The 53,298-nt window shown below is 40.1% G+C and overlaps 2 protein-coding genes and 2 long non-coding RNA genes across 9 annotated transcripts; all 4 read left to right on the top strand.

Annotated features, from left to right (window-relative positions):
• Nucleotides 1-738: 738 nt before the first annotated feature.
• LOC103720680 (probable prolyl 4-hydroxylase 6) lies at nucleotides 739-4,645 on the top strand. Of its 2 annotated transcripts, XM_039120080.1 has the most exons (7): nucleotides 739-874; nucleotides 983-1,040; nucleotides 1,153-1,257; nucleotides 3,484-3,541; nucleotides 3,618-3,793; nucleotides 3,869-3,929; nucleotides 4,243-4,645. In XM_039120080.1, exons 1-7 carry the CDS (start codon nucleotides 744-746, stop codon nucleotides 4,548-4,550), a joined length of 897 nt encoding a protein of 298 aa, XP_038976008.1. In that variant the 5' UTR covers nucleotides 739-743; the 3' UTR covers nucleotides 4,551-4,645. The 2 variants fall into 2 exon arrangements, with proteins under 2 accessions (XP_038976008.1, XP_038976007.1); XM_039120079.1 differs by having other exon boundaries at nucleotides 3,618-3,929.
• An 8,689-nt stretch (nucleotides 4,646-13,334) lies between these two features.
• LOC120106958 lies at nucleotides 13,335-24,403 on the top strand. Of its 5 annotated transcripts, none has more exons than XR_005508940.1 (4): nucleotides 17,338-18,004; nucleotides 22,540-22,905; nucleotides 23,394-24,114; nucleotides 24,214-24,403. It is a non-coding gene; the product is annotated as an uncharacterized LOC120106958 (long non-coding RNA). The 5 variants fall into 5 exon arrangements; XR_005508939.1 differs by having other exon boundaries at nucleotides 17,933-18,004; nucleotides 22,540-22,702; nucleotides 22,803-22,905; nucleotides 23,394-24,403; XR_005508937.1 differs by lacking the exon at nucleotides 17,338-18,004 and adding an exon at nucleotides 13,335-13,459 and having other exon boundaries at nucleotides 22,439-22,905; nucleotides 23,394-24,403.
• Nucleotides 24,404-32,355: 7,952 nt separating this feature from the next.
• On the top strand, nucleotides 32,356-33,492 carry LOC103720665. The gene is made up of 2 exons (XR_606212.3): nucleotides 32,356-32,998; nucleotides 33,088-33,492. It is a non-coding gene; the product is annotated as an uncharacterized LOC103720665 (long non-coding RNA).
• A 9,810-nt stretch (nucleotides 33,493-43,302) lies between these two features.
• On the top strand, nucleotides 43,303-44,130 carry LOC103720669 (glycine-rich protein 5-like). Its single transcript, XM_008810493.2, has one exon. The coding sequence runs from the start codon at nucleotides 43,343-43,345 to the stop codon at nucleotides 43,874-43,876; it is 534 nt and encodes a 177-aa protein (XP_008808715.2). The 5' UTR covers nucleotides 43,303-43,342; the 3' UTR covers nucleotides 43,877-44,130.
• Nucleotides 44,131-53,298: the final 9,168 nt, after the last annotated feature.

Below are 53,298 nucleotides of genomic sequence, written 5' to 3'. Positions count from 1 at the left end.
TAATTTATTAAATTATTATATTACATTTTAAGTAATATTAAAATAAAAAAAAAATGTATCTCATGTATCGCATGGAGTCAATATTATTGATACCGTTTTTAATGACCAAAGTTTCTGAATATAAATTCTTATTTAGAGTTTTTTATTTGCCATAATATTGACTCGATATTAATGATAAATTTTTGTTTGGCTATTATTAAATTTATTATTTAATATGTAACATAAATTTGCTATTGTAAACTTTCATTTATTGTAATTTGTTATATTATTACACTACATTTTAAAAACAACTAAAAAAATAGAAAAAATTCATATTTCATACATCATGCAAGACTGATATCCATGATGCTTGTATTAATGACAAAAATTTCTCTTTGGAGGTTTAGATCAAGGTCTCTACCTTTTATGTGGATATCAGTATTAATGATGGAAGATTTTAGTCGGGCATCGCTAAAACTAATCACTTGAGATGCAATGAACTTTTTACTATTTTATTTATTATAATTAATCATATTATAATCTTAAAATTTAAAAATAATTAAAAAATTGTACTTTGCTTACTGCAAAACTAATATTTTTAAAAACTCAAAATAAAATACAGAGAGAAAAAAAAGGAAATAAAAGCATGCGACAACCCATCCGATGGGCGCAACTCCCGCTCCATTCCCTCTATGAATCGAAAGAAGAGCCTGTACCACCAATACCTTATTTTCCTCCTCTTCGCGTTCCCCCCTGTCAACACGATGGGACTCCGCTTTCCGTTTCCCTTCTCCTTCCTCTTCTTCGCTTCCATCCCAATCCTCGTCCATGGCGAGATTCCCGAGCCCAGTTTATACGACCCCCAAAGGGTCACCCAACTCTCCTGGCGCCCCAGGTACCGGTATCTTCTTGCTGTTTCTTTGATTCTTTCTTCGAGAGAGAAATTTCCTTTCTTCTTGAAGGCAGAACACCTCTGAGCTCGTCGGAGTTGGTTTTGGTGCAGGGCCTTTTTGTATAGGGGTCTCCTCTCCGACGAGGAATGCGATCACCTCATCAAACTGGTGAGAGGAATTGGCCTCTCTTTTTTATTTCCCTGTTTTTGTTCGGCCGATGGCCAGAGAAAAGAAACAAAAAAGAGGGGTTTTTGAATGTCCGTGGGCTCTTTGAGCGCAGGCCGAGGGTCAGCTGGAGAAGTCGACGGTGGTGGACAACGAGTCGGGGCAGGGTACGATGAGCGACGGCCGCACGAGCTCCGGCACATTCCTCGATAAGCAACAGGTAACATGCTAGATTTTCTTGCCTAGATTCGTTGCTTGCAAGATTAGAATCTAAATTTTATCGCATGCTTTCATCTCCGAGCTGAATTGCAAAATTGTTTCTTTGTTTTCCTTTTCTCATGATCGGTGATGATCTCATACAGTACTGTTTGATGTCATAATAGTCCCTCCTTCTTGAATCTTTCTTGGTCTTTCTTAATGATACCTGCTCAAAAGATAAATTTTTTTTCTTGCATTTGCGATGCACTTAGTTTATTTTATTTTCCCCCAAAAATTGTTCAACATAGGTCACCAAGATTGAAATTCAATTAAGTCGTATCATGTTGCACTGGACATGAATTTTTATGGGAATTTACAATGGCTTTCTGGCTTTTTATTTAAGAACGTTTGAACTAGAATTTCGCCTTGTAAGGATTCTCCTGATCTTGGAGATAGTCTATGATGAGCACAAAGATTATTATGGCAAAACTGTATTCTAACAATAATTTTTGTATAATAAGATTTGTTGTTAGTGTAAAAAGGGAGGGAAATCTCTCCAAGAGAGCCACTAAGAAGAAAAAGAATAGAATAATTAGTAGGGAGGATTAAGAAGGGATTTGTAGAAAGTTCCATTCTAAAACTCTAAGCTATAAGCAAAACCGAGCTCATCAGATCTCCACCAAAGGTTCCATATAAGCTGTTAATAGGAAAAATGAGCAAAACTTTGGAGTGAGCCTAAGTATAATCATGGCTGTTGATATTAAGCCTTTAGGAAACTCTATATCTCAACCATTGACCTCAGACATTGTCCCCAACCTTTAGGAACCAATCCTTGCTTAAAAATACCAATACTGGAATGAAAAAATTGACTCAGGATGCAAGTTCTGCTTGAAATGGTAGCTAGTGCTACTAGAATAAAGTATAGGTAGTTGCTTTCTCCCCCAACAAATAATGTAATTGTCCTAGCAATTGAAGTAAAGAAGGAACCAAGACATAATCTCTAAAAAAAAAAGACTCTTGCTCAATATACAATTCAGCTGAAGGAAATTAAAAAAATAAAATAAAGCATGGAATATTTAAATGAATATTAACAAATAGTGGTAAAATAGGATATAGCAAAGGCTTTAAGACATTCTCCTGTTGAAAATGAAAGGGATTGTCATGAAAAAACATCACAAATAGTCTAGATGGTTCCAACCTCATGGTCAAATTGCAGAAAGGATAGTCAACATATATGCATCAATGGACTTGTTGGCCAAAGTTATATCGATGATCAAGGAAGGTAGTCACATAAACATATGCCTTCACAGATCTACAAATGTTTGAGATGGTTTCTTTTGAATTAGAATTTTTATTTAATTTTTCTTGAAAGAAAAGGGTGTGGATATGTGATTTATTAGGTAGTTAGAATGCAGTCGTTGAAAGTGTCTTGACATGTATCAGCTGTATCCTAGGTGCATCAGCATCCAATTCTTGTCAGATATCATCATGACTATTTTAGAGAAGTTTTCTTGCTTCATAAACACATGAGCACTAGAAACCAAAGATACAGCTAAGTAAAAAGAACATTGAAACTAGAGACCAACATACAACTCACACTTATTCACGTCTATTATACTTATCCAAAATAGAGTCTCGGCTTGTGCAGAGTTCTCCATTCACCGTATGGATGCTGGTTTTAATGATGCTGATATTGATATACTCGGCCATCGCTAGTGTTCATTACTTAATATACAACAGATATTATTGATATTGGTATTAATATGCTCGGCCATCACTAAAATTTATTGCTTAATGTGCAACAAAAATTTGGCTATTAAAACCTTCTACTTATTATAATTTGTTATGTTGCCGTACTACATTTCAAAAATAGTTAAGAAAAGCAGAAAAAATATACCCGCGCATCGCCCTGAGGGGAGGGGGTTTGAGGGGTGGTGATATTAATGGCGCTGGTATTAATGATGGAAGCTTTTGCATGGAGGCTCAGCTTGTGTAGAGTTCTTAGTTTACCATGTAGATGTTGGTATTAATATTTAATATGCAAAACAAATTATTAGCTATTGAAGCATTGTATTTATTATAATATGTTATATTACTATATTACATTTGAAAAATTGTTGAGAAAAAGAGAAAAAATCGTACCCGACATATTGTGTGCATATTTCTCTGGATCTCTAAAGATAACTGCAGTAAATGCAACTATAACTTGTGACTAAATGCAAAATTAATGAATTATTTTTGCTTCCAGGATGAAATTGTCGCGAGAATTGAACGCAGGCTTGCTGCTTGGACCTTCCTTCCAGAAGGTAAGATCATATTTCCTTTTTCAGTTAATTTAGTTATTCCGCTTTCTTTCTTCTAACAGACTTATTTCTTAATCAGAAAATGGGGAGCCTATGCAAATACTACGGTATGAGAAAGGTCAGAAGTATGAATCTCATTTTGACTTTTTTAATGACAAATTCAATATAGCACGTGGAGGTCATCGATTTGCTACGGTGATTATGTACTTGTCTAATGTAAATAAGGGTGGGGAAACCATCTTTCCATCTGCAGAGGTAAATAATTGGTATCTCTCTTTTTACCCAATCAAAATGTCTCTCCCTTATAACAGCAATGTGAATCAATTGCAGGGTGGAGTTTCTCAATACAAGGATGAAACCTGGTCTGACTGTGCAAGAACCGGTTATGCAGGTACCATGTGACTTCTATTCCTGAAAAACTTTACCTAAAACAACCTATTATCCGATTATATTTATTACGTAAAACAACCGGTTATGCAAGTTGGTGTAGCGTCAAATGTTATGTTTATAGTTAACGATGTCATCCAATTGCTCGTGCAAATTCTTTTCCAGTAAATGTCTTGAAGTTGTGGTTTCTAGTGAAAATCTGATGGCCATTCTTTTGTAAATTAAAAGCTGTTTTTGTTGTCCTGATGCATCTGACAAAAATATAAAAATCCCTGCCTTCTCCACTCACTGGTATATATATTTTTTTTTTCTTGCAGTAAAACCTAATAAGGGCGATGCTCTACTCTTCTTCAGCCTTCACATAGATGCAACAATAGATCCAAAAAGCCTGCATGGAAGCTGCCCGGTCATCGAAGGTGAAAAGTGGTCTGCAACAAAATGGATTCATGTGAGGAACTTTGACCATCCAATTAGACAAAGCTCACATGTAGGATGTTCAGATGAGGATGAGCACTGCCCAGAATGGGCAGCTGCAGGGGAGTGTGTGAAGAATTTTCTATTCATGGTAGGAACCGAAGACTTTGATGGATTTTGTCGGAAGAGTTGTAGGGTATGCAAGTCATAAGCTCTGGTTCATTCTATGGAGTCTGTTGCTCAATGTGTGTTAATTAATAATATTTAATCATAATGAAAGAAGGAGATCCATTCATAACTTAAAAAGCTTTTTAGCAAAGCTACAAACTGAATCTTACCCTCTTGAACAACAGCATGTCATATATTTTCTTGCACATCATCAAATATTTGTTATTTCCAAAAGGCACTAGTATCTCCATGAAAACTAAGAATTATTCAGTAGAGCCTGAAGGCTGAGCATCTACCGTTTATAAGATCCCAAGTTGTCTCACTTGTGAATCTCTGCTCTGCATTCTTTATACTGCTCTACTTAGTCCCCGTTTTCCCCTTCAGTGCAGTGCCTGTGGGGGACAAGGTTGATCATAGAATCAAGTACCTGAAGAGCAGAGTTCTGATTTTGGAAATCCTTCTAAGCCCACCCATGAGGATCCTTTGACCGAATTTAAGGGCATTCTTCAGGCCTTTTGTTTGGTCATGGTTTACACCTGTATGTGAATCCTAATTTATCATCGGATCTCAGATTTTGTTTCTGGGTTTTGATGTTTGACCTCCATGTGTATCCTCTCTTTTATTTTCTTTGGGTTTCCTGATCTTTTAGCCAACTCTATTACTGGTGCAGGCAGCCTGGTAGGGGCTTCTTCAATGTAGCTAGTTAGCCTTTCTTGCCGCCTCTGGGTCTCCTAGACATCCCAGTTTGTTTCCATTTCACTCACTTGTCGAAATGAAGCTGGATAGCTCTCTCCGCAGAGTGGGAAAAAGATTAGGAGAATCTTAATCTCAGAAACTAAGAACCCTTTTAGCCATAATCCTCATGGCAAATTCATAGCTAACTGACCAATCCTTAAGTAGTTTGTTAGGGAGTCCTCGGAAATGATGACAAAATGACTCTCACCAAGAACATCTGCTATCCTCTAGATTAGAAGCAATTTGTCGTCCAAGTTGTTGATTCATATGTAGAATTAAGCCGAGATCCAGAGCTACGGCTCATATTGAGATGAAGGTTACTCAAGTCAACATCAACACAATTCTGGAATATTTTAGGGCTCGTTTGGTTCGCAGGAAGCATTTAGAAAAAAATAAAAATATTTCGATTTCCGGCTCACGGAAAAGTAATTTTCTCATATTTCTCATGGAAAAGATTTTTTCATGAAACGTGGAAATCATATTCCCACGGAAATACAACTTTTTCGTATCTCTTTTGAAAACTCCAACCAAACAAGAGGCATTACTTTACTTTTTTCGTTGACCACACTTTTCCCCTTCTTTTTCCGCGAACCAAACGAGCTCTTAAGGATAAGTTTAATTAACTCACTCTCAAGTTCATACTATTTCTTGTTTTGGTAAGTCGGATATATCATACCGTTCTAGCATGAATATACCCAAGAAAGTTAGGAAAAAAAGATGACGAAAAGGGGCTGCAACAGTCTCGTAGCTCTCACAAATCTAGCCATCGGAGTGCTGTGCAATAAACAAGCCGACCCAATCAGTTGCATTGTTTGTCTTATGGTAAGTATGAGAAACTTGAAAGGCCACATAGTCCCTCAGGAGGTCTCTAATGTCCTGTAGCAGCAGGTGCTCTTCTCCGCTCTCACGTAGCCATAAATTCACCTGATCACAGTAGCCGAATCACCTTCCAAATAGATGCGCTCAACTCCCAACCTAACACATGCATAGGTGATTTCTTTCTAAGCAGCTCTAAGCTCGGTTCCTAAAACAGAACTATCATAGAGTTGACTCCTCCAACTGCGATCAGTCTAGAGTCAACGTTCCTGATCACAAAACCAGCATCTCCTCGACCCTCCTCCTCATACACACTTATGTCGAAGTTTAGTTCATACTATTTCTTTCAGATGTGGAGGCCCACGAAGCTCTCTGGTCCTTGGGCGAGGATAAGGCCTCGGGTCCGGATGGCTTTTCTTCTAGAGATATTGGCACATCATCAAACAAGAGGTAATGGCGGTTGTCCAGCAGTTCTTCTCGTCCATGATGATGCATGATGAATGGAAGCGGACCTTCATCACCCTTATTCCGAAGAAGCAGGATCCAGTGGAGCTGCGCCACTATCGGCCGATCAGTTTGTGTACCATCCTATACAAGGTTGTGGCAAAGATCCTGATCCAGAGAATGAGGAGCGTCCTGCCTAGACTCATCTGCCCGGAGCAGAAGCCCTTTGTTGGGGGGCGATCCATCTCTGACAACGTGCTCCTTGCCCATGAGTTCATGTCCGACCTCTAGAGGGAGTCAGGGTGCAGATGTTTGATGGGTGTCAAGCTCGATATGGAGAGGGCCTACAACAGAATGAGATGAAATTCCGTGACTCATTCCTTGTTGGGATTTGGTTTTCACCCACTTTGGATCAGCTGGATTCAGGGTTGCATTCTGACCCCGTCATTTGCCTTACTGGTGAATGGCTCCCCTTTGCAGTTCTTCGAGTCATCGGTAGGGCTAAGGCAGGGGTATTCTCTCAGCGATGCAGGACCAGTATCAGGGTCGGCTCAGATATCGCATCTACTATTTGTTGATGATTGTCTACTACTGGCCTGAGCTACGAGACAATCAGCTCAAGCTATCCAGAGGATTCTGGAGGGTTATTGTGCGGTGTCTGGACAACAGGTGAATTTGGTAAAGTTAATCATTTGCTTTAGTCCGAAGATAGGCCTAGGGGTGAAGGCCGCCATCAAGGGCATCATGGAGATTGGGGAGCAGGAGGGTACCTTGAGATACCTCGGGGTCCCGATCACAGGCTGATAGCTCTGCAGAAGGGAGTGCTCTTCCATGGAGCTAGACATTAGACGCAGACTGAAGGGTTGGCAGGCAGGCGCTCTGTATATGATGAGTAGATTTATTTTGGTACGGTCAGTTCTGAGCTCGATCTCTGTTTATCTGCTATCAAATACTCTGGTGCCCCTTGTAGTATTGCGTTGCTTGGAGCAACTGTTCAAAAGCTTTATTTGGGGATAGCGTGGAGACATCAGCAGCCTCACCTTTTAGCATGGGAGTCTATCTGTCAGTTGTCCAGTAGAGGAGGATTGGGTGACCAGGCTGGAGGGCGAAGTATGGGGACCTGGCAGATTCGACAGTCTTCCATACCGGTCGAGGATGCTCCTTTATTTGGAGGGAGATTTGTGTCAGCGCCCCAGTGCTGCTCCCGGCGATAAGATGGGAGGTCGAGGATGGGTGGGCTATCAACATGCTGGAGGATAGGTGGCTATCCAAGGTGCCTCTATAGGGTTGGCCCACTGACCGACCACGGCTGGCTGGAGAGCTGTAGAGTCTGTGACCTGTTTGTTTCGGGGGAGTAGGGGTGGGACGAGGACCTTGTCTGGTAGATATTTGGAGAGTAGGTTCTATCACTAGCGATTCCTATAGGGGAGGTAGTGGATAGGAGAGTCTTGAGCATAACTGGGAGGTTTATGGTGAGAGCTCAAGACCTATCTGGGGTGGTCGAGAAGTCGTCGGCTTTGTAGATTGAGGGGAGCTGGATTTGGAGGCTACACATTCATCCTCGTGTGGCCTTGTTTATATGGAAGGTGACATAGCGTTGTCTGCCTACCAGAGGTGTGCTGGCTCAGCAAGGAGTGAGGATCCCCTCGATCTATGCGGCTTGCCCGGAGGTGGAGGAGTCGATCTTCCATGTCCTCATTGAGTGTCTGCGGACTGATCAGATTTGGAGTTGCGCCTCGGCCTACCCCAATCTACGGCAGGGGTGGACATCGATTGAGAATTTTCTAGGCTTCCTAAAGGCTTCTTTGAGGAGGCTCGGCCTAGTGGAGAGGGAGACTTGTGCTACCTATCTGGCCTACCACTGCTGGCTAGATAGGAATGCCCGGGTCTTCGAGGATGGCAGCGCACATCTGAGGGTGGTGGTGGACAGAGCTCTACTACATGCGGTGGAGGTTCTCGACACTACTGCATCATCATCGGTTGGGATGTCTAGGAGAATCTGGGGCCCCTACTCTGCTCTAGTAGCATTCAGGATAATGCTTATTTCCCAGGAGCCCCCACCCCTGGCTTTCTCAAGATGAATTTTGACGGTAGTGTTGACGAGGGAGGGAGCAATGGAGGTGTGAAATTTGTCATCAGAGACCATGAGGTCAGACTAGTGGTGGCCGAGGGTCAGCGGATCTTCAACACGTCTGCCGTCAGCGCTGAACTTAGAGCCGCATGGGAGGGCATCACCTATGCGAGACGCGTACTGGGTGCTGATCGCATCTTCCTCGAAGGGGACTTAGCTACGGTGATTGAGTAGATTCGAGGTTGGGATTGCACTACTAGGGGAAAGCCACTGCTCCACGACATCCACAGACTACTGGAAGAGTGCGGCTCCTATCAGGCCACCTATATTTATAGGGAGCCAAACGATGCCGCGGACTGGGTTGCCTCCTTTGCGGCTCACTACTCATCTAATAATTGGCTTTGGAATATGTTCCATAATACAGCCCCTACACTAAGCTGTTAAGTGCACATTTGTGCACATTTTAGCACTCTTTTAACCTAATTTTCTAAAGTTCTCCTGCATATAACTCTTAAATAGATGTATTTCTTTATTTTGGTTTTCTTATTGTAATTGAAGGTCCTTCCGGGCTAAGCCTACCTAAAACCCAGGTCACTCCCTATCTTTCCACTGCATCATCACGATTCGTCCCTATTGTTATGGACAGAAGCTCATCTAACCTAATTACGATCAGGCATATTTCAGCTATGGATCCCTTCTCTTTGCACCACTCTCGCTTCATCACAAAAGAAAAGACCTTTTTAACCTCCAATCCCATAAATAATCGCTGAAATTACTATTCATTCCTAAAGTTACTATTCATTGCTGAAATCACGGTTCATATGAAAAGTGTTCCGTGAAGACACTGTTCATATGAACAGTATTACGTGAGGAAACTGTTCATATAAACAGTGTTACGATACAAAACTTGTTTTTTCACTATTTTTCTTATTCCTCCCGCGCTCCCAGAATTTTTCCAACGTCCCAGCCGTCTGCATCTCCTCCCTTTTCGAGTGGTCTCCGCATCCCTGGCCCCACGATGCACCCTAATCTCTTCCATGATCAACGTTCCCAGCGATCCCACAGTGCTCTTCAGCCTCCCGCGTCCATCCCGTGATGCATTTCAGCCTCTCAGCATCCTATGGCCCAAAGAAGGTAGTCCATGTCCTCCTCCCAGCTTCTTCCGCCCGTTACAGCCGCATCCAGCATCATGTGTGATCCCAACATGGCCCAAAGAAGGAAATCCAGAAGCACCATCTTCAGCTTCATCCCGTGCGACAACAGGGGAGAAGAAATGGTCCCACGATCAGCCGTGCCGTTCCGCGTCCAAGCTTCCTTCCCAAATCAGCATCGCATGATCCCAGCTTCATCCCGATTCGACACGCCTTCCTCCCAGCAACGATTTCGTGGCATCCTCTTCCGCGTGCGACCCGGACGATCGCCTCCTCCTAGCGATCCTGCAGCATCCCAGCTCTTCTGCACATCCCAGCGCATTCACAGCAGCAGATTAACGGCCTCTTCTTCCGTCCGCATTTACAACGCGTCAAAGCAGGCCCATTTCCTTCTGCGTTTCAGCATCCCAACCACCTTCTTCTTCGGCCCTCCCGCATCCGCACCGGATCTCTTCCGTGATCAACTCCTTTCCAGTGATCCCGCGGCCAGCTTTCGAAGCATTCGAAGCCATTGATCACGCATCCCGGCGACCCCTCCTCCTTCCCGAACGAGCGTCCGTTACCCCTCCATCAGGGGATCCATTGCCGGTTTTATCGAGGTCCTAATTGTACAGCTTTTGTATGATGTCCTTCCAACGTGGATTCACGTAGAACATCGCGCCACCATACGAACATGGTACCACTAGCTCTAAGGTTAAAGGATCAGAGAATATTCCTTTGGCATCACACGGACTTGGGTATAGAAGGGAGCTAACCTTTGCTCGTGTGTCCACAGGACTCTCTTCCAGAAGAGTTTTGAAGGAGATGCCGCAAGGTGGAAGGCTATTTGGCAGAAGGAGCGTCATCACAGGACAAACCGATCCTTTCGACAAATTATCTTCCTTGGCAAGTCGACCGGAGGGATTCATCCATTCATGCGATCGGTAATTATTTTGATGATGGGAGTGGGTCGGCCATGGAAAGCATTCTGGTTTCTTCTTCAGTGAGGCATTTTTTTTTTAGCTGCTATTCACTCTTTCCATGAGCCTCAGTCAACTAGGGAGGCTTAAGGCAGGGACCGGCACCTTACGCGGGTCGGTCAACCGTCACAGGGAATAAGGATAGAGAAGACTACGCAAGCAGAGGATCTATCTGAATGAAGAGATTCTTTCATTTTGGAAAGAAAAAGCCCCTCAAAATGTTGACTAAACTCCTTATTAGATTAGAAAGATAGAAAGAAATAAGGATGGGATAATAATATGAAAATTAATTAATAAGCTGCTTCACGCTCTTGCCTCGGTTGCGAATGGGGGGTTCTCGGCTGGTCCGGGGGGAAGGAGGAGGAGCTCTGTTCAAAAGAAAAAGAGAGGAGGAAGAGAACAGAGGAGGCTCTGTTCCGGAGAAAAGAAAAGAAAAGAAAAAAAGTTCTACTGTGGGAGAGAAAGGGAGAGAAACAATGCAATTTTTATTTTATTTTATTTTATTTGCAGAAGAGGAGAAGCATTAGGCTTCTAATCTCCATTTTTATTTTTGTAATCAATTTTCTTTTTATGAAATCTATCAATTTTCTTTCATGCAATCCGTGTTTTAGGTTTAGTTTAATTTCTGTTTTTTATGCAATCTATTAAATTTTCTTTTATGCAATCCATGTCTAAGTTTTAATTTAATATTCTGCAATTTATTTTATGCATTCTGGAATTCTTATTTTAATCGCAAAAACTCTCTTTCTTTTTTTTTTACTTTTTAGAAAAATAGCACTGCTTGGTTAGAGATTAATCGAATATTCTCAATGAATTGTTTATTTTTTTTTAAAAAATAAACCTTAATGGAGTTTTTATTCTCTATTTGTGTACTCCAATCGCCTCCCTGTGGATCGACCTCCTACAACCACTATTCATCAAATAGAGGATGGTAAGAGTAAAAAAAAAAAAATTTATTTGTTGGTTAAGATTTTGACAATGGCATCCTTTTTAAGTCATCCTCAGGTCTACCGAAAGAAAATCGACGAACACAAGCCAAACTAGATATCCTAAAATTAGAGGCATTTCTCAACTATAAAGAAGCTCTTCTGTGATAACTATGACAGAAATAACACAACGGTATAGAAAAAGGTACCCTGCTGCCTGCATCTTTTTTTTTTTCCTCCGAAATATGCGTAACCGAAAGAAGAGATAATGATAACATGGAACGTAAGTCTTTATTCCATGGTCCTTACTGCACCTTTCTGATCTTCCTAATCTACAAAACTTAGGACTTTACTGTAAACTGGCGTCAAGGAAACATGATTACAAGATCTTTGCCTTTTATGGATATCCCTAAGATAGGAACAACACAATTGAACTAGAACTATCCAGAAATTTAGCTTTATAATTCACATTGTACACTAAAATCACCGCAACACATCTCTGTCCAAAGCTCTTACAAGATCCCAGCAGCAGCCATGATGAGGAAATCAATCCAATTCCTCGAACAAGCGAAAGAAAACTTGGTTGTTGTAAAGGACCCGTGTCGGCATGTGTTTTATCTCACATCGGTTATTCGTAACGAAGATATTGGGTACTCATATGGAAGAAACCCAAAAAATATCTCCAGCTAGCCATTTTGGGTGAGTTCTAAGGCTATTACAAATGATATTAAAGTGGACCCAGCCCATAGCCTGTAGACTAGGGGCTTTGATTGTCAAAAAAAATATTTCCATATTATTTAGGAAAAGATGCAGGCAAAATTGAAAAAATGATTTGATATTCTGTTTCTTTCGGAACAATTATGAAGGTTAGTGTGGCATTTTTATTGTTTTGATCTATTTTTAAAATTTTTATTATTTTTTATTAAAATTATATTTATGTTTCATTATCATTGCATCATGGGGTGTTAATCCGATTGAGAAGGAAGAGAATTTTTTACGGCCCGCTTAACTTAAATCTCTTAAAAAAAATTTAGAAGAAGATGAAAGAATTGCAAAAGTAAAACTTAAGTCTTCTTATTGATTGATCTAAAATTAAGTACACTATCTCTATTAATAATAGTAAAGTTATTTCTTGTACAATTCAGATTGAATCCTTATCCCTGATTCTATAGAATACCACTACAAATAAGTTTGAAAAAAGCTAAAATTCTTCAAAAGCAGATTTGAATAATTTTAAATTAGGAGATATGCCCGATCAAAATTTTATCCAAATTTCTTTTTTTGGTTTGACTTGGTTATTTTAGGCTTTAATTGATCAAAACTGGGCTTGATTTATTAAAAAAAAAACACCTAACTTCTAAAGAGCGCGGCGCGGTTAATATGGGAAAGTTATCCGATTTTTTTAAAAAAAGTTTAAATTATGACTTTAAATATTTGGCTTGCAATTCAATTTTTCAATATAATGGACCTTATTTAATAGCTAAAGGTGTCCCTCGTCCCTCCCACGCTCTCCCTTCTCTCCCAATGAGCCATCGGGATCCAGCGAGCGGACCGCCCTGAGATGGAGAACCTGAGCTTTCTTTTGCGGGAGAGGCTTGAAGGAATGGCGAGCCGGGCGGTTACAAGCCTGGTGTCGGCGTTCTTCTTCGCGTCCCTATGGCAGTGATTGCGCTATCAACCTCCTCCACTGCCGGAAGAAGAGAACAACGACGGGGAGGCAAGTGATCCTCCCTATTTCGTATCTTTTGCCTTTCCTTTGCATTCTTGATGCGGTTCTTGATTACTTGTTTCTTTTTTTGTAGTTTGGTTTTGGTGCTTATTGGATTCCTGTGATGGTTCTCGGTTTCCAGGTCGGTTTTAGTTACTTCTTGATTTCTAGTCTGGTTTTAGGGTTATATGTTCTTGATTTCTAGTTTGGTCTCGGGTTCTTTAGATTCTATTGATGGCTCTGGGTTTCAAGTTCGGGGTTGGTTGGTTCTTGATTTCTAGTCTGGTTTTTTTGGTTGTGGGGTGATTTCCGTGTTATTTCGTGTCCTAGCTGTGATTTATCGGGTTCTAGTTTTGTGATGATCGGACTGATGAAATTAAGCTTTAATAAAATAGAATCATACCTCGACTCGTTAAATCCATCTTGAATCTTTGAGATGTGTGAAGCTTGATCCGCAACCACCATCAACAGCAAACAGTAATTGTTTCTGATTTAATCAGAGATGACCAGAATGGTCTTTCTGGAGAGAGAAGTCCTATATGTGTGTGTTTGGAGAAGGGGTCCCCACTGGCTATTTAAAGCCCTCTCCATAGACCAACTGCCATAGGTGGTTATACCCGTGAAGAGTCACCCCCCCCCCCCCTCCAAATCAAGATGACTTTTCACCACTGTGAAATTCCATTTATGCCTTCGTAAGTATCAGAATTTACGAAAATTCAAGAGACACTTGTCAATGAGGGCTTTAACTAAATTGGATCCAACATTTTCCTACTTGGACTATATGGACACCACTTGTCAATGTGGGTCACAACTTGACGGGATCCCTACATTCTCCCACTTTGACCATATTGACAAGTGAAATATTCTTAGCACTTGAATTTTATATTCTTTATACGCGTATTCTTTCTATTCTGATATCAATTTGGGCAAACTTTATGTTTGACTACTTTGAGAATAATAATACGAATCATGACGGAAATAGCACCCAGTTGATTGGCGTATAACCTTCTATGATCACTATATCACTAAACCCGCATAGCCAAACCCTTATGAATGAACTTTTTATGAAGTCTATTCTTTGGTCAACAATTCTGCTACTTTCCGGTCAGGTCGAGACACTGCTTCCGAATCCATTGATTCCCAATCCGTAGCTGCTGCATAGTATGCATACACCATATGAATTCATTAAAGCAGAAAATACAACAAATGTGATTTACAACCATCTAAAATGTGCACAATAGTACATCAATCAATTTATACAGAAAGGCCCATTTGACCGACATGCTCCTTATGCAATTCCGGGGCTATTGCTTTGGTCAAAGGATATGCTAATATAAGCATAGTATTGATGTATTAAACTGAAACTTTATGGTCATCACATTTTTCCTTTATAACAAGATATTTCACCCCCATGTGCTTATTTCTATTGGATATTTTGTTATTCTTTATTGAAAAAACTGCTGCTAAATTATCACAAAATAATTTTATGGACTTTGAAATAGTATCAATGACCTGTAGGCCCGTGATAAAGTTTCTCAGCCAAATAGCCTGTGTAACTGCATCATAGCATGCCAATAACTTAGCCTCCAGTTGAATCATCTGTTATCTTTTGCTTTGCACTCTTCCACGAAACTGCATCAATAACTAGTAGAAAGATATAACCTGATGTTGACTTTCTACTATTTGGACATCCTGCAAAGTCTGAGTCTTAGTATCCAACTATCTCCAAGAGATCATATTTGTTGTGTGTAAACATATGATCTTGGGTCCTCTGAAGGTATCTCAATACTTTCTTAGCAGCTCTCCAATGTTCTATACCTGGATTAGCTTGAAATCTTTTCAATAATCTCACAACATATGCTATATCAGGTCTGGTACAGACTTGAGTAAACATTAAAATCCCAAACAGTGAAACATATATAAATGCTTTCATATGCTCCCTTTCAATTTTATTTCTCGGAGATTTGTGATTTACTTAACCTTTCGCCTTTAGCAATAGACACTGGGATTGGTTTAAAATTTTTAATACCAAATCTCTCCAACATTTTCTTAATGTAGGCTTTTTGAGATAGACAAACATTTTTCTTAGATTTATCTCTACGAAACCTCATTGCCGATGACATATGAGGCTTCACCCATATCCTTCATATCAAAATTGCTGGAGAGAAATTGCTTAGTCTTCCTAAGCAATGCCAAATCACTCCTAGTAAGTAAAATATCATCTACATATAGGACTAGAAAAATAAATTGACTTTCACTGATCTTAAGATATATACATCTATCAACAACGTTTTCTACAAAGCCAAACGTGGAAATGACGTTATTAAACTTAAGATACCATTGTTGGGACGATTGTTTGAGTTCATATATAGACTTATTTAGCTTGCAAACCATATGACTCTATCCTTTTGAAACAAAATCTTCAGGTTGTTTCATGTAATCTTCTTCCTCTAAATCACCATTAAGAAAAGCAGTTTTCACATCCATTTGGTGCAGCTCTGAATCAAAATGAGCCACCAAGGCCATTATTATCCTTAAAGAGTCCTTTAAAACTGGAGAGAATGTCTCATGATAATCAATATCCTCTTTTTGAATAAATTCTTTGGCAACAAGTCTGGCCTTATGTCGCTCTACCTTGCCCTAGGAGTCTCTTTTAGTTTTAAAAACCCATTTGCAGGGTACTGCAGTAGCCCCAGGAGGTAGTTCAACTAGATTCTAAACATTACTTTTAGCCATAGATCTATCTCATTTTTCATAACGTTTAGTCATTTGGAGAAATTTACTGAATTTATGGCTTGTGAGAAATTTATTGGATCATCGACATTCCCGACGTCCTAATCGCATTCTTGAAGGTATACTATATAATTTGATGGAATTGGAGATCTTCTTATCCTTGATGACATTCTTAAAGTTGCTTCTTGATCCATTGGTTCTAAAGTTGGAGCAACATTCTCAATGATAACTGGCACAGATTCAAATGGAACATTAATATTAGACTCATCCTTCTCTAAATCATTATTCATGATAGGTGAAGGAATCATTGACTGCTCATTTGAATCTTGCACATCATACAGAGTTCACTCTTTGTCAAAATTAATTTCTTGAGGTTTTATACTCCCACTGATTTGGTCATATTTAAGGAATTTAGCATTCCTTGTCTCCACAATCCGCAAAGTATGATTAGGACAATAAAATATGTATCCCTTGGACTTTTTTGGATAACCAATAAAATAACTACTAATGGTTCTAAAGTCCAACTTTTTCTCTTGTGGGTTGTACACCCTAGCCTCAGCTTGACACCCCCAAATGTGGAGATGTCTTAAACTAGATTTCTTACCTATCCAAACTTCATAGGGTGTTTTTGGAACAGCTTTAGTAGGAACCCAGTTTAGAATATACACAACGGTTTTTAAGGCATCACCTCACGAAGAAATTAGGAGAGTTGAGTGACTAATCATACTTATTACCATCTCCATTAATGTTCGGTTTCTTCTTTCTGCAACTCCATTTTGATTAGGAGTACCAGGCATAGTGTATTGTGCAACTATACCTTGCTCTTGAAGAAATCGAGCAAATGGACATAAATGTTGTCCAGTTTTAGTATACCTACCATAGTATTCACCACCTCTATCTGATCTCATGACTTTAATCTTTTCACCATGTTGTAACTCTACTTCTGTTTTGAAAAGCTTAAAGGCATTTAATGCCTCGGCCTTATCATACAACAAGTAGAGATACCCATAGCGTAAGTAATCATCAATAAAGGTGATAAAATACTTATGAATGGTAAAACATGGGGTCAAAAAAGGCCCACATATATCTATATGTATAAGATCCAATAAACTTGTGCTTTTTATGACACCTTTTTTTAACTTGCTAGTCTGCTTTTTATTGATGCAGTCTAAACAAGTTTCAAAATCACCATAGTCAAAAGTTGGTAAAATTCCATTATTTACTAATCTCTTGATTTTTTTTTATTGAGATATGCCCTAATCTTCGGTATTATAACATAGAGGAATTTTCATTTACCATGCTACGCTTTAATCCACAATGTTTTTTATTTTGCAGGGATAAAAGGGATAATTCAAAAGATATATCAAGGTCTAATTTAAATAAACCATCCTCTAATAAGCAATTATTAACAACAATATTATTGAAACAAAGGTTTACAAAGGATGGTCCAAATGAAACAGTGTACCTAAAAGAAACAAGTTTGAAAATAGATATTAGGTTTCTAGAAAATCCAGGTACATAAAAGGTAGTTTCTAGGTATAAACTGTAGCCAGTCTTTTAAGATCAATTTGAACGTTACAACAGTTTCCACATGTGAACGCATCTTGTTTTCTATAATGATGCTTTGTTTACTTTCTGTTGGAATTCTTTTGTTCAACAATCCCTTCAAAGTTTTACATATATGGATAGTAGCACCAAAGTCAATCCACCATGTGTTTTGAGGTATATCAACAAAATTTGATTCATAACATACTAAGAAAAGAAAGTATATTTCTTTTCGAGCCATTTCTTGTACTTGGTGCAGTCCTTTTTCAAATGTCCCTGTCTCCTACAGAAGAAGCACTTTATTTGCCTTTTGTCAGTCACTTTGGTTGACACTTTTATTTTTTTCTTCTTAATAGGAATATGATGACTGGAACCACCAACCTCCTTATGTCCTTTTTCCTTATGAGAGGTGAGATAAACACTTTCTTGCCTCTCTTGCTTTATTCTCTGCTCCTCATCAACACACATGGTTAGAAGTTGATTCATAGTCTATTTTTCTGTATGTGTGTTGTATGAGATCTTAAATGGTGCATATTCCATAGGCAGAGAATTAAGAACAAAGTGTACAAGAAAAGTCTTTGATATATCTACTTTCAATGATTTTAATTGGGCAGCGATATCATGCAATTCCATAATATGCTCGCGTATACTACCATTATCATTATACTTTAAGAAAGCAAACCTTGAAATTAGAATGCTGGCAAGGGCTTTCTTGTGAACTCACAAATTGCTCCTCCACTGTTGTTAAGAATTCTTTTGCAGTTTTACAATCAGGAATTGAGCCACTCATTTTTCTGGAGATATGATTTTGTATGAGCCAAAGACTTAAGCGGTTTGACCGCTCCCACCTCTCATACAACTTTTTCTCCTCTGGCATAACTTCTTCCGTGGGGACAGGTGGCATATCCTCACGAAGTGCTAGATCAATGTCCATGCACCCTAAAATAAATGTCAGCCTTTCTTTCCATTCTGAAAAATTTGAACCATTAAGTATTGGGATGCATGATGTGGATTGAGAGAAAACTGTCGGAAATAAAGCTGTAAAATTTATGCTTACCATAAATATGCATGCTACAATCACACCAAAACGTTATCTAAATTACTAACCCATATTAGCAATTTAGTGAGCAAATCAAAAATTAACTTTACATAATTTACCCCTTTATGATAAAACTAATGCATTAAGTATGATAATTAATGAAGAATTGAAGACCTTTGAGCAACAAGATTTCAACTTAAATATCATACTAATAACATTATCTCATCCCATCATTAATCTTCTATAATGACTTTCCTTTGGGGCTGGGTCATTATGTATGATAGTGTTCAATTTCATGAGATGGTGATAAAATGATAAAAGCCTTTTTATTGATTAAATTAAAGCATTCAAAAATTTATGGGATGCTTTGCCTCGTCACCACAAATATGCAAAAAATTTAATCATTTTTATATCTTTTCCTACATAAGATGCTTTGGCTTGTCTTATGCATGTATCACCCCTTTATCATGAAAAAATGAACAATTTAAATAATTATGATCCATCATAAAAATGGCCTCTAAATGGATCATTTATGCAATAAAATTCATTACAGGGAGCAATACATAATTATCAGAGTACTATTCTGTAATGAAACTCTAGTAAAGGAATAAAATAAATATATATTTGGACCTTTATACAATAAAACTTTCTCATAGGGATCACAAATAATTTATGGAAGACCCTTCCGTGAAATAACATACTTTCGGGGGCTTAACTATAAAACCCATATATTTGGCCAACCACATGCGGGTTTCGGGTTTCGACCCAAAACCCGAAGCCTGTTAATGCTTTTTTCTTCCTCCACGATGGAAAGGAGGAGAAGGGGCCAAACCGGTGACCCCTCTTGCCTAAACGGCGGCGGCGGCCGCCTCCTCCCATGACTTCGACAGCCCAAACCACGCTGGCGGGCGCTCGCCGGTGGCCTCTCCGGCCACATGGGAGGATGAGGGGAAACAACGGCGTGAAGACCCGTCCCTCCCCTTCTCCTTAAAATCCCACGGGAAGAAGACCCCTCCCCCTTCTCTTTGCATGGTGGCACGGCCATTGTTATCGCCAATTCCTTCCGAACGGACCAAGCAACGGCAAAACCCATGAACCCATGAATATTTTCTTCCTGAAGATGACGTTCATGGGTTTCATTTCGTAAAGAAAATATGCCCAAGGAGAACAGGGCTCTGGTGTGACCAACGGCTATCCCCACTCCTTTCCTCTATTCTCAAACTCCTATTAATAAAACTACTCTAACTCGTACGCCGATCCCGTCTTGTTTCCTAGGCACCCAACTCTAACAAAAGGAGTGCTTGCCTTGTAACCAGAGCGTATGCATATATGAAATGTGGGGCCCGACTCATGGTGAGTGGACGCTCCTCTGCAAGGCGCCAGTACTGGTTTTTTAATTCTTTGGTGGGAGTGCCAAGGGTGAGGGACAAGCCTGGCCCGCATATGCCACTTGGATGCTATTAACGGGGTGAAGGGCTTAGTCCCACATCGCCTAGACAAGATTAATTTCACTTCCTTAAGTAACTTGGGCAAGGGGACTCATCCCCAAATAGGAGTTTAGTCCCACATCGGTTGGCCAAAATATTTTCGCATGTTTAAATAACATGGATTCTGTAATGTAATCCTGATAATCGGGTTTAACATGGATTCTCTAATCATTATGATTTAGTCTACTCTCAATGCGGGTTTGATCTATTTTTAGGATCTAATCCTAATCCCGCTCTGATACCATTGATGAAATTAAGCTTTAATAAAATAGAATCATACCTCGACTTGTTAAATCCATCTTGAATCTTCGAGATGTGTGAAGCTTGATCTGCAACCACGATCAACAGCAAACAGTAATTGTTTCTGATTTAATCAGAGATGACTTTCTGGAGAGAGAAGCTCTGTGTGCGTGTGTTTGGAGAAGGGGTCCCCACAGGCTATTTAAAGCCCTCTTCAGAGACCAACTGCCACAGGTGGCTACACCCGTGAAGAGTCACCCCCCCATCAAGATGTTTTTTCACCATTGTAAAATTCCATTTATGCCCTCGTGATTATCAAAATTTACAAAAATTCAAGAGACATTTGTCAATGTGGGCTTTAACTAAATGGGATCCAACAGGGACTTTCCCTCTGTGATTTATTAAATTTCTTGGTGGTTTTAATGATTTATTTTCGTTTTTAGAGTTTGTTTTTATGCCAATTTTAATAGATTTGGCTGAATGGTGTTATGTCATTTTCCTTATAAATAGGTTGATAGAACTAACTGTTTCTATGATTATATAAAAATTCCCTTGGTCTATTTCGATTGAATTGTTAGCATGTCTAACTGTTCTGCAGGAATCAGAGTTGAAAAAGTATCTAGTCTCTTTGAGATATTCTTTTAGTGATTGAGGAGGTTTTACTTTCTTGTTGATATGTCTTTCATATTATTCTCTGTTTTCCCCTTGATTTCCAACTAATATTCTTAGAAGGATGTTTCTTTTCAATCTGTTGACATGCTTTGATCTTAATCATATTATTCTCTGTACGCGGCCCTGCGGCCTCCGCCGCACACCCGCGGCGCTCCTTCTCCCTCCCTTCCCCATAGTGAATCAGTTTCAAAGCCGGAACTATACCGATAGGCCACCAACACGGTTCGGAACGGGCGGAACCGTCCGGTTTGGGACCGTTCCGCATTCCTTGCTTTGTATTTCTGCTTATTTTATTTTTTGCAACTTCTGTTTTACATTTTCTTTGTTATTTTTTTTGGTGTCTACTTTCTGTTTGCTTTGTCTTTATTTCTGATATTTTCTGTTTACAATTTTTTGCATTCTTTTTTATTTTTTGATTTTTAATATGTTATTGCTATCTATTTTTGCATAATAATGTTCTTAGTTGAGTGTAATTTATTTTATTTGTCTGTGATCTGCTTTCATATATTTGATATCTGCTCTCAGGTAAAAGCCACTTTGCTCTCAGGTAAAAGCCAACAATTGTAGTACAGTTTTTGGTAATATCTGCTGAGAAGTTTTAATCATATATTTTGTTTTCTTTTCATTGATTAATAGTTCTTGATGGTTCAGCCCTCAAAGCCTATGGTTCATAGAACTTTGTTTTTTCAGGGAAAGGTTCTTGAAACTTTAATTGCTGAAACCTATCTTTGTAAATGATTGTAGATATATAGTAGAATCCCACTCTTATGATCTAACTGTGATATTAATCAAATTTCTTCCTATCTGATGACCAGTTCTGACTTCACATTACCCATTGCGCGCGCTTGTTTCTTTGCCTTTTAATTCTTCCAGATATTGATGATGTTTGGCCAGAGATCATACCAAAAATCAAGTTTGATTCTTTCTTCAGAATGCTGGTGATTGAGTTCTATCATGATATCTTTTTGTGCTTTTGGGAACCTATTTACCTTTGATTTTGTAATCCTTTTGTAATCATGATTCATATGAAATCTGAACTTTTACGTGCAGTTGACACCTTGCTTAAGGATGAGTAGAGGTAACTGAAGTTATAAATCTCATAATAATCATTTGATTTAAATATAAATGGCACTTAATATTTTTTTTGTAGGAATTGGTCCTGTTGTTGTGCGGATCTTGTTTGTTCATTCCCTAGTGGGTTTCTGAGATATATTTGAGGTCGATAGACCTAATTGATTTTCTGCTCCTGTAAAGAGTCATCTAGTTTCTTTTTCCTCCTCCTTTTGTTGTCACATGCCATTTTTAACTTTCTTGTAGTTTTTTTCTAAAATTAGTAGAGTAAAAATTTTATGGCTTTATTTTGTTAGCATGGCTACAATTATACAGCATGTGAAATTTCTTGCAGGGATTTGTAAAATGGATAGAAGGAATTTTTCTACGAGCTTATTCTCACTTCAGTTCGTGCACATTAATTTTGGTCTTTCCTTCTACGCTATCATCTTGCAGATCTTTTTTTATTTTTACTATCATCTGTCTTTGATGTTGTTGGTGGGGGGCGCTCTGCATGGTTGCAACTGCTGTCCTTGAGAGGGATTTCCTGTTTGAGACTGATCTGGGGTTTTCTACATGGATATCTAGTGGTCCTTGCAAGGTTATAAGGGAAGATAATGTATTTTCGCTCTTCTGGCAGCAGTATATTTTATTCTTCTGTATGGCATGATAGTGGTAATTTCTAAGTTCTCATATTCTTGTTCATGTCCAAAATGCAGAGATTATGGATGATGGTGGTTCCTGTTGGTTTCCTGCCACCTCTCTATTTTGTGGTAGTCAAGGTTGTGGTGTACTATATCTTTTCAAGCAGCCTTATGAGTGGTAATCTTGAATGATAACTATCCTCCTGTGCTGTATCTTTCCAGTTTTTTTGCATTTCTTGAATTTGTCTGTGCCATGATATGTGACTTCTTCCTTTTTTATATGTGGTGGGAAGGGGGTTGGGGGACGTATAGTTATATATGCATTTCTGTGCAGACAATTTAGGTTCAATATTTTGATAAAGTATTTTTATATCTAATTTACCTTAATTAATTATAATAATATCTATGATGTTCTATAAAAATTGTCTTTCCTTTTAGAATGCACTTTTTTTTGCTGGGTTACTAGTAAGAAAAGAAAGCAATAAATATACTATAAAAAATGACATTGTTTTGGCATTAAGGTACTATTTGTGCTTACTAAGCTTTTGAAATTTTTATCCCATATCAAATATGAATGCTGGATTGAATGCTATATTGACACAGAAACCACCAAGATCTCTATGTTTATTTATTTGAATTTGTTTCTTATTGGATCTTGTCTTCTAGGGATTTCTCTGATGGACCTGGTTATTTTTGTTTGAATCAATTCCTATTTCACTTGTGAGATCTCTTCCTGTGGTAATGTCTGGGATGGATAGAGGACGTGGAGCTAAAAAAACTATGTACGCAAAATCATCTGGGTTTTCTACTCAATTATATACTGATTACAAATAATTGGTGCTATATTTTTCTCTAGGGGCTTTTGAGATGAATAGTGGGAATCAGAGTAGACATCTTTTCAAGAATTGATTGGCTCTATTTGTTTTTGTCTCTGTTCAAACTTGTCGACAAGAGTTTCCCAAAATGGATGAAACTAATTGTTGCTGTTTCTTCTCAATTTATTTTTTTTTGCTGCATGATGTTAGAGCTTTTGTGCAGGGTTGTTTCATATTATTTTTTTTTTGCCAGTATTTTCATTAGATAGTAAGTTTATTGTCCTTTACTATATCATATTTCTACTACTATTGTGTTTACCTGTCTTTTGTTGTTCGGGTATTCAAACATATTCCTTTTCTGTGTGAAGTTGCAACAGATATTCTTGAGGTATTTACTTTGATGTGTTCACGCTATTCAGAGTTTGATTATTCCTATGCTAGTGGTTGATCTTTTAAATTAATCTTTTTCTTGAACCTTTTCTTTTGGTTATTTTGATCTGTCATGAGCATGGAGTTCCTATCACTGTGTCATATACCAAATTATTTGATTCTATATGTTGGAGCAGCAATTGGTGAGCGGAAAAATCACACTCATGTATTTGAGTAGGAATAGTTTGGCATCTTCGTTCAAAGTTCAAACTCCCTGAACAAGAATATGTTGTGTCTGACAGCCATCTAATTGCTCTTGTGGGGCAATCAGGCTCCTTTAGAAGGGATCACATTGAATTCGGAATTAGAGGCTACATGTTGCATTTTTGTATCTGGAATAGTTAGAGTTTTCATAATTTGTTAAAGAACTATTTGGTTTTGTTTGAGAACCTTCTATTTGAATTGCAAAATGCATGTAGTAAAACTAGTTTAAAAATATTATAGTGACATTAAATTAAATATTTTGATATTCTGTAATACTTCAATATGCTGCTATAAAACTATTAGTTATTGTTGAAAATTACATATCAAATGCTATAAATGTTGAGCAGTTTTATCACTCATGTAGTTTTACTGGGAAACAAAAACAAGGAAAAAGAAAAAAGAAAAATCTTTGTAGCTCACTTACAAAACATCATAGTCTAAAAAGATAGTCCTTTATTTTCAACCAAAAAAAAAAAAAAAGATAGTCCGAAATGATCCGTTATCACCAGCTTGGTAAATTCCAATAGGCTGCTAAGATAATAAGGCTTCTTGTCCCTAAGTGCTGCCTTGGAAGTTATAGGTGTTCTTGCTAGGTGCCTAAAATGGAAGATATCATTCAAAGATGAACTAAAACACTAACAATAAGGAGTGTGTATATAACTGTTCAAATACATGTACATCAAAGATGGAGTGTCGATATGGTGCTGATCACAAACTTAGAGCACCTCATGCATATACTCATGCCAAATGCTAGTGCAGTTAATGCCCTTATAAAGGGTTGCTGATTTTTGATACTATAACAAGTTCTGTTATATATCGTCTTTCCATCTGTAATCTTACATTATCTGTAATACGTGCACGATCTATTGTAGTCATGCGTATGTTTGTGTGCATTTACCGGAAAACTGTATTTGAGTGGTATAAGCTTGAGGAGGTCCCATGTTTGAAAATGGCAAGTTTGGTGCTCATGAGAAAAATAGAAGTGTGACTTCTTATTCTCTTTACTGGAGATTTGTGAGGCCTCTTTTTCTGTTAGTCGTAGGGGCTTGTGCCTAGGTTGAGAGTGAGGCCATTTTTTCCAATTTTTATTATCAATTATCAGGATTCTTATAAGAACATTGCAGTCATGAACCTCATGGAATCCCTGATTATCATTTTTATAATATATGGGGATCCATGTAGAGGGATCCACTTGTAAGGCACCAAGCCCCACTGACCATGGGAAAGTATTCGACATTTATTAGACACTAACCAACTAATTAGGACAAAAGGCAGCCATATTTTAGTGTTGCTCATGGTCATGTTATATATAGATAGCAGACCTTCAACCTATGGTGTGAATATTTTCATCATACAAGTTGATAGCATGAAGTTTCACTTTCATTGAGCTTGTAAGTACGATGTTTCTCCCTCTGCCTTCTTTTGTAATTTTCCAACCATGCAGCCCACTACGGAAAATCAATTGTAGGAAGATGAAGAGAATGAATTCTCCTATTTGGAACTGATGAAAACAAGCCAACTTATAAAAAACTGATGCCAATCTAAGAAATTTATGTTCTAAACTTAATATTCCCAAATAAAGTATGCATATTTTTACACGGTATCTTGATTGTTGCTAGCAAATGACAGTCTTTGCAAGACCGTATACATTCAAACACCTTTCTAGTGCATAGCTTCCGAATTCATATGATCAATAATTGCGAGAAACCACAAATCTTGATAGTTTGAGCTACTTTTTTATGGAGGGTATAGGAAAAGATTTCCAGCAAATAGTTTCCTAGCTGCAGCATGGATACAAGAGCTTCTCATGATCATGGATGTAACATAACACTTCTCGTAATCTGTAGTTGGCTTGTAGATTGATTTTTTTTTTCCTCAAGATGCTTCCATCTGAAAATTTTTTGTGCTTGAATAGAACCTGAACATTTCCTGACAAACAATTTACTCATTGGTGGACTCACATGAGCACACATGCACCACCATTATAAGCCGTTAAGGAGTTGTACAGTTCATGCAAGCTTTTCCTCGTCCATGCAAGCAGTGATACTGCATCTCTATTGACTCCTAAACTACCTGTATTTTCCCTTGTGAGATCTGGTCTTAGAGAAGATTTATCTTGGATACAAGTCTTACACAAAATAATGTTACGTTGACAGGCATAGAGGGCAGATATAGGGAGACAGAACCCTCGTATTAGTGGCTCAATACGCTTGTGATTGACATTTGAAAGAAGCAGATGCAGCCACTTTCAGGCTTTCTTTTGGACTTGGTGTGAGACAGGAGATCCAAGGCAGGTTTGCTGGAGAAATGCAAACCAGTATTGTATGCGGTATCCATTTCTTTCTAAACTATCAATGTTGTTTAAGTTCAAAACATATAAGCCACTAGTAATGGCTTAACAACTGATGGTGGTGACTATGGCACTAGTGGTGGTGGTGTTGGTGATGGTGATGACATAGAGTATGGAATGAGGTTTGGATGCAGAGACAAGCATCTGCACTTGCAGGCAATCTCCTCGGCAGAGGAGAAGACAAAAGGGCAGGCAGTGGTGGACAGCTGATAATAGAGGCTACGGGGAGGCAAAGCTAGCAAAGCATATGGCAAACATTGGGCTCGCCCTCCTCAAGAATTGGGAAAGAATGAAAGAAAGGAAAGTCTTTCTCAAATATAATGAAGCAGGAGCGGTTTAATGCATTTGGGGGGCTAAGGCGAACTCACTAAGAGGAGTCTTTTTTTTTTCTGTCTTTGAGATTTCTCCATAGTGGGCTGGCTTAAGACGAACTTACTAAGGAAGGTCTTTTTTCTTTCTGTTTTATCTTTGAGGCATTCTCTACGGTGGGCCTTATTTGGGCCGGAGCTTTAGACAACCGCCTCAGTCGCCTAAGGACTGGGCCAGCTCGCATGTTGGTCATTTGAACATGGTTATCAACTGTGTCGGTGGAGAAATGGACGGAACGGCCAAATCGGAACAGAAATGTAAATTTGTGAGCCAGTGTGAGACTTTTTTAAAGTTGACAGGGGCCAGGTACAACTCCGGTAGAGTACAGGGAAGCAAATTATATCTTCCCCCCCAAAAAAGAAAATCTGATGCTCTTCTTTCAATGGCACCGGAGAAGATACGACATGCAAGACAACCAAAATCAATCATAAATAAATGAAAGCAAATTCTAGTGATCACAAGCGTGAAATTTATTTTTCTTTTGGCTGAAAAAGTGATGGTCCTATCTACCAATCTGGAACTCTAATAAAGAAGGTAAAAACATAACCAATTGAACTTAGAGCTAATTCAATTTTTCTTTGTTGAGATGGATGGCAACTTCCTAGGAACCTTCACCAATAGAATCCTCCAAAATTGCTTTCCCACATGGGTAGAGCATAGGATTGCGCCCCACCAGCAAAATCTGCAGCCTTCGATCAGGTTAAGCTTTGATCTTAATCAAAAGAAAATGACTGGGAGTTTCATTTTTTTCTTTCTTTTCTTTTGAGATTGAACTTGACTGGAGTTTCAAATGAATTGTCTGGTTCTTTTAATGTGATGTACACCTGAAGAATAATAACAAAGCAAACATTGAGGGTCAGAATTCAGGGCATTAACCGGCATGAGCTGCAGCTTTTCCAAAACAAATAAAATTTTATTCCTTGGTTCACACTTGCCTGCAGCAGTCCATTGTGAGCAGAGCGCACTCCCGTCCATGAATTCCCTGCTTGAATTGTCAAAAGAATCCATTTTGTTGCAGAGCATGTCTCGCCTTCTATGATCAGGCAAAACTGCTTGGATCTGTGGTGGAATCAGCATGAAGGCTAAAGAAGAATAAAGAACCACCCCTTCTAGGTTTCCCTGCAATTAAAGAAACTAATGAAATGGAAAGCCAGAAAATTGCACCAAAATCGGCTTTACAACAATAACAACTATCAGATCTTTGCCAAAAACAACTCAAAAACTTTTATTTTGTCGGGAAAACAATGTCATCCAAGCTACACCATGGCATTGTTTCAACTGCAATGTAACTTTGAATGCTTCATCAGCTATTGTAAATTACACATCTGATTTAAAGTTCAAATCTGAAGTAAAAACTAATTCCAAACACAAATCTTTTCCAGAAACATGTCAGTTGATTTCATCTTTTAAACAGTTTAACTTTCGTCAGATTCAGAGGTTGTCTTCGGCACTCAAGTTCCTGCCCAGTCAGACCAGGTTCCATGGTTTTGTTGAGAAAGTCTATCCTGCAATTCAAGCACATCATAATTACTTGGGAGAGACTTCCATTACACAAATGATAAGTTATTAATTATTTACCTCTGCATCGAAAGAGATGGTTTCCCACCTTTCTGAACATTAAATAGGCGCATAAGCACTTTGCAGCTCAATTACAACCAAACTTCTGACCATTCTGATTAAGAAATTGTGTTTACGAGAAATAAGGAGGAATTAAATAAGGTTCTTGAGCGCAACAAAAAACTGAAATGAAGTAATCTTCTGAAGAAGCAATCCTTGCTCGATTTTCGTAACAATTCCATTCTTGATTTAAAAGCAGAATATGCATTCGTTCTCATTTTAATCACAAGGTACAGTTGCATACAGTGATGTCACTGTCTACTCAGCAGTACAAGATCTACCACTTGATGAACCTGCACTGCTATCCAAGTGCAAGCAGGTGGGATGCTATGAGAGTTGGGCTGATTCGCATCTGGAGAGGAGGGAGAGGAAGGGAACAGGGAAGCTGATTCCCATTTGGAGAGGGATGGAAAGCCGAGAAAGGAAGAGAATAACCTGATGGAGCTCCATAGTTTCATGTACTCGGGGTGGAGTAGTTAATTCTGCTGCAGTTTCAGAGAAATTAGTGATACCAGGTTAATATTAGTCGATCGAGGAATTTGTCGTGTGCCTCGGGCCGAGCTCCATGCTGCGTGGAAGGGACTCATATTATTTTTTAAATTAGACTCTATCGCTCAAATCTCGATATCTCAGTCATCACCCCCAATATTTTTTAGATTAAAATATTAAAATCTCAATTTATAAATAAATTCACTCATTATGGATTATTTTAAGCATTGGTCTCAGAATTTATTTCTTAAAAATATCTATCTAAGTAAAAAATGATTGAAAAACATCCATCGAAATGAATATATCGCACCGACCAATATCTCGGATTTTATATATTGAAAAAAAAAGCTTGTTGCCATTGCAATTACATGAATTGACAGCTTCCATTATAATATTTCGCATGCTTCTCCATTGCTTTGTAAAACATTTTGTGTACCCGCTGTACCTCCTCGCCTATTCTGACCCAGTTTTCTAAGGGTAGCTAGGGGTAAGATAAGCAATAAAGCATTTCATGAACCACCCATTCCCATACGTGGTGCACAAAATCCTAACTTGGTTATTATTCGAGGTACGCTAAAGGATATGCACAGTAGAAATCTTGGAACTGCCGTTGAATATTTGAAGCTAGGTTTATGACTTTAGTCCAAGCCATGTCTCATAAAAATGACATGTGTGTGTATATATATATATATTTGTATAATAGCGACTCACATAAAATATGTATTAGTGTAGCTAACAAAATCAGAAAAAATAAACTGACGAAGAGAAAAAGGAACAGTCTCGCTTGGTTGTCCCAAAAAAAATCCTCCATCATGATGAGTTGCAAGAAGGTCATTCAGTCGGCCGCACTGTTCGCCTCCTTATAGATATATATTCTTTTTTCAATAAAACTAAGATAAAATAAGAAATGATCGAAATTAGGGTGAGAGCAAGAATTAACCTAGATCATTAGTATCCATTATGTAGTAACTTTATAAACTTAAGCAGTTAGCACTATTTGGAAGTTATGAATTATTAATCCCTCCTTCGGATAACATGGTGTCATCGAGGAAAGGGATTCCTGATCAAATGATAAGTTACCTTTTTTTTTTTTGATGAAAAATGATAAGCTAACTTGTTTGGACAAACTGCTCCAATTCCATCCCCAAGTGATAAACTGGTTGCAAATGGGGTGCCCCCAAGAACGAGATTGGAATTTTTCCTGAGAACAAACCCCATGAACCAGATCTCCAAATGAACTGGCTCTCCCAAAAACCCATCTTGTGCAACTAACAGGTCAAGTAGGACCTTATATATGGGTTGGATCTCCATCCAATAAAATCAAACTCAACAACCCTGTAGGGTCTTTAGTTGAATTAAAAGCAAAATGCTAGCTGATGTCGATCTATAAACAGGCCAAGTAGGATCTCATATATAGACTCAATTATTAATTAGTATATTTATGGATTCATCAAATCCTTGACCAAATCCATTGCGCCCCTCTTCTCTCAGCCTTTCCTGTTCGACCTCTAGACATGACATAACCAGACATAGATGAGGTGATAATCTATGGTTCCCTTGTTCCATGCCCATTTGATGTCTGATTATTGGCAAATTGTAGGGCTAGATATAACTGCATACAAAACAATTACCAAGTGTATGCAGAAGCAGGATCAAGTGTGATAAAATACACGCGAGGGACTTTTTTGTTTTTTTTTTTTTTTTTTTTTTTGAGAGAGAGAGAGAGAGAGAGATGAGGGATTAGAAGTTAATCAAAACACTGCCAGGTCCTAACCATAAATTGAAGCCCAAGTAAAGCTGCGGATTAGTTTTCTGTTGGTTCATGAGATAATTCCCTTCTTTTGAAAGTGATTTAAGCCAACTCTAAGCTCACATCCTATGTGGAATTTGACATACTCTAAGCTCCAAGTCAGGATTAAGTGTAACAACGCAGGACCTCACCCAAAAAAGCTAGCAGGAAGGAATTATTTATATTCCTTGATTCTATATAGATGTCCAAGATCTACCCAGCTAATAGTCGATAAGAGATTAGATACACGCCCGCACGGATTATCACATACTCCCTCCGTTTAAGCCCCGACGTCCTCATAGGCGCTGCTTGAAGAACAACAAGAGCAGGAAGCAGTTGTCTACGACTTTGAATTTTTATATAGTTTAAGTTAGTCTACAGTCTGTAGTGATATAGAACTATTGTAAGAGCAGGCAGAGAAGTAGGAGCAAAGGCAAAAGATCGAAATCCATTTAAGTCCAATCACAAACACCACGATCAGCTCTTGGTCAGCTCAAACATACTTATGCTGCAGTTTTTCTTAGTCCATCCAACTAGGTCATGGGTCGAGTCCGCTCTGATATCATTTGTAACAATAGAGAACCTCATCCAAAAAAATAACTAAAAAGTATTATTTAAGTTCCTTAATCCTATATAAGTACACAAAATCTACCTAGTAAATAACCGATTTAGAACTAAACACGCACCCGCATGAGTTATCACATTACATCTCTACCCAAGCCCATCCAATTCCAGCTCTGGAGAATTAGGTTATTATTGGTCCCACATTTGATTTGGGCACACCTTCTATCACTCTGCAGCAGATTTAAGTAAAGTTTGGCCCCACCCGAGCCCAGCCCATTTTCAGTGCTAGAAAAGAAAACTAGCTAATTGTAGGTGAGATGACAATTTTTAATCCACTTTGGACATGATTCAGTGTATGACATGGTCTTTGGCCAACCAAGTCATGTGAAGTTGGCTCCACTTTGAATCGTAAGCTGGCTTTGGTGGACCCAGATGGTTTCCAGCTTTGCAGGTCAGGTCCAACAGTTCAGACTTCAGAGCATGGCTTCCTGTTGATCCGCAAACCTTTATTCACAAAAGGGCGAACTACTAGCCTTTGGTCGCTTGGAAAAAAGTATTTGTGGCCATCTGTTACCAACCTTTTACCACCCCAGCCAGGTTAAATTAAAAGATAGCGGCAAGAATGGCTTCAGCTCCAAGTGGCGGAAACAGCTCTCCTTCGAGTCTTTGTTGCTTTGGACTGAGCCTTTGCACCTCGGTCCGTTCAAAATAGTGCAAGAAAAGAAGCAAAAAAGAGAAAGAAACAGTAGGAAAAGCATGGTAGAAGCCATGCACACTTTGGCGCTTTTCTTTTATGCTTTAACATTATTCCGCTGTTTGTTTATTAGATGATTACTACGAGACTAAAAGGAGTCCCCATGCATGTTTTAAGCGAGTTTGAAAGGACTTTAGACCGGTCAGTCCTCCCACCTAGTGATGCAAAACAGTATCCTCAAAGTGAGAGAAAGAGAAAGAGAGAGAGAGAGAGAGAGAGAGATGAAAGCAAAAGATAAAGTGAGATTATAACAAATTGAAAGGCTCTTTAATAGGTGGGATTAGGCACCAATCACACAAGAAGCCAAAAACCATGACAAGGATAGCCCAATTGGCAACAATTGTCACAAGCCTTGTGATTGTGGCTGCTACTAGAACTTTTCTTGGTCTTTGTTCCTTGTATAGTTAACCAATCTGTTTGTTTGGATGCTGCATGCAAGAGATCCTCATTTCCCTTAATTCACCAGCTCCTTCTCTCCCTCTCTCTCACTCTCAAAAATAAAGGAAGGAGACTACTAAAGTGACTGAAAAAGCTCTTCCCTTCTTTGTCTAAGAATCTTGAACGCGTATTTTGTGCGAGGGAAGCTTAAGACTCTTTACACACCCCCCCACACCACCTCATAAAGCAGAGCACTTTGGGCAAAGCAAGGATTTTATGGCTATCATCTCATGAGTGTTTAAAGGTAGCCCCACTCATAGTTACATCCAAGATGAGACCCAAACCCCGTAATCCGTCTTCCCCCACAATCGAAGCTTCCATGCCTCGGTGCGCCGCTATGCTCTGCCCGGCGGCCTCGACGACTTCCCCGCTCTCCTGCGAAACACATTCACAGAATGGTGGTTAGCCATGGAACAGCAGCAGCCAACACTCCATGCCAATTCCTGAATTCAGGTGACACCCTATCGATGACCATTAGAACTCTCCATTAAGTAATAATTAGAAGTGACTTTATGTGCACTCTGTTCGCTGGATCCATGCAGATTTTGTTATGATGTGCGACGTTTTGCATGCACAAGGCAATCAAATCATCCTATACTATACTACCTTTCTTCACTTAATCCAGGATTTTTAAGGTTTTAGAAGTGGCTTGCAGAGAATAAATTTATCTTGTTTGCAGTATCCAATTGCTTTTGTTGCAGCGATTTGTGAGGATAAGAATGATTATGGAATGTGGGTTGTGATGAATAAAGTGAAGAGAGACCGTCTTTTCTTTTTCTCTTCTTTTTATTTTGAACTAGCAGGCTAGCAACAAAGCTAGGGACTCTGAAACTTGTATGACCGGACCCACGAAGCCTCTAAAGTAGGTCCTTGACAACTAACATGGCAGTCTTGCTCAGGGTCCCTGGAGCAGCGCAGATAACAAAAAAAAAAGAAAAAGAAAAAGACATGCCAAATCATTTATAATAATGATTCATGAGATGAGATCCATGTCACATTTATGCTATCAAGTGGAAGTTTCTATTCAAGGAGAACAAAATACTCCTCGAACCAAACTTGTTGGTTGTCTCTCATGTTAAGAACGCCATTCCATATAGGCATATATCAAGCATCCATTTCTAAGTGAAACAAGTAGGAAAATCGATCAGCAAGATGGTAGCATTCATTCTTGGAATCTCTATTACATGCTGCATTCCCCCCCAAAAAAAACAAAAAGGTTCAGGCAATGTAATTCAAAAATGTCTGATCGAACTACTCCGAGACAGAGCATTCAAAGTCTGGAAAAACAGCAATAGCAAACCTCGAACTTTCATCGAAGTCGATTGCTTTCTTTTGCTTGATAAATATGCAGTGCTTGTAAAGAGGTTCATACATATCGATCATACGAAGATGATGGAAAAGAAAACTAAGATATCGTAGAAAAAGTTATGAAGAACTCCAAATAGGAATATAGATAGAAGTACCTGTTATGAATGGGATCAGGCCCATTGGGCACCCTTCGCTTGCTGGCGAAGAGAGGGTCTGAATTCATCTGACCAATGGGCCTATCTGTCCATGACCCTTCCAAGCTCATCAAGCTCCCCACAGCAGCAGCAGCAGCCATTGGTGGTGCAGCTTTTGTGCTTCCTCCACTTTCTATCGCCACAGACACCAAAATCGCAACACAAAACAAGCACGCTATCCCACTAACCAAGGCCCTCAGGGACCTAGCAGACTTGACCATCCCTTAGTCGATCTTTCTCCTCTCTTCTCGTTCTTCTTCTTCTTCTTCTTCGTCCCTTCTTTCTCTTCTCCCCACTCCTTCACCTTCTCCCTCTAGAGCCCCTCCACTCTCTTCTTTTCACAGCAAGAGGTGGCTTGCATGGTAGGAGGAGCTAGGATACGGGATAAAAAGGGGTGTTGGTATATAATGAGAAGAGGAAGAGGAAGAGGTGAGGCATTGGAGGTGGAGGAGGAGGAGAAGGAGGAGGAGAAGAAAGGCAAAGTAGTAGGGAGAGGGGCGAGGGGTTGAAGGGGATCGAGGTGGGGTCCAAGGCAAAGAATGGCAATGTTGGGGTAGTTTTTGACTACTTTTATATGTGGCCTTGTTGTTGTTGGACGGGTGGTAAATTTTTCTTCTTTTCTTTTTTTCTTTTGAATCTTTCTTTATCTCTGGAGTCGGAAGGGATTCTGCTGCGCTTTTGTAGGACCTCGAAGGGGGGAGGAGGGCAAAAGCAAGCTGGTTCCGAACGTGAAATGCTGATTTGGAGCTCCCTTGCTTTGGAACCGGCTGGGCCCACGGCCTTAGGCCTTCTCCCTTTCTTTGCTTTGTTGGGGCTGGGGCTGGGGCTCTTTCATTCACAAAGCCCCTTGCCCCAATAGGGTGGGTGCATCGCTTTCTCCTCTTGGAACATGCTAAGGAAACCTAGTTTTGTGTGACAGCCTCATTAGTTCAGTACTTTATACAATCTTAGGCCTCTTTTTATCCTCTAAAGAGAATTTTACATTCAGCTTCCTGCACTCGGCTTTTTGAGTATAAGCTTAGGGCAAGGCTGTCCTATCGGCTCGCAAAAAGATGTTCCATTTTAGGCACCAAATCTCACCGTTATGTTATGTCATGTTAATCGCGCAAAACCATCTCATTAGCTCATGCATCTCGTTAGATGGATCGTTATCGTATTAGTCAAGCAATAACCTCAAAAGGCAAAGCAAATAATAAAGAGCAGCATGCATTAACGGTGCTGACGACTGGATGGCCATATTATGAAATACCTTATATGATCTTTCGGTCAAATTTTGTACTGTTTTATTTTCTGACTTCCATGAATATATCTAGTTTTAATTTCAATCATTCCAAAAAAGAGAGAAAAGAGCAGGTTACATAGCATAGTGTGCATATAGAAATCTCTTGATAGGTACTCGGTAGCCCAATGCGTACTACTTTTACCATATGAATTAAATCTTTGTCCAAAGGTCCCTGCAAGTTCGCCCCACCGATTTTCCAAGCCATTATATTCTGCCATTTTTCAGAAGAAAAGAGAGCCGTCCATCGCGCGTGCCCTCTTACGTAGTTCTGTGTTTTGATCAGATGTTCATCACTTCCTTAATTCCCGGTTCATCATAAGCTTGTCACCTTTTATTGAATGACTACTTTGGTTCTCTAACCCTGCGACGTTTCCCATTGAATCGTCTGACAAAACTAGTCACCAAGTCCTCTCATCAGCAAAAAATATGATCTGAAAATATGGCTGCTGTCCCCAAAAATTTCCAGATTACAGATCGGACAACCAAGCTATATATGCGTATGGTGTCTTCATGTCATTAAGTTTTGCAGGATTTCCACCGTCAGAAAGTAAAGCTGGATCCAATTTAATGTTGCCTTGGAGCTACATGAGGTTGCTGAGAGCTCTAATTTATCACACCAATACCAGTTACCATTGGAACTCAGCACAATGCTTCATACTACTAGGCTCAAGCTTGGCCTGACCCTGAAGTACCAAGATTAGATTGGAATACACACAGGATAGCCCAAAAACGAACACAAACTTTGCTCCAAAAAATAAAATGAAAAAGTTGGAGATCACAGGCTAAATAGTCCGCCGGTCCTATGTGGAAGTCGATGATTAGCTTCGCAGCAGTAATAATTTTGGAACCAGATCTTCTAATCCATGCAAAATATGTGCCTGCAGCAAAGAAGGATTCAACTCTTGTCGCAATGGTTTTTGTGACATGAATCATGGTATATATGGTCGAGCCAGCGGCACAAAGTTTCCATGGTTATATTATCTAGCCAATGTAAAATGTGGCCGGGGCTAGCCTAGAAAGCCTGGCCCAGTATATAATTATGCTTGCCAATTGCCATGCCAGCTACAGGGAGTGATGGGTTAGGCTCTAATTGCTCTCAGTATAACCCTTACGGCCAGCTTTATCCGAGCTAAAGCTAATTCCTCCGTGGGAGAAAACATGAAGCATCTGTGACGGGAGGGGAGGGGAGGGGTGTCATAAAAAGGGCAAACTCCAAGCACTGCCCTCTTCAGCGAGTACATGCAACAGCACCGGACGAAGCACAAGAGGGACAGAGAGAGAGAGAGAGGGATGATAAAAAGAACTGCAACATCCATGCACTAGTATATATCTTACTTGGAGGAAAACGTCAGCAATCATGTCACTCTTTGGATACTAGTAGGATGGCATTGTATTTCTTTCAAGGCTTCAACATGTCACTCTTTGGATACTAGTAGGATGGCATTGTATTTCTTTCAAGGCTTCAACATGTCACTCTTTGGATACTAGTAGGATGGCATTGTATTTCTTTCAAGGCTTCAACATGTCAAGCAACAAGACGAAATTATTTAATGCCGTGCAGTGGAATGTCCACCATTGAAGTTTGAATTCGAGAGAGGGACGGAGCTAGGTTTGGTTGACGCACAATGCTAGTTATATAACTTTGAATCCTCCATAGTGTGCGGGTTTGCACTGCAAAATGTTTGCAGCATCCGATGGTCTTCATCAAGAGATGGATAACTATCAAACCAAGTTTTTTCTTCTCTTACAACTCAAATAGAAAGTAGAATTTCTATATAGATAGCAAAAGCGGTGGAGCATGTGGTTTAATTCGATGCAAAGCAAAGAACTTTATCGGAGCTTGACATGCCACGAATCCTCTTGAAAGATTATGATACAAATGGATTTGAAACCTAGGTCTCTTATTTTTAATATCAAAGGACTTCACCAACTTAGCTAGTTGGTACAAATGGAAGGAATTGAAGTGATTGGTACAGTGCACGGCTAAGTTGGTGCATGTAATGTAGGATATAATTTCTCTGGCATGATATGGACTTTTGCTAAGTCCTGATTTTTGGGGCTGGACCGGGTCGGTTCAGTACTTTGGGTTCACCAGCCCGAGCTGCAGCCTGATCTCTTCGTTTGTATCCGTGAACAGACTGAACAGTGACGGTCAATGGCTCGTTGCTAAAACTTCGACACAAACATCCAATCATATCGCCATAAAAGATTAGTGCTCTCAAGAAAAGTTACAAGGTAGCGTACCTTTACCGTGATATCACACCTCGGCCGTCCAATTGGTATCTTCTTTTTCGTTTGATGGAGGTTATCGCTTTTTAAATTGGCATAAAAAGCTATCGTTGTACACCCGTACGTGACAGCAAGAGACCTTTGAGTCCAGTTATTTTTGGTGAATGGAAGCAAGGTCACTAAATTTTCGCCTGCCACAACAATTTTCATGAATCGGACGATGGATAGGATCCAATCATACAAGTTGATTTGTTCCAATTTTTAGAAAATATACATCACGACGTTTCGATCGTCCAAACTGGACTCGCTGGCACAAAAAATGAAGCTTTTTTAATGGCTAGGTTTGAGCCAATCCATCACTCTGATATACATTTAGTCTTATATCGATTATTAGCTGGATAGATTTTGGATACTTATATAAAATCAAAAAATTCAAATAATATATTTCGACTAACTATTTTAAGTAAAAATCTGAATTGTTGTAAATTAAGATGCACGCAGCGAGTTCGGATCTCCTGTCGCTCCTATAACAACAGATAGCACCTGATACATTGATGGCTGTGACAGTGGAATAGAACCTCTTTAGTTTAATACTGAAATTGGTAATTTCAAGAATGATATACTGGAAATGACTATAAATTACTTAGAAAAGTTAAATGAAACCAAATTGTTTCAAGATCAAAACACGAAACTACAAGGCAAGGGGCATCACTTTCAATTAATAGTCGGAAAGCTCGTGCCAAGACACACAAATCCAAACCTTAGATCTCCTTCTTGGTCGAGGCCTTCACAACATTAAAACTCAAATTCTATAACTTTTGGGTTGATATTGAGTGGTAAAAGTTGTTTTGTTGAGAGTCTAATATCAAACCGAGAGGCGTAGTTTGAGTAGACACACACCATTTTCTTATTTCAATTCAATCTACTATTCTGGATAAACTAGAATTAGAATAATATAAATATGAAGCGATGGATGTGTACTGAAATATTGATTATAATATATATATATATATATATATATATATATATATATATATATATATATATATATAACTTTTACTTTGCTCATTAAAAAAAGGTACATACAACTACTTCAAGGCTAAGCAATTTCTGTGACCATATATCGCCTAGTTTAGAGTTGAAATTCTGCATGAGGCCCATCTAATATAAGATACTATGCATTATAATGCTATGAAAACTAAACAATCAATAGGCCATGCAAATATACATGAATGACCTAATTGCAAGACCGAAGTTCTTTGAGAGCGATGCTATCGAGATCAATCTCGATGCCAAAATTTTTCCTTCATCTCCGGCATCCTCGCCCGAGATATGGTAACGAGATTGGTGAGATTAAGATGATCTTCGAGGGTTGGAGATGCTATGAGCACCAATCTCGATGCCAAAATTTTTCCTTCATCGCCGGCATGCTCGCCCAAGATATGGTAACAAGATTGGTGAGATTAAGATGATCTTCGAGGGTTGGAGATGCTATGAGGACCAATCTTGATGCCAAAACTTTTCCTTCATCGCCGGCATGCTCACCTGGCATATGGCAACGAGATTGGTGAGATTAAGATGATCTTCGAGGGTTGGAGATGCTTATGTCACGAAGCACAGGCCCCTCATGTCATGCGGCATGCGAAAAGTGAGAACTTTTGAAAAAAGGGTTTGTCTTGGCACTCGATTACCTGGGTCCGCTAGCCAGAGCCCATATGTGGTCGGCCTCAAGTGCTTGGACCCACTCATGTGGCTGCGGCTGGAGGCCCGAACACAAGGCTGCACCTAATGTACCAAAAATCCACAGGCCAAATCTGGACCCTATCTTTTACAACTGCGTCACGGCAGCTCGTCTCCCCGGACGCCAGCAGCTCCCAACAGGAAAGTATAAAGGCAAAGGCGCCCATAACAAACGGCCCAAATCGCAGTTGTACAGCAGTGGGCCCATCACCTTGACGACCATAAGGGCGGTACTCTGCTCTGCTACGGTGCTCTTCATTGAAGAGCCATTACTCTCTCTATTTATTTTTTAGTACTTGATTCATATTTTATAAATATTTAAAATTACGTACATATCCTGATGAATTTATTATTTACACGTATATTTTTATTTTTTTATATATCGATATTGGTGGGTAAGAATATTGTTGAAAAAGAAAAAAAAGAAAGAAGAGAATTGTATTTTTGTCGGTCTGTTATAATATACAGGAGCATCCTTTATATAGTATTATGAGGCTGACGAAATTTGATAAGACCGACTAAGTTTCGCACAATTAATCACAAATCAATCAAGATGAAATTTAGTAAGACCGACTAAATTTGACATAATTAATTACAAATCAATCAAGATCCTAATCAATTATATAATTTTAACATCCCTTTCAAACTCAAGATGGTAAAGTGAACACTAACTTGAGTTTGGAAACAAGAGATCGAAAAATATCTGGAGGATAAGCTTTGGTGAAGACGTTCGCAGCGAGGATAAATTTCAGAGAGAAGGCAACCGAAGCTCAACGATGCTCGTAGACGAAGGCACCATAGAAAAAACCAAAAGATCTCGAATTGGATGATGGAGTCGGAGGCAGCAAATAAAGATGGAGATTGAGAATTGGGGCGGTGCCATGCAGATGTACGACTCTATGATCGAAAGCAGGACCGTGCCTGCCAAGCTTTGACGATACAATGTGGGGCGCTACTGTTGGTATTATGGAGTGAGACCGCATCTGCCAAATTTACCGTCAAGCTTTTGATGGTACAGTTTGACGTGCTGAGATTTGGTGAAAGAGTGAGAACGCGCCTACCAAGTTTACCTGCCAAGCTTTTGATGGTACAATTTGACGTGCTGCTACTGGAGTTTGGAGTGAGACCACACTCGCCAAGTTTGCCAGCGAAGCTTCTGACGTTTAGTTTGATGCCCTGCTTCATGCTCAACGATGCTGTAGAGAAGGAGGTCACCGACACAGAGAAATAAAAGCATGTGCTCATGAAGTTTAACTCCCTCAACATGAGTATTGGGAGCGGGTGCTTAGGGAGCTTAACTCCCTCAACAGGAGCACCGGAAACTAGTGCTCCGATAGCTTAACTTCCTCGTCTCCGGTGGAACAGGCACTGTGTGCAACGTAACAAATAATCAGAGAAGGCCGTAGAAGAAGAAGAAGAACCTAGCAGTCGGCAAAATAGAAGAGGAAGAGGATTGCATCATAGAGATCGAGGGACCACCCGAAGGCCGTCCCCCGGCGCCGGAAGAGCAAACCGCTCGGAGAAGTGAGGAGGAGAGCGAGAGAGGCCTCAGGGCTTCCACAGTTCCATGGCCGAGTGCGGATATGAGAAGGAAGAGGAGACCCTCGACGAAGACGGCGGCGAGGGCGTTGCCGTAGGAGAGGTTGCCGAAGCCGTGAAATCCAAGGTTGGGCCGCGGATTGGAGGCGGCGGGCGCAGTTGCGGGCGGAGCTCGTCTCCTCCTCCTTTGGATCCCGCCATGCACGGACGGCGACGATGCGGTTGAGGTCGTCGAGCTTCTCGGCGAGGGCCAGCGCGAGGATGTACGGCTCGTTGGTGGAGACAAGGAGGCGGACGGCTGGGGAGGCGACGGTCTGGGGGCAGAGTCTCGCAATCTCGGAGTCCAGGACGGGAAGGGGGCTCGATTGGACCCTCCGCGAGTTAGGCATCGCCCAAGCGCTTGAACCGCTCCACGGACAGATCCTTCAGCTTGGGCTTATCATGTTGGGGCTTGGAAGGAGATGACGTGAGATTGGAGAGGAGCCTCTTTTTTTTGGGCGGGTTTTGAACGTGAGGCATCGCTGAGGGCTTCAGCAATGGTCAAGGGAGCCGATGATGTGGAACGACTCTTCTTCTTCTTCTTTTAAGTAAAAATGGCAATTCATATAGATCTAATGTGAGTACATCCTGCCAAATCAAGAAAAAGTAAAAAGTACAAAAGTTAGGGTATGCCCCCTATCAATATCCACAAAAACTTTCCGGAGTGTCGGGCGACAAAAGAGGCGACCCAATCCGCAACATTGTTCGCCTTCCTGAACACATGTAATATCTGAACCTCCCTGAATTTCTGGATTAGTCTGCAACACTCTCGGATGAGAGAATGGCCATCACCATACCTATCCACTCTCCGAATCCAATCCATCACGATCGATGAGTCACCTTCAAGGTGCACACACTCTGCGGCCAACTCTCTCCTAACATAAGAGATCCTCTCCCATGTTGTCCGAAGCCCTGTCCCATGTGCTGTGAAACTAGGTGTGCGCTGACCTCCAGTTGCAATCAGTCTGTCGAGATGATCTCGGATGACAAAATCAACACCTCCAGACACTCCATCCGCCGATATACTACCATTGAAGTTCACTTTGAGATGACCAGGAGGTGGGGGCACCCAAGAAACAAGAGCAAATCTGGTCGCTAAAGCAATGGATAGGATACCCTAAATGCCCTCGGTCAACCCAGAAAAGAACGAAGTGGTAGCAGAAGTGACCTCCCCTGCCTGACGCATAGCCCTGTCCACCACCAACCATGTAGGCGACCTCCTACCTTCCAACAGACTGGCATTCCTGTCCAACCATATGTGGTAGGCCAGGTATACCCGCCGAATTCCGACCTCACGAGAACTAGGGCACCTCGCGGATACCCTCAACTGAGGAATCAGATCCTGTGCAGACTCTACTAGGTGAGGCAACAGCCCTGGGGATCTACTCTATATCGCCCTGGCCCTGAGACACCTCAAGAGGACATTATCAATCATCTCCTCTGTATCTGCATACATCTCACAACACTGAGAAATCTGCACACCATGTCGAGCTAACAAACTCCTGGTCGGAAGACGACCTCTTTAGTCGATGCGGTTAAGGGGAAGAGGGAGGTCCAGTGGATGTCGTCAACTAGTGGACTTGACACACAAATCAATCGAAACAGCGTGGGGCAAATCCCCATAGTCTCGGTTCTGCGCCACTTCAAGAAGAGGTCTCTTAGGAACGAAGCCCTCACCGTCAGTTTCCATAAAGAACTAAGGATTTTTTTTTAATTTAGAGTAAAACAAAAAAAATAATGGAAAAATAAAAAAAATTAAAGAAAAAAAAGAAGAAAGAAAGAAGGTTATGATTTTATCAAGATTTCGATGAGAAAAAGGAGGCTTTGAAAGCCGACGAGGCCGGTGCCCCGGCTGCCCCCCAAATGAGGGAGGAGAAACAGAGGATCTGCAAGCGACGACAACCACGGCAAAAGCGGAAGAGAAGACGACATCAGGTTACGCAAAAGAAGCACGTTGAAATAGAAGAATAAAAAAGAAGAGAATTGTATTTCTGCCTATCTGTTACAATTTACAGGAGCAGTTTTTATATAGTACTATGAGGCTGATGAAATTTGGTAAGACCGATTAAGTTTGTCACAATTAATTACAAATTAATTAAAATGAAATTTAGTAAGGCCAATTAAGTTTGGCACACCCAATCACAAATCAATCAAGTTCATATGGTTTTAATAAGTATTTTGATAATTTCAATCGTAAACAGTTTGCTTCTTGGCGGTATTAGAATTTTCAAGGATATATAATTTCAGAGTGTACATTAAAAAAATACTTTAATATTCAGTAGTAATAAAAGGTCGGTTCAGAGTTCAGACCGTCGGCCTCATGTTTATGAGTTATGAAGTCCACATTTACTACTCCGAGCTGCCACCGCCCTCTCCTCCTCTATAAAGAAGCTTCAAACCCTTCTGAAGGGCAAGAGCTACAGGAGAAGGTGAGAGCGAGCGAGCGAGCGAGAGAGAGATAGAGAGATGGCAAGGTGGCGTGTGGTGTCCGCGGTGCTAGCACTGGCACTTGTTCTGGCTGACGCTAGGAATGTGCCAGGCCAAGTTCCAGCAAACGCCAAGAATCCGGCCAGCAACAATGCTGCTGGTCTCGATGACCAGAAGAATTTTATCTTCGGCGGCGTCGGCGGTTTCGGAGGCATCGGTGGACTGCCAGTGCTCGGCGGAGCGGCTGGGGGTGTTGGTGGTTTCGGTGGCGTGCCTGGACTTGGCGGTGGCCTTGGTGGCCTTGGTGGTGTCGGCGGGGTTGGCGGCGTCGGAGGTCTAGGTGGCCTTGGAGGTGGTGCTGGTGGTTTTGGTGGCGTTGGAGGTGGGGCTGGTGGTCTTGGTGGTGTTGGAGGTGGCCTTGGTGGTCTTGGTGGTGCTGGTGGTCTTGGTGGTGCTGGAGGTGGCGTTGGTGGTCTTGGTGGTGTTGGAGGTGGCGCCGGCGGTCTTGGTGGTGTTGGAGGTGGCGCTGGCGGTGGCGTTGGTAGTGGTGGTGCTGGTGGGATCCTTCCATGAGGTAGTTGACCAATGCCTCGTAATGTGCATGTTAGTGCAAGCAAGCCAGGAGTTAGGTGTGCGATAAGCAGACTAGAGACCTTTAATTGATCTTAGAATAGGGTAAGCTTTTCATCATGGTGTTTTGCGTGAAATAATACTAGTCTTTTGGTACTAGGTAGGTTTCTTTTGTCTCGTTTCCTGTTGAGAGAGAAATGGCTTTGCTAGGTGGGTTCATATCTTTTTTGTGTTAATCAAGTTCATTATGCTGCTTCTCTCTCTCTCTCTCTCTGTGTGTGTGTGTGTGTGTGTGTGTGTGTGTGATGACCATGCATCCATATATAAGTAGTAAGCCATCTGAGTATGAGCTCACGTCGACGTATAAAACTGGGAGCTACACAAAGGTCAGGGCATTTGGGCCTACAGCAAAGGTCCGATTCACAAACTATGACCTATATCTCAAGCTGGGTGAAGAGTTTTGGTCTCAAGTAAAGGAGTATGCCTAACCTGCATGAAACTTACTCCACCACCAAGTAGGTCTGATTTGAGTTTGTTCAGAAGATTGGGGGGGTCAAATAAAACCGGGCTTGACCAAACGCAAGGCATAGTTAGATGAGCATATCGACGGGGTGTGCGTCCAACGTCCAAACTTCGAAAGACCAACTCAATATCTTAAAAGCGAGGTCCCACCTTAGGCACATTTGCGTCATATACGAAATGATGCCTAAACCTTTAAAAAAAAAAATCAAAAAACTGAGACTGAGGGCTTTACAGGAACTCAGAAAAAGTTGGTGCTGCCTAGCTCGTAAACCCACCGGCATTAAAATCAACAAAAACATTAATTGATGGAAATATTATGTATACATATATATATATATATATATATATATATATATATATATATATATATATATATATATATATATATATATATATATATATATATACAATAAAAATAATTATATGATTGAGAAAAAGCTTGCTTGCATCCAAAAATGAAAGGAGAAGATCCACGAAAAATATAATGGATTTAGGAAAAACTATAGTGATGTTCATTTTATCTACGTGCTAGACGATAGTTTTTAATTAAGTGTTTGTTTGGTTTTTCTTCAAATAAGAGCTTCCTATATATGTACTTATGTTTCAACAAAATATGTACTTGAGAGGGACTTTCCTCGATGTCAATGAATCAATTCTTTCGATTTTTTTTTTCTTCATTGAACTCGCGAGTAGCTGGCAATATTGGATTCTTTAGATGTTTGAGTTTAACGGACATCGGGATATTGAGAGAAAACATTTCCCTCCAACGTTGTGCACCCTACGGTCAACATGGGACAACTTATACGTGAATTCGTGGATGTCCAACTTAATTGCTTCTAAGAATACGGGCACGTCTCGAGGTCTGATGCAGGCCAAGGCAGGACGCAGTCTTTTTCTTACGAGAGCCATGCAGGGTGGCAATTTATGCGTTTCAATTTTTTTTTTTTAGGAAAGAATTAAGCTAATTGGCATTTAATGTTGTTCCACGTCCCACAAAATACGCTTTTTTTTTTTTTTTTTTTTGGGGTCCATGCAGAATACGCTTTAAATGGCCCTTCCACCCGCCTCAGTTGATTGCAGCCTTTAAGTCAAACTCTGGCCGTCATCTTTATGACGGGTCTTGAAAGATCCCATGCACCAGCATTTTAATAACAAAATTAGTTTATTTCTGCTAAAAATATAATAAAAATTTATCCCCGCTAACCACAAATCACTTTTTTCTATAGCAATACATCAAAATAAGCGTTTGATAAATATAGCTCATGGACTTGAGATATAATTGGCAGCATACATGGCCATGCAGTGCATATTGTGTAAAATATAATTTTTCTATCTACATATGGTGTTATTTGAAATTTCCAACGTTCATCTAAATAAAATCATAATTCACAAATCAAAATCGCTATAAAAGTTAAGAATATTATTTATTCAGCCATTAGAATACAATATTTCGGTGGTTAACTGCTATTTTATGTTGAAGTTGATAATTTACCCTATTGGTAGGTCTTTGAATGATTGTGCAATAAACTTGAATTTGCATAATACTTTTGTTGTCAAAAATGGTTTTGGATGTAACTATTCAGTTTGTTTGGTTCTCTCAGACCAGTCGGTTTGGCTTTGGTTCTAGCTCCATTTGTATTAGGATGGGCTGGTATGTTATGATTTGGTTCGGTATGGTTTGATAAAGCCATCCTAATTCAATATAGCTAGGTTGGACTAATTCCTAAGGGGTGAATGAAGGATTGCTTGAAAACTTGTGGAAGGCTGGCAAACGGCAAGAAAAGAAGAAAGAACACCAATCCATGTCTTGCTGCCGGTGTATTACTTGGATGATCCCATGTCACAAATTGGCACTGGAGGCGATGGCTCATATTCTGTCTTGAATCTCCAAACAAAACTTCTTTATGGGAAAAAAAGAAAGAAAGCAATCCCTCTCCTTTCTCCTGCAAATTTATGTTGAAACTTAAGACTCCCATGTGTGGCGAGATGATGTAAATGGATTGGGTCTCTAAAGAAAATTTACATGGCAAATTCTCTTGATAGGCTCTGCCTGATGACCACACCGAAACAAATTCAGTGGCTGTACGTGCACACATTCGTACATTGATCACTTGGCTACTGGACTCTCATTACTGGTGATTAATATCAAACTGCCTATCCCTCGACTGCCCCCGTCATGGAGCAGCACAGCCATTTATTCCAATGACATTTGTCACACCTAACACTTATTTTTTCATAATGACAAACTCCGGACTTTAGCAACCTTAGCAACACAGACATGAAGCTAGGTTATTTTAACTCAACTCCTAAAACAAACTAAAACAAGCAACTCCAACTAAAAACACTCGACAGTCCCATGAAGGTCGCTCTCTCTCTCACTGGTCAACAGTCAACAACAGTACAAGCTTCTCAAGGTCCATGACCGCCACCACCTCCGCCGCCGCCGCCGCCTGCACCGCCGCCGTAGCCTGCTCCATATCCTGAACCTCCCCCTCCTCCATAACCACCGCCACCTCCGCCTCCATACCCACCACCACGCTCTCCATATCCCCCACCATATCCTCCTCCATAACCACCACTCCCTCCACCGCGACTACCTCCACCATAAGAGCCACCCACTCCTACTCCTCTACCATCTTGTCCATCACCACCTCCACCACGAGGCCCACCGCCAGGGCTACCTCCACGATATGCACCGCCACCACGTCCTCTTCCCGGTCGATGACCGCCTCCTACTCCTCTACCATCTTGCTCGCCACCTCTACCACCTCCCGAACTACCGCTACCTCCTTCACCTCCATCATAGCAGCAACAGATACTACCATCGGCCGAACCACCGGCCGATCTCTTATCATAGGTGTTGCTGTCGCCGCCTTCACAAGGCTCGCAATCTGTCTCATCCAACTTATTCTTCTTCAAGGATCCTGAGCTGGTAGCATGGCATGAGAGCAAAAGGAGTGTCAAGAGGAGGAGAAAGATAGGGAAATTCTTCATGGGTGTTGAGCAAATGGTGTTTGGAGGCCACAACTTGGCACAGACCAGCGGACCTCCCTTTGTTTATATATATATATATACATAGATAGAGAGAGAGAGAGAGGAGAGATGGCCGCCCCTCGGTGGTGCATGTGATGGGCTGAGAGTGATAGCTGTACTTCTTCAAATGAAGACATGGGAGCAGGGGCGAGAAAGGGAAGACTCTGATTCATATGTTGGCTCCATCTTATGGCCTTGTTTGAGGGACCGTCCCTACTCCCTAGTAGCAAAAGAGGGCCGAGACTTGTCCGTGTGGAGAAAGAGAGAGAGAGAGAAGGGCTCGCATCTAGAGGCATGGCTCGTCCACACACGCACCTCTAGCTTTCTTTAGCTTTCTTGCATGGTGAGCGAACAAAAATAATAAGGGCGGATACCGGGGAAAAAAAATATGGAGCAATTGCCGCGTATCCTTTAATACCTATTTTACGGTAGAAACTCATAATTCCAGCAATATTATAATTAAAAATTAAAAAATTGCATGGTGCATCCTCTTTTTTATTATCAAACCTCTGTCCTCTCGTCGTCAAACCATTTGTTCCGTATGTCCTTTTTCAGATTATGCACTTAAAACTTTATAAAATTTAAAAAATAGTGTGTGTGTATATATATAGTTTCTTAGGTTAAACAAAGCAAGGTGACCATGCATTATATATATTGGTATTGATGAAATCGTATTTTGAAAATTATGCATCGATTTATCTATATATATATATATATATATATGTATGTATGTATGTATTTTCTTAGGTTAAACAAAGCTAGATGACTGTGAGACCCTAGAACTGGGCCCGATCCATCTGACCGGCCCAGCCCAAGCTTTTGGCCTCACGTGCGACGCGAGATGAAGGGAGACATTTATCCCGAAGAAGCCGAAAATCCTGGTGATTTCTAGGGCTTCTTCCTCCCTTTGAGACCACCGGAAGAAGAGCCGTCAAACCTCCTTTCTTGGGCGATCTTCTTCCTCGTGCAACTGCCCAAGAGGGAAAGAGAGAGAGAGAGCCGAGAAGCCATGACACAGGTCTTCCTCTTTCTCCTTTGCCACCGGAAAGAAGCCGCCAGATCTTCGCCGGGGCTGAGGTAAGGTTCCTAGCTTCACCTCTTTGTTATACCAATTGAAAAAAAGAAAGAAAGAAAGAAAGAAAGAAGAAGAGAGGGAAGACGGAGAAGGTCGACCGTTGCGGGCGGTTCTTCTTCTCCCATCCGCATGCCTCCTCCGCGGGAAGAAGGAGAGGGCCGGCCGTCGCGGGTGCCGCCGGCCTCGACTTGGCCTCTCCCGAGCTCGCCGACCTCCCTTCGCGGGAGAAGAAAGAAGAAGAAAGAAAGGGGGGAAGGAGAAGAAGTCGGGAGAAGAGGAGGAGGAGAAAGAAAAAGAAAGAAGAAAAAAAGGGGAAAAGGAAGAAAAAAGTCGGGAGAAGATTCTGGAGAAGAAGAGAAGAAAAGAAAAGAAAAAAAAAGAAAGGAAAGAAAAGAAAAAGAAAAGAAAAAGAAAAGAAAAAGAAAAGAAAAGAAAAGAAAGAAAAAGAAAAGAAAGAAAGCAAATAAATAAATAAATAAAGGGAGAGAGTGGTTTATAGGTATGAACCCAAATCCGAATCCGAACCCGAACCCGGGATGCTAGACACTTCTGCAAGATCGATCCTGAGAGAATTTTAAAATTTAAGTTTTATATATATTGTGATAAATTTTAAAAGAAAAAAAATGATTTTTGGATATTAGGTTCTCCGAGGAATTTGTGAGATTAATTGGATTTGTTGTAGATCGCATTCGATGTAAGTAATAAACTACTTTTTCTAGACTCTTCATTTATATAATATTATTTCTGCATCGAATAGATTATTAATGAATTTATATGTGATTTATGAATTTTACGAGACGATGATTTGAATAAAAAATAGATATGTGAATTGGAATAGCATTTTTTGGATTATATTTACTGTTCTTACATCGTATATGCATATTTAAATCGGATTATGATATATCTATTATGTTACCAAAAGAATTTTGATGTGCATCAGATTTTAGAACTCTTAGCCTGACTATGTTCTGGATCCTGCCAATTAGGGATTATGCATTGGCAATTCTGGCCCCACCACAAGATATAAGTGTGGTATTCTGGCCCACTCCGCAGGGTATAAGTGTGGTATTCTGGCCTACTCCACAGGGTATAAGTGCGGTTCTGTTTCTGGTCTAGCCACAGCGTATAAGTGTGGTCGTAGTTAAAGGCTGTTGAGTTGAATGTAATTTATTTTGAATCAGATTTATGATTATGTATATGGATATTTGAAAGATACGGATTTCAATGAATTTATGTTTGAAAAGGAATTGATTATGTTATTATGTTGACTCATCGTAATTTGTATTTATATTTTATGTTATTATATAGTATATATTACTTACTGGGCTATGTAGCCATTATACAATTTCTTGTTATTTTATAGATTCCGAGAACTAACCTATCAGAGTTGTAAAATGGGAGAGTAACTAGAAGAACTGTGGCACAAGTTATCTTAGATTAGGGTTTATTCAAATTGATGTTTTATCTTTATTGTTCCGCTGCGTATTTAGAACTATGAGACTTTATGACTCAAGTTAGTCAATAGAATAAGATTGCATTTATTTAATTAAATTATTTGATATATTGAGAACTTGGTTAAGATACCTTGCATGCTCGTGGGAAGAGTTTACTATGGGTGTGCGGCGCGCGGTTGGCGCGGACCCCCAGTTCGCGATCTCGGATCGAGGGTGTGACAACTTAAGTGGTATCAGAGCATGAATGGATAAATTCTAAGATAAAAAAGATCGGACATGATATGAGTGTAGGTGGGTAGACACTAGGAACATTGGGACGTTAGTTTATGATGATTGTAACAGCCATTCTGTATACTTGTAATTAACTGGTAAGCTTATTATTGGCATGCTGCAATCTGATAGATTTAGGTCAGGATGCCTCCACGTCGGATGAGAAAAACTACTCGCAGAGCTACTAATACAACACCAAACCCTCAAAATAGCAGCACATCCCAACAAGTTGGTAACACCTCTCAGCAGGAGAGAGTCGTCAATCCTACTAGTGATACTCAGACAAGACAACAAGAATCGAGCTTAGGCCAGGTTATGCAACAGCAACAGGTTCAACAACAACAAACATCGTTGCATCATGCAGGACGAGAAGAGCAGTACGAGCAGCGTAGTAATATAGTTGAGTTCAAGAAGCTGGCTCCTCCAACCTTCAAGGGGACTACGGAGCCTTTGGAAGCTGATAATTGGCTTACAAAGATGGAGAAAGCGTTCACCATTCCGAGATGCCGGGATGACAGAAAGATTCTTTATGCATCATACATGATGCAAAGTGAGGCATTCAACTAGTGGCGGATGTTAGAACATAAATATGAGCAAGATAGGGAGCCACTGACTTGGGAAAGATTTCGAGAAGCATTTTATGATAAGTATTTTCCTCGGTATATAAGGATGCAAAAAGAGCGGAGTTTATTCATCTAAAGCAAAGGAATATGACCATTACAGAATACGAAGCTAAATTTATGGAGCTAGCCAAATTTGTTCCAAAGTTAGTCGATGATGAGCTAGATCGAGCACATAAATTTAAGATGGGACTAAAGACTGAAATTAGAAAACAAGTGGTGCCTTATGAATTGACTACCTATGCAGCTGTGGTAAATAAGGCTTTAATAATTGAAAGGGAAGTTAATGATGAATGGTTGGAAAGAGAAAGAAATCAAAAGAAGAGGAACGGGTCAAATGAATTTCAGGGGCAAAGCAATGAAAACACCGAGAGTTCAAACAAGAAAGCAACGAGTGACAACCCTAAGCAGATGAATAGCAATAAATGTTCCAGATGTGGGAAGGCTCATGCTGACAAGGATTGCCATTGGAACACCAATACCTATTTTAGATGCGGTAAGATAGGTCATAAAATTGCAGACTGCTCACAAAGAAACAAGAATAGATCTACTCAGGTAATGGAAGGAAGCTAGGGGCCAAAGACTCAAGGAAGAGTATTTGCACTTATACAGCAAGATGCACAGGCTTCTGATGTGTTGACGACAGGTATTAATCTAGTCCTAATATTTATTTATATTTATTGTCTAGCCATGCCCACTGCTCTTTGTTAACTTATTATGCTGCTAGAAAAGATTAAATAGTTACATAACATTTTTTTTAATTAATTGTCAAAAGAAGAATATGAGCTTTTGAATTTTGAAAGTGTTCACACGGATTAAGACATAATAATGAGTGTACCAATAAGCAAGTAATTCTATAAAAAAAAATCTAGATTTGATACGGGTATGTTGAGGTTTAAACCAGTGTGTGCAGAGAAAGTGTGGTGAATGAAATTATTTGACATTGGTCAGACAAGACGACTTTGATTTGAAGAGTGTTATGACCTAGTATGGAAAAAGTATTCTCTACTCTTGAACTGCATGTATGAAAATTTCGTGGACGAAATTTCTTTTAAGGAAGGAAGAATGTGAGACCCTGGAACTGGGCCCGGTCCATTTGACCGGCCCAGCCCAAGCTTTTGGCCTCACGTGCGATGCACGTGAGGGTGCGGGATGAAGGGAGATATTCATCCCGAAGAAGCCGGGAATCCTGGTGATTTCTAGGGCTTCTTCCTCCCTTTGAGACCACCGGAAGAGGAGCCGCCAGACCTCCTTCCTTGGGCGATCTTCTTCCTCGTGCAGCCGCCCAAGAGGGAAGAGAGAGAGAGCCGAGAAGCCACGGTACAGGTCTTCCTCTTTCTCCTTTGCCACCGGAAAGAAGCCGTCGGATCTTCGCCGGGGCTGAGGTAAGGTTCCTAGCTTCACCTCTTTGTTATACCAATTGAAAAGAAAGAAAGAAAGAAAGAAAGAAAGAAGAAAAGAGGGAAGAAGGAGAAGGCCGACCGTTGTGGCGCTTCTTCTTCTCCCATCCGCATGCCTCCTCTACGGGAAGAAGGAGAGGGCCGGCCGTCGCGGGCGCCGCCGGCCTCGACTTAGCCTCTTCCGAGCTCGCCGACCTCCCTTCGCGGGAGAAGAAAGAAGAAGAAAGAAAGGGGGGAAGGAGAAGAAGTCGGGAGAAGAGGAGGAGGAGAAAGAAAAAGAAAGAAGAAAGAAAGGGGGGAAGGAAGAAAGAAGTCGGGAGAAGATTCTGGAGAAGAAGAAAAGAAAAGAAAAGGAAAAGGGAAGGGAAGGAAAGAAAAGAAAAGAAAAAGAAAAGAAAAGAAAAGAAAAAGAAAAGAAAAGAAAAGAAAGAAAAAGAAAAGAAATAAAGAAAGAAAGAAAAATAAATAAATAAATAAAAGAAAAAGGGTGGTTTACGGGTATGAACCCGAATCCGAACCCGAACTCGGGGTGCTGGACACTTCCGCAGGGTCGGCCCTGGGAGAATGTTAAAATTTAAGTTTTATATACATTATGATAAATTTTAAAAGAAAAAAAATATGATTTTTCGATATTAGGTTCTGCGAGGAATTTGTGAGATTAATTGGATTTGTTATGGATCACGTTCGATGTAAGTAATGAACTGTCTTTTCTAGACTCTTCATTTATATAATATTATTTCTGCATCGAATAGATTGTTAATGAATTTATATGTGATTTATGAATTTTACGAGACAATGATTTGAATAAAAAATAGATATGTGAATTGGAATAATATTTTTTGGATTATATTTACTGTTCTTACATCGTATATGCATATTTAGATCGGATTATGATTTATCTATTATATTACTAAAAAAATTTTGATATACATCAGATTTAGAACTCTCAGTCTGACTATGTTCTAGATCCTGCCAATTGGGGGTTATGCATTGGCAATTCTGGCCCCACCATAGGGTATAAGTGTGGTATTCTGACCCACTCTGCAGGGTA

Source organism: Phoenix dactylifera, unplaced genomic scaffold (assembly GCF_009389715.1).
Source record: "Phoenix dactylifera cultivar Barhee BC4 unplaced genomic scaffold, palm_55x_up_171113_PBpolish2nd_filt_p 000706F, whole genome shotgun sequence".
Taxonomy (NCBI): domain Eukaryota; kingdom Viridiplantae; phylum Streptophyta; class Magnoliopsida; order Arecales; family Arecaceae; genus Phoenix; species Phoenix dactylifera.
Note: the sequence above shows the minus strand (reverse complement) of the source record. Positions and strands in the feature narration are given on the sequence as shown.

Coding starts and splice junctions, on each gene's coding strand:
- LOC103720680 (XM_039120079.1), top strand. CDS start 744: ATGGGACTCCGCTTTCCGTTTCCCTTCTCCTTCCTCTTCTTCGCTTCC. Junction 875..982: donor CAACTCTCCTGGCGCCCCAG/GTACCGGTATCT, acceptor GTTTTGGTGCAG/GGCCTTTTTGTATAGGGGTC. Junction 3,930..4,242: donor TGCAAGAACCGGTTATGCAG/GTACCATGTGAC, acceptor TTTTTCTTGCAG/TAAAACCTAATAAGGGCGAT.
- LOC103720669 (XM_008810493.2), top strand. CDS start 43,343: ATGGCAAGGTGGCGTGTGGTGTCCGCGGTGCTAGCACTGGCACTTGTT.